The sequence below is a fragment of the Cotesia glomerata genome, unplaced genomic scaffold, assembly GCF_020080835.1.
Source record: "Cotesia glomerata isolate CgM1 unplaced genomic scaffold, MPM_Cglom_v2.3 scaffold_11, whole genome shotgun sequence".
NCBI classification, from domain to species: Eukaryota; Metazoa; Arthropoda; class Insecta; order Hymenoptera; family Braconidae; genus Cotesia; species Cotesia glomerata.
The window spans coordinates 3,694-75,782 of NW_025401443.1; the positions used below are offsets into that span (position 1 = coordinate 3,694).

Genomic DNA, 72,089 nt, shown 5'->3' on the forward strand with positions numbered 1-72,089 from the left:
ATGTTGGAACAATTCCAAATGAAATTTTCGCATTAAATGAGTATGAAAAAGTTCTTATACAGCGAGCAAAAGCATTTCAAGTAGTTCAAATATTAGGAACTGTTGCTAAAAAAAATCTACCTCATACTATGCGAATACAAAAACTCAAAGGTCAAACATTTCATCTTCCCTTGCCAATAGAAGAAACGCTCAAAAAAATTTGTTCTACAACTGATCCTTTGAATAAAAATCATGAGTTGTACATTGTAATGCGTAGTATACCTACAAAATCAAATGTAATATGGGAGAAAATGGTTAGCTTAGAAAATGTATTCAGAGTATTGACATGGTTAAAGAGTAATAATACTCTTTACTCTAAAATTAAATTACCACAATGTCCTCAAAATTTACGTGAATGGTTAGATTCAAAAAATATTTCATTCCAAATTGAAATGAATGAAGATGAAAATTGTGAAAATACAATAAACGTTGAAAAAAATAATGATAATTATAATACTCCTATCAGTATGGAACGAGAAAAAAATAATATAGTTAGTAAAGAAGTGATTCTTGATAATCAAAACGAAGAGTTAAGTAATAAGTCAGAAGATCGAGAAAATAAAGAAGAGAATCATAGTATTACTAAAGAACATAGCTATAGTAAAATATCATCTGTCAGAGACAGAAGTATAAATTCTAGTGATCACACTTACAGTACAATATCATTGTCAACAAAAGACAAAGAGAGTACTGATAAAATTGATATTCAAGAAAGTAAAAGTAAAACATCTCAACATCAAGCTATGATTACTCAAGTATTAAATCCAGAGAGTTCTCAATATGCACAATACACTATATATCCTCTTCATGATAAAAGAAAGAATGATACTTCAACAAATATGTATCAAATGTTAAAAATTAATGAAAAAGCATTAGATAATCGTTTGAAAACATTAGATTTACAATGTTTTCCAGATTTATATCCTTATGGTAAAAACGGCCAATGTGAAGAAAGAAATGTACCTCTTACTGCTTTTGAGTATATTAAAGCAAGGTTAAAATCTGCTGATTCACGTTTTCGCCTGAACCAACAATATTTATTCTTTTTATTAAATGACGCTAACATTCGACAGCTTGGTGCAGGTGTTTATCATACGCTAAATATTACAAATGCTCGTGAAAAATACACAGCGAAAAGTTATTTGAAACATCTCAAAGATGGTCAGTTAGAAGCAAATTTAACAACTCTGTTTGCTCGACTTCGAAATTCGGAACAATTTTGGAGTAAGCCTAGAAATAATTTGGCATGTATGACACGTCATTACGGACCTGCAACATGGTTTTTTACTGTCAGTCCTGCTGAATGGCTTTGGGATGATTTAATTGAGTATATAAAAGAAATTAATGCTCCACACTTTGATAAACTATCTGCAAGTGAAGTAATTGCAGCTGACCCAGTATCAGTTTCAAGATTTATTGACAATAAATTTCAAGCTGTTCTTGAATTCATCAAGTCAGATAGCCAACCTCTCGGTCCACTTAGTCATTACTTTTGGCGCCGAGAATATCAAGGTAGAGGAATTCAACATTTTCATTTAATACTTTGGGTAGAAGGTGCTCCGATAATGGGTATTAACACCAATGAAGAAGTTGTTGAATTTATCATGAAATACGTAACTTGTAAGTTACCTGATAAAAAGATATCACCAACACTTCACAGACACGTAACTACACATCAGCAACACAATCACAATAGTTACTGCTTACGAACAAAAAAACCAAAGTAAGGTAAAGTTAGTAAAGCTTGTCGATTCGGATTTCCACGGCCTGTTTCTGAAAACTTTGTACTTCGTGATACTGCTACTTCAATAGCCGGGCGTAGAAACTTAAAAAGTAAAAGCCGACTGTATGATCTTCCTCGTAATGAGAACGAAGTAAATATTAATGATTACAATCCATCAGTTTTATCTGTCTGGGAAGGAAATATGGATATCCAGTTTATTGGAGAAAAATCTACGATACTGACACAATATGTCACAAAATATGCTACGAAAAGAGAAATAACTAAATCATCGGAAACAATTAACGAAATTAACTCAACCAAAACTTTACCACAGCTTTTGTGGAAGATTGCGTTTCGTAGTTTGACTCACAGAGAAGTCGGAGCTCTAGAAGCTGCTGATACTTTGTTAGGCATTTCTCTTCATGGTACAGATTCAGAAACTATCATTAAATGGTTAGATGTCCGAATGATAAGAAATAGAAAGTTAAAAACCAAAGAAGAAATTGAAGAATTAGTACGTAATGATCCCGAATCAACTGAGATATTTTGTCCTTCATTAATTGATGATTATTATCCTAATCGTCCTAAAGATTTAGAAAATTTATGCTTATATAATTTTGCTAAATGGTACGATACAACTAAGACAGAACCAAAAAATAACATTAATGAGTATTATGAAATACGTCCAGGATTATTTTTGAAAAAACGGTTACGAGGTTATTTAATTAATCATTTTAGATATAATATTGCAAATCGACCAGAGGATTATTTCTACTCATTGTTATTATTATTTCAACCATGGCGTAATACAGATGAGCTTAAAAATGGATTTGAAACTTACACAGAGTCATTTACTCATCAGCAGTATATGCTTCAACAAGCTAATGATTATCATGAATACAATGAAGATTTTGAAAAAGGTTTAGAATACATAAAAAAATTGATTGAAAATAAATGTAATAATGACGATGATAATAATGATGATTCACAGAAAAAGTCATCAAACTGTGATGCTGCCGAAATACATATAATAGCTAAAGAAATCAATGATGCTGCACAAAAGCATGATAATAATAATTGTACTCTAGCTGATATGATTAATAACATGAACGCTGATCAAATGAAAGTTTTTGAAAAAATTAAAAATAACGTATTATCTGATAATACTAAATTGAGATTGTATGTTAGCGGAGAAGGTGGTACAGGAAAAAGTTTTCTAATTAATGTAATAAAACGTTGGATTAGAGAAGAATTGAATCGAGAAACAGTTGTAACAGCCCCTACTGGGATTGCTGCTTTCAATATTAATGGATTGACTATACATCGAGTATTTCAATTGCCTGTCGAACATGGTTTCACACCATCTTATACGCAATTGTCTGACAATGTGCTAAAAGCATTACGTGATCAGTTACAAAATACAACGCTGTTTATCATTGATGAGATATCAATGGTCTCAAATATTACTCTGATATATATACATTTAAGACTAGTAGAAATTTTTGATGTCGATGATTGGTTCGGAGGTAAACATGTTGTTGTTTTCGGAGATTTACTCCAACTCCCTCCTGTACATGAAAATCCAAGTTATGTTACATTATCATCTCAAGATGCTGAAAAGTATGTTGGGTCATTGTGTAGTATTAACTTATGGACCGACTTATTCTGTTATGAAGAACTAAGAATTAATATGAGACAGAAAACTGATAATATTTATGGTCAGCTGCTTTCTTGAGTACGGGTTGCTTCTATGACTAATGACGACATCAAATTATTGGAGCAGAGAAAAATTACTATTGATCCATCTCTTTCGTATAATGAGAAATTACATGAAATATGTAATTACATTGATAAATTGCCGTCGGATTCAGTCTGTTTGGTACCTACGTGTAAGCAATGTGATTTAATAAATTCAGTTATGACGAGTAAAATTTCTTCTGAAGAAATTATACTGACGGCTCGTGACCACTTAGATTGCAATAAATCATTAATAAAAAAAGTATCTGACACTTTAAATAAAATAGAAGACAATGCTAGTCAATCAGCTGGACTTGCTAAAACTATAACAATAAAAATTGGTGCGAAAGTTATGTTACGTCGAAATATTGATGTTACTCTTGGTCTAGTCAATGGTGCTATTGGAACAGTTAAATCAGTCTCTAAGTCGATTGATGGGAGTGAAATACAAGCTATTAATATAGACTTTGGTGCAGATACCGAGTACGCTATTGAGAAGATTAAAGTCAAATTTCAATTATTTGAAAGAGCTTTCGTTGTAAGAGAACAATTCCCATTATGCTTGAGTTATGCAGTGACTATTCATAAGAGTCAAGGTTTAAGTCTCAAAAATGCTATCATTGAAGCCGGAAACACCATTTTTAATGTTGGTCAAATTTATGTTGCCCTATCTCGTGTAACAGAGTTACGTGGATTACATTTAATTAATTTTGATCCACATTTCGTTAAAGCAAGCTCTTCAGCAATTAAAGAATATAATCGTTTAAGGAAAATTTATAGGTCTGATTTACCTAGCATACCAATTCCTGATACACGGTGGCAAAAAGTATGGGACATGATTTGGGCAGTCGACGAACATTCTATTCAAATTGAACCCAAAAATGCGAAAAAAGCTTCCCTTAGTTTATCAGAATTTCGAGGTATCGAAAACTGTGATAACGTTTCCGATGGTTTTAATTCAATTATTCAATGTATGTTTAATAACACAATAATTAGAAAATTATTAATCAATCGTGGCCTAAAGAATCAATCTGTCAACAATGAACTTAGTAATTTATTTAGCAAATATAATAATCGCGAATTAGTTTTAAAGTCCAGTGACATTAAAGAGTCATTAATAGAGCAGCCTTGTTCTATTACAAATAACGATCCTGTATCAGTATTTCTTAAAATTTGTGATGATAATTGTGATATTAGAAATTTAGTGCAATTTAAATTAGAAATTAATGATCGTTGCAAAACGTGCAATTATTCCAATTCTTACAGTATATTTGAAAATGTATTACATGTTTCAATAAATGATGAGAAAAAAACATTTGAACTACATGAATTAATCGATTCATCATTTGGATATTGGTTTAATAATTTGAAATTTTGTGAAAATTGTAAGGAAGTGAAAGATACGCTAACAAAAATTTCATTAAATTCCTTGCAACAGATATTAGTTGTGAAATTACATTTGTCCGTCAAAGGAAAAAATAAATTGACAAATAGGAAAAAAGGATTTATAAAATCGGTACCCAAAGCAAAAATATCATTATTAAATACAAACTATTCTGTTGTAAGTGCTATCTTTGACTTTTCAAAAGATGGAAATTCTACAAATCATCATGTTGCAATGATTAAACATAATTCATCTTGGATCCAAATAGATGATGAGACTGTACAATCAGTAAGATGGCCTGCGAATTCTAAAAGTGCTTACGTATTTTTCTTACAAAAGAAGTAGATTTTTTGAAAAATCTAAAAAAAATAAGAAAAAAATCAATTTTGACAGTGGTTTATTTGGAATAACTTTTAAACGGCTTGATCGATCAATTCCAAAAACTGATCCGCCCTTAAGCTTGAAAAACCACGTCGATCACCGCTAATCCGGTCAAAATCAGTTGATTCGTTCGAGAGATAGCGTGAACGAAAGGAAACCGAAAAAAGTGTTTTTTTCACATAACTTCGACATTTCTTATCAGATCGTTTTTGATGAAATAGAATAATTTTTAAAACTTAAAAAACTGCGTCAATCACCGCCTAGTACGTAAAAATCGGTTGATTCGTTCGTGAGTTATCGTTGACGAAAGAAATCGAAAAAAAGTGTTTTTTTCGAATTACACCGAAATTTTTGGTCTAATCAATTTGTGTTTGAAAATTTATCATAGAATTTGAAAAATTGCGTCGAATGCCGCCAACTGCATGAAAATTGGCTCATTAATTCAAAAGTTATTGCGGTTTGAAAATTCAAAAAATTGCGTTTTGTTAAACTTTTATCACACGTTTGAGCTTGGAGAGTTTATAATGACACGAAAATTATATTTTTGAGCTTGAAGAACTCAAAAACGTAATAAGTGCAATTTTGAATGCTGAAGTGTAGAATTAGCGGGAAGTTGCAGGGATGGCCTTTAGGGTCAACCGTTTTCCTAATTTTTTTAAATTAAATTTCATTTATTAATTAGAGTAAATACACAACAGGCTAAACATTGTTTGAGTTTTACTTTCTTTGGACAAGCCAGCTGTTCAAGATCTAGGCAATTCTCATTGGACCGTGTACACATTCTATGATATCGTTGTCGTTGCCTATAGGTGGCACTGTTACCCAATTGAGCGGGTTTCAAATAATGATAAATTTTAAGTGATAGATATCCGAACAAAAACAGTTTTACTGTAAAAAATTGTGTCAATTCCACGTTCATAAAACTCATCTCAATAACATTTGTTTGCACTATACAAAAAAAATAAGACTTGTTCCAATAATTTTCATTCTCTACAAAAAAAAGTGAAATCCGAACAAAAACAGTTTCACTGTAAAAAATTGCGCCAAGTCCACGTTCATAAAACGCATCTCAATAACATTTGCACTTTACAAAAAAAATAAGACTCGTTTCAATAATTTTCATTCTCTACAAAAAGATGTGATTTGCACTTTACAAAAAAAATAAGACTCGTTTCAATAATTTTCATTCTCTACAAAAAGATGTGAAATACAAAAAAATACCAAGAAACCGTCATAATGTTGAAAAAATTGAAAAAAAATTTGTTAAAAATTTAAAAATTAAAAAAAAATTTTTTTTATCGTACTTGGCGCGCGTCATTGAGTACCCCAAATTTTTTTAGGATAATAAATGAACATCCTTTTAATGTTTAAAAATTTATGAGTAAGTTAACCTATGAAATGCATGAATGTAATTAACGATGAACTATTATTTCATAATAAGTTTTACAAAAGTTTGGTAAAATCGACATGTCATACGCATGTTATTTGATTTGAAATTTTTTGATTTCCCGCATGTCATTTATGATTTGAACAAATCACCCTCTCGTGTGCGGTTCTGCAAACTATTGACAAGTAGATACGCATGCGTACGTTAAATCTAAAAACAGATTTTTTTCACGAAAACTGATAATTAATTCAGTAAGCAGTGTTTTCAATTATTTTAGTATTCTTGACTAATGTAAATCTATTAATATCATAATGTATGGAATTATATATTACATAATTAGAGCTGATCAGACCGAATATATTAGCCCATATATATGTAACTATACATAATTACATAAATTCAAGCAAAATTGTTCTTTTCGGGTTGAAATTCTTTCGAAAAAATTTGGGGTACTCAATGACGCGCGCCAAGTACGATAAAAAATTTTTTTTTTAATTTTTAAATTTTTAACAAATTTTTTTTCAATTTTTTCAACATTATGACGGTTTCTTGGTATTTTTTTGTATTTCACATCTTTTTGTAGAGAATGAAAATTATTGAAACGAGTCTTATTTTTTTTGTAAAGTGCAAATCACATCTTTTTGTAGAGAATGAAAATTATTGAAACGAGTCTTATTTTTTTTGTAAAGTGCAAATGTTATTGAGATGCGTTTTATGAACGTGGACTTGGCGCAATTTTTTACAGTGAAACTGTTTTTGTTCGGATCTAAATTACTGCCGTATCTTCAATTTCTACAACAATAATTATCCAATTTAAAATTCCAATTCATCAAGGATTAAATCCATTCATTATGTCCGAGAAATTACTAAATAAATTTTAATCTTTATTTTAACAAAATTAAATAAATTCCTATAATCGAGTAAACCCAAATCTTTTATATTATTTAATTTAATCCAAATTATTTTATTCCGACCTATTTTATTTAATCCAGTAATCAGCAGTAAATTTTACTAAATTTATTTTCCAACGCAAAAGTGAAATTTGGCAAAAGATTATTCTATCGTATTTTATTATGTGTTTCTTAAAACTTAATATTTCATTTTACTTGAGTTTATTTTATTTCAAACGAACGGAGACAATTTTGTTTCGACCTTAAATTTCCTCTACTCAGCGTTCTCGCGCGGGACAAGATGGCTGACTCTCTCGCTCGGTCTTGCGTCTCTGTCGCAAGTTTTTAGTGTAATTTTTTTTTCTGACGAATTTTTACAATTTTTATTTTCTACTCTAACTTGACAGTTCTATTGATTCTAATGATAATTCCTGATTCTAGTTTTAATTTCCATTATGACAAATATTAAATAATGCGCCAAATAATTTATTACAAATAATTTTAGATCGGAATAAATTCTAGTCTTAAATAATTTTAATTTAGCGGTTTACTCAGTTTCATTGCTATTAGCTTAAGCCAAATTATTATTCAAAGATTTTCAATTAATAAATTTTACACATGGCGTAAAGATCTGGAATTAATAACCCGAACTAAATGCCTAGTATTATTAACCCCGACAGGCCTACGTGTAAAATTAGTAATGACCAAGACAAATTATTTCCCTAACAAATTAATCAATAACCCGAAACCTGTCCTGGTATTATTAATTAATTGTTTTATAATTTTCTCCAATTTTAATATTAAATTTAATTAATTAATTTATTGACTAGCGATTGTGACCGAACGCGAAATGGCGGTGACCTTCAGCCGACGTGTTGCCTGGCTGACGCCGCAGACCCGAGAATTAAAATCAGACATGATATTTGTACCTGGAGTTTTTTTTTTCGTTTTTATATTCTAAATACTCGTGCACTCCCTCGAAGAGCTGCAACTCCTTCTGTCCAGGCTGGTGTAACTTTCTCCTCGGATAAATCCTCGGCAAATATCTCCTCGGATCGATCTGCTTGGCGGCAAAACTCTGGTCACCGTCACTCGTGCTCTGGGTATTTTCTCGAGCCTGTGCTCTGCGTTCTTACAAAAATTTGCGATGCGTCCAGTGAGACTGTTCGGTCACAATGAATCTTACCAAATTTAGTTCTACACTTATTGCTCCCTCTGCTCTCACCACTACCACTACGCCGGCTTCTCCACCTTGGGGCCTTTCTTACTAGCTCTAAACGAGCTTTAGATCACAGCGCACTGTGAGCAGTCGATAAATAACTGGGTACCGAAATAGGGGAATTTACCGAGTAACGATCACTCCGTTACACACTAGAATTTGTATGTAGCTTTTTAAGTTAGTTGTACTTGTACTTTTATCTAAGCAATATATGTATTAAACTGACATCCTCTTTATTTAAAACTACCTTTATCTGTTCCAAAGACAATCCTTAAAAAATTACAAAATACAATAAATTCGCGTTCGATTAAGTTCTTGCGCGACGTCACTTATAAATAAATTAAAATATTTATAAAATAAAACACCGACTTTCAGCTTAATGGTCTCTACCACTTTTCTGCTGGTAATAAGCACTACCTCAGTCTTGTGTTGCGCCAGTTGCAGGTTCACTGCGTCCATCCACCGGTTAACGCGCTCAAAAGTGAGATCGAACATATGGTTTATCTCGTCAAGGTGTTTGGCAACGATCACTACGGCTACGTCATCTGCATATGCTACGAGTTTGACGTGTCTTGGCAGAGTTAGTCTTAATAGACCGTCATACATAATATTCCACAGGAGCGGGCCTATAACTGAACCTTGTGGTACACCTCCAGTAATATCATACTCCCTCGGACCGTTCATCGTGTCATACTTCAGGACCCTGTTTTCAAAGTAGCTTGCTACGATCTTAAGAAGGTATTCTGGTACATTCTTCTCTTGGAGGGCCTGCATGATGTATTCCCAATTGGCGGAGTTGAAAGCGTTTCTGATGTCTAGAGTCGCTACCAGGCAATACTTCTTCGTTCCACCCTTCCATCTGGTTCCTGCAATTGCTTCCTTGGCCGTATCAACAACCAGTTTGATTGCGTCCAGGGTTGATCGTCCTTTCCGAAATCCATACTGATTGTCTGCCAGGAGTGGGTCAACTACTGCTTCAATTCTCTGGTGAATTATGCGTTCAAATATCTTACCCGCTGTATCTAGCATGCAAAGTGGGCGGTAAGATGACGGTTTATCCGGTAGCTTTTTCCCTTTAGGAAGCAGCACTAACCGTTGCTGTTTCCACTTTCGAGGAAAAATCCCTTATTTGAGACAGGTGATGTAAGCTTCCAGGAATAATGCCGGTGCTGCCTTTATAGCTGTTTTTGAGGCAATATTAGGGATTCGCCTGGATGCGCCGGCATGATGGGCCGCGTTCTCTGCACTTTAGTCCGCGGTTAGTATGCATTTTGCTGGGTTTTTGCATTCAGCAATCTTGTGTCCCTCTTGTCCGCACCTAATACATAGCTTAGACCGATCCACATTGCTCTTGCACTGGGATCCATGGTGTCCAAAGTGCCAGTACTTGAAACATTGGATTGGTCTCCTCGTAGCTCTGATTCGGCAGTTGGCCCAGCCGATCCGGACTTTACCGCTTTCTGCCAATATCTTCCGCGCTGCAGCTGCTGCTAGTGTCACAACAGCTGTCTGAGTACCTCTGTAGGCCTTACGAATCTCAATTGTCCCTAGTGGTATCTCGCAGGTTTCTCCGATTACCGTTCACAAGGCGGCCTGAATATCCTCCTTGGTTGTGGTATCGTCAAGATCTCGAATTTCGACGTCTTCCTTTGGTCCGTTTGCGCGGTTTTTTCCACTTAGGCTCTGGCCTGGGCTCCTTCGGTGGTTGCTTCTGGAGCTTTTCTTTTGCTTGCTCTCTCTTGGACTTCCTTGACTGGACTTTTTGCCACTCATTCACCTCCTTTTTTCCGCCGTTCTGTGTTACTGCGTTTTTCGGAGGACTTGGTTTAAGGTCTTTCTTCTTCTTAGTACGGCTGGTCATTGAGTCTGGGGAATTTCGCTCCTTCCTTTTCCCAGGCCTGATATCAGTTTCAGTTTCCTCTCCGTCTTCGACAACTGACTCGACGTCACCCTTGCCACCTGTGTCCATCTCTTCGACAAACGTGTAAGCTTTTGCAGGTGAAATCGCTGTCGCACTCGTCTTCATCATGACATTACCGTGTTGCCGTTGGATGTCCTGCCACTCTTTGTCCAGTTTCTTGAACCTTCTCAGGGCACTGCAGATGTTCGTCGACTTCGACTTGATCTCTTTGTGGACATTTTGCTTGGTTTGGAGAAAGTCCTGCAGTCCACTCACTAGCTTCTCCAGATGTACCATCGCATCTGTCCTCTTCATCTTTGCACTAAGTAGCAGTGCGTCTTGCTAGGCATGAGGCCCGTTTTCACTCTTGTTTGTTTCCTGTGAATAACTCATACTTTTTGATTTACCAGCGCATCGTACGGAGTGGAGCAGGTTGCCATAACTAGGAACGGCTATACCCTCGGAGATAGTACTCCTACCCCAGTTCCCTAAGGCCTAGCCGACATCTAGCCAGTCCCGGAATACACGGACGGACTAGACTCGCTCGGAGCGGTGAAGATTCCGATCTCTAACACTCACTGCGTACTTCCTGATCAAGGCCCGAAGTGGCTGGCTCCTGATCCACTGCTGCAACTCACACCTCGGCAGAGCAAGCTCACATCAGCCGTAGCCTGCATCGTCGAAAACTACGATACAGGTTCGGGTAACTCCCAGTGGGTCACAGGAGAGAACGATCGTCACAATAATTTTATAAGTTTTTGATTAATAATTCAAACAATTTCAATTAAATTTATGAGTTTTGGAGAAATTCGTACGAACTTGTGTTTTTATAAACGGAGAAATGTTTTAAACTTTATTTCTAGTTTTTTTTTAGTCCTCAGCATGTTTAGGTACATTAGAACAAAAAATTATTGCATTTTTTCTACTTTAGAGTCAGTGACTCATCAAATTTCAAGTAAATAATGTTTATGGGACAAATTTAATATGAAGAGTATTGATTTAGAAGAAAAAAATACTTTCAATTGATTTTAAAAATGTCTTTTAACTTCTCAGTAAGAAAATCAGGAAGTTATTAGTTTTATCCCGTTTTGCAAAAATCGATTTTCATTAGATCTCGTTGTTTTAAGGTTACAGGAAGCTTCCCTGACTACCCCTGCGATGTTGTCACTATGTCTGTATGTGTGTGAGAGAGTGTGTGTGTGTGTGCATAAATATATAAACTTTTGAACCAATGCTAATTTTGAGCCTTACTCGACTAAATAAGAGATAAAATAAGAAAATTCAGTGTGAATTCCGACACAAGAGCCAATGCAATAGATAGATTTCTACGAAATGTACCTAAAAACTTTTTGGAAACAAATTAAAAGAATATTTTTCTTCTAAATCGATACTCTTTATATTAAATTTGTCCCAAAAACATTATTTACTTGAAATTTGATGAATCCCTGTCTCTAAAGTAGAAAAAATGCGATTATTTTTTTTTCTAATTCACCTAAACATGCTTAGGGAAAAAAAAAAACTAGAAATAAAGTTTAAAACATTTCTCCGTTTATAGAATCTCAAGTTCGTACGAGTTTCTCCAAAACTCATTAATTAAATTGAAATTGTTTGAATTATTAATCAAAAACTTTTAAAGACCATTTTTGTAGAGCAGTAAATTTCCTATAAAATGGTAAGGTGCGCATATCATAATAATTTTTTGTTAACGTGTTAAAGAATTCATAAAAAAAAAAGAAATCTGTCCAAAAATAATCAAACTTCAACCTCCAATAACTTTTGAACGGTGAAGTTGACAAAAAAATTGTAAGAAACCTTTTTTGTAGAAAATTTAATTTCCTACAAATATATGAAGAGAGATTTTTTTTTAATTAGTTAATACCGAGATATAAATGTTCTCTCTAATTATAAGAAAAAAAATAAAAAACTGTCAAGAGTACACGATTTTCAAGTCCATTCCATAATTATTATTTAATTTATTATTTTTATATTTGTATTTGCTGCTTAAAGCGACAACCAAGTTATTATTATTTTTGATGAGTTGGCGTCGGTCTACGCGTCGCTTGACGGCGCATACGACACACTTTCCCGCTCGCTCGCTGTGGCTCGATCACATGTTTGTCTCTTGGCGGTTTTATGTGCTACTATGTCGTTGCGACTAAGATACTTTTATTCTGTTTATTTATTATAATACATACAAACTATTATTAAAGATTATAAGAAGTTATTGATATTTATTAGAAGTTAATAAAGATTATTCAGTTTACTTAATTATTGTGTTGAACTTTTATTCACTTCCTAACAAAAATTGAGGGACGGAAGACTTTCTTATTATAATTAAGAACTCATACTTAAAAAGAATTTTTTTCAGGTGTCTACCAACCTATTTTTCAGATTATAAAGTTAAAAAAAAAATAGTCGATTTTTTTGGCCCACCCTAGTATGTATGTATGTAACCCTCTTATAATTTTTGAACGGCATGACCGATTTTATCGTAGTTGGTGCCATTCAAAAGGGCTTAACCAAACTTAGATTTTGAATACTTTTTGGATCGATTCGGACCGGTAGATTTCAAGAAATCTCGAAAAAACTAAAAAAAAAAAAAATTTTTTCAAATTTGGTTTTTTTGGAATAACTTTTAATCGGCTATATTGATCGATTCTAAAAACTAATCAGCTCTTAGCATCAAAAGACCACGTCGATTGCCACCACTCCGGTAAAAATTGGTTAATTCGTTTGTGAGTTATCGTTGTCGAAAGAAAAGCAAAAAAAGTGTTTTTTCGGAATCACTCCGAAATTCCTTGTTCGATCAATTTGTAGTCGAAATGACACAAAAATCATATTTTTGAGCTCAAAGAGCGCAAAAACGTAATGTGTAATTTTGAGCGCTTAAGTACAAAATGAGCGGGAATTTGCAGAGATGGCCTTTGGGGTCAACCGTCGTCCTAATTTTTTTTAAAAGTGGTTTTTTTGGAATAACTTTTAAACGGCTTCATTGATCAACTCCAAAAACATTAATTCGCCCTTAAGCTTGAAAAACCACGTCGATCGTTCCTAATCCGGCCAAAATCGGTTGATTCGTTCGAGAGATATCGTGAGCGAAAGAAGACCCAAAAAAGTTTTTTTTTTCACATAACTTCGAAATTTTTAACTTCCCGCTAAGAAAATCGAAGATTTTCAAAAATCGGGAAGTCATTGTTTTCACCCCGTTTTGCAAAAATCGACTTTTCATCAGATCTTGACGTTTGAAGGTCACAGGAAGCTTCCCTGACTATCCCCGTGAGGTTGTCACTATGTCTGTATGTATGTGTATGTGTGTGTGAGTGTGTGACTCGCTTATAACTTTTGAACGACTGAACCAATCGGAACGTACTCAACGGCTTTTTAACGAGTTCCCTCAAACTCAGATTTTCTAAGAATTTGAAGCGATTCGGACCGATAGATTTTGAGAAATTTTGAAAAATCTCAAAAAAATAAGAAAAAAATCATTTTTGAAAGTGGTTTTTTTGGAATATCTTTGAAACGGCTCTATCGATCAACTTCAAAAACTAAAACGCCCTTGAGCTTTAAAAACCACGCCGATCGTTGCTAATCCAGTCAAAATCGGTTGATTCGTTCGAGAGATATCATGAACGAAAGAAAACCAAAAAAGTGTTTTTTTGGAATTACTCCAAATTTCCTAGTTTTATCAATTCAAACTTGAAGATTCTTCATGAAACTAAAAAAATTGCGTCAAATACTGCCAACCGCGTGAAAATTGGTTGATTCATTTAAAAGTTAGTGCGGTTTGAAAATTTAAAAAATATTGTTCTATGATACTTCTATCAGACTTTTGAGCTCGAAGAGCTCAAATTAACACATAAATTGTATTTTTGAGCTCGAAGAGCTCAAAAACGTCATTAGTGCAGATTTATGCACCTAGGTATGGAATTAGCGGGAAGTTGCACGGATGGCCTTCAGGGTCTACCGTTTTTCTAATTTTTTTTTGGATCGTTTTTGATGAAACAAAATAATTTTTAGAGCTTAAAAAACCGCGTCTATCGCCGCCAAGAACGTAAATATCGGTTGATTAGTTAGAGAGATATCCTCGACGAAATATTTGGAAACAAGTGTTTTCTTAACATAACTCCGACATTTTTTGGAATGACTATTAATCGGCTTTACCGGTGAATTTTAAAAATTAATTAGCTATTAATATAAAAAATTACGACGATTGCCGTCAAGCCGATCAAAATCGGTCAATTCGTTCAAGAGATATCGTGAACAAAAGAAAACTCAAAAAAGTGTTTTTTCGGAATTACTTTGAATTTCCTTGTTTTATCAATTTAAACTTGAAGGTTCTTAATGACGCTGAAAAAACTGCGTCGAATGCTGCAAACCGCGTGAAAATCGGTTGATTCATTCAAAAGTTATTGCAGTTTGAAAATTCAAAAAATATTGTTCTATGAAACTTCTAACAGACTTTTGAGCTCGAAGAGCTCAAAAGCATAGAAAAGCTATCTCTTTGAGCTTGGAGAGCTTGAAATTATACATAATTTGTATTTTTGAGATCGAAGAGCTCAAAAATATCATTAGTCCAATTTTAAGCACCTAGGCATAAAATTAGCAGGAAGTTGCAGGGATGGCCTTCTGGGTCAACCGTTTTGCTAGTTTTTTTCTGTCTCTATTCAAGGTTGTTGACTTAACAGTAAACTCTAAGAGCAAAAATCGTCCTGAAAGGAAGTTTAATAATTAAAGGACGTTTAAAATTCAATAAAATAAAATCTACTTCTATTTCAGATGCCGAATAGTCATATTTTTGATATTTTTATTTTATTGCAGCCTTCAGATTATGGGAGCTACAAATGTGTGGCGAAAAATCCAAGAGGAGAAACTGATGGCACTATTCGTCTATACAGTAAGTTACGAATAGTTTTAATACTAATTCTTACATCCCAGATTTCAGGGTTGAAAATAATTTAATTTGGCCAGGTGGGTGGAGTAAGGTGATCGATAGATCCCTGGAACACCCTTCACAAATAAGCTTTCTCGTAATTTTCATATAAATTATTAGTTAAAAGACCTTACCTTCAAGGGTTCCATAATTCTCCCCATATTATACTTTTCGTCTCCATAAGGAAAGCTTCAATGGTTGGGTAACTGTCGAACCCAGTTTGCTTGAGATATTCCTCAGACTAATATTCGTAACCCTCGTTAGAGGGTCGTGGAATGGAATGGTTGCACGAGCATTAATGACTGCGTAAGGATGACACGCAAAATCGTGAAGCGTTCCACATTTTTACAAATATATAATAATGCTGTGAAGCGGGAAAGAATAGGAGTTACGGTAATTATTACGTGAAGCGTTCACATTCACGTAACAGGATATTGGTAGGAAAAGATTGATTGATTGATTGATAACTTTATTCATGCCAAGGCACAGGCCAAATGGCAATTTAAATACAAAATACTTACATCTTAAAAATTAATAATATTAAATGTAAGTACATAATTCTTAACCTAAATTTTAGAATAATATTGCAAAAATAATATTTCAAATTTACTTTTTTTCAAAAACTTTTAAACATTTTAAACTTTTTTAAGATTGAGAAAGGAATGTGGAGAGGATCATCTTAATGGGAGTTTATAGAGTATGCGAGAAAAAATTATTAGATAGCTCGGACTGGGATTCGAACCCGAAACCTTCCGAAGACATGTCGGCTACTCTACCATTTGAGCTATCCGGTCTATACTAAATTTCCTTTTGCTTGTTCTATATACATTAAGCCACACCGTCCATCTTACAGCAAGCATTTTTACAAATATAAATAATGCTGTGAAGCGGGAAAGAATAGGAGTTACGGTATTTATTACGTGGAATGGAATGGTTGCACCAGATGTTCTGCTTTGGATGGCAGGACAGCTCTGAGAAGCGCCCAATCACGTTCGACGTTGGTTCAATAGGCTGGTCGTCCGTGATCCTGGACCCTCTGGGCGATTGGACTTCCTGGCGACAACGACGGTGAAGCGGTGTTACGGCCCCGTGTAACTCGTGCATAATTTTTTCTTCCTTTTCTCCCTCTTTTTACACACAAATTCTATCTTTTAAAATGTGTCGAAAACTAATGCAAATTGATGTCTTTCCTACTAGCTTTCTCCCTACTCTCGCTTGCCCCTACTCTCACTCTCGGAATCTGTGCTTAACGCTACGTTCGAAGTTTCCCACTCTCCTCCCCCGATGAAAAAATATAAATCCTAGCATATATTCTGGAAATATATGCAAGCATATATGCAATTATATATGCTGGATATACTCAAATTTGCCCAAAGATATATCCGAAGATATATGCAAAACTAATATATCCTTACATACGAAAGGATTGAGAAAGGAATGTGGAGAGGATCATCTTAATGTGAGTTTATAGAATATGCGAGAAAAAATTATTAGATAGCTCAGACTGGGATTCGAACCCAGAACCTTCCGAAGACATGTCGGCTACTCTACCATTTGAGCTATCCGGTCTATACTAAATTTCCTTTCGCTTATTCTATATACATTAAGCTACACCATCCATCTTACGGCACGCATTTTTACAAATATAAATAATGCTGTCAAGCGGGAAAGAATAGGAGTTATGGATCTTATCTGCACCTTACACGTAGGTTTGTATCTGTTCTTTTCGTAAGTCTATATGGACATAAAAACCCATGTGGATTTCCGAATGCGAAACAGAAATTATTTTTAATAATTTTTAATGACAATTCCTCAATCGGAAAAAATTATGTATTCTACATGTAATAGCCACTCTGAAAATATCAGAAATTTTGGGTAATTCCATTACACCATATAAACTGGAAATAAATAATTTATCTGCCAACACCAATAACACAACATTTTGGTCTGCGTTATTTTATGAGCAGTTACGAACATAATCAAATAATGTATCCACTGGAATACCTAAGGAATTGCAGCGACAAAAACACATCAAAAAACAACATTTTTATTGGATTTTTCAGCTCCATACCAAAAGTTATTTGAAATATTTTTATTTGTCAGTAACTATTGGAAAAAACTTTAAAATTTGATAGAATCAAGCAGAATATCCATAATGAAATTCTACAGTAGAAGTTAGTTTCTATCGGAGAATCCAGTTTTAAAATGGAAATAATTTTGATGTATTTATTTATAAATTACGTTTAAGAGTGCTTCAAAATTATGTAATATTGATGATTATCCATATTTAATTTTTATCCCGTCTCATGAAATTCATGAGGATATCCATAGGTGTAGCAGTGGGCTTTTATAGGAATATTCAACTTTATAATCGAAATAATTCAATGTATTTATGTCTGTAAATAATTATTAAAATTACCTCAAACCTCTATGAGATATAATGGACTATACAAATTGGATTTTTATGTCAGGTCTAATGTTATGTAAATGGATATACCCAGGCTTAGCTATTATATGTGCCTCTATACAAATATCCAGTCTTACATCAAGATTCCTTTTATATACTTTTATTTGCAAATTACAATCAAGAGTGCTTAACAAATATGTGATACTAAGTGGACTATCCAGATTGGATTTTTATTTCAAGACTAACGTTCTCTATTTGAATAAATTACTCTGGCGCGCTGGCTGTCAATCGTTTTGAGAAATTTTTCTTCAGTTTCTGAAAAATAAGTCAATGACAAAAATTGATTAAAAACTATTTCTTGCTTAGACTTTTTTTTAAGAAACAAACAACGATTTCAATAAACATTTGATAATTTACATTTAGATACTGTAGTATCTAGCAATGAAATTAAGTTAGCCGACATCTAAAATTTTTATATTTTTTTTATTGAAAAAATTATTACAAAAAATAAGAAAAAAAATTTTCATTTATAAAAAACTTGAATAACTTTAAGTGCAATTTTTAAAAAATATTTTTCGGTTCCAATTTAATAAGTGAAAAAAAAAATTAAAAAATAAAAACATTGACTAACTTTAGTATTGTTATCTAGTCAGTAAATTGCAAGTTAACGCTCGAGAAGAAAAGAGAAAAAATCATATGTGTAAAAAATATATTTACCCGCGAAAACAAAGGCACTGCAGCCACGTGGTAGTGGGGAAGGGGGTTACTCTATTCACGATCTGGCTTAGCCTGGAGTCCAGAGTCCAGGCCCTGGACTGTTAGTCAGTTGTTCGCTAAGAGTTGTGCGTATAAGAGCTTTTGTAAGAAGTCAGTGATTGTGTGTCAAATTTTGTTTCAAAAAATAAATTCCGTGGTAACAGCAGAAGGAGACGTAAAAAAATTTTATTTGTCAGAACGACGTATAGAAAACTGTAAGTACAATTATAATTATGTAGTATCGGAAAATACTGGATAGGATATTGATGTTGTTAATATCTAAAAAAGGGAATCACAGGTCGGATAATTTAAGTGAGTATTTATTCTAAAAATTGACAGAGTTAAAATACAGAGGTCTGTCGTACATCGAAGTTAAGTAGGAACTGCCAGCTTGAGTCCCATACAATTAGATCTTTACTTACTACCTGGCTTCTCATCCCCGCATCAGTCATACTTCGTTCTTACACTCTCGGTACTTATAATGTACATTTTTGCCACGAGACAAAATCTATACTTACGTTCTCATGCATACAAATATTTTCTAAAATATCTTGACTACACATCTGTTATTTGGAAATTTTTCTTAATCCCTTTATTTACAACCTTTTCGAAAAATTACTTACTGCTAAGTACAAAGGTGCATTAAAACAATAAAATCGAAATACTTAAATCTAAAAATGACCATTCCACATTCGGCAATCCTGCATCGACAATTGCCCTCAATTGTCATCGTCTGTTTCCACATTTGTTTTGTAGCTTTCCTCTGAACCCATTCCCCATGGCTTCATATGATCGGCTGCTGTGGATGTATGTTGAGGCCCTTCGTGCTCGCCTACCTTCTCAACTACGTAGCGATCACCCCTTAGTAATTTGGTAATGCGATAGGGACCCAAAAACTTTACTTTTAGCTTTAAGCCTGGCCCAAACTGCGTCCTCTGAATAGCTACTAAATCTCCTTCCTCGTAAATATTCGCTGGTTTACGATGTTTATTAAACCCTCGGCGATTTTCCTCTTGGGTTTTTTGTATTTTCTTTCTTTCCTTTTCTCGTAGTTCTTTTCGGTCTTCTTCAAACTGCTTGGTCCACTCTTTCTCTAGCAGTTCTTTTAAATTCCAGTCGTCCTTGAGCCGCATGTTAACTCCAAATAACAACTGGCAGGGTGCTTGTCCAGTACTGCGGCTTGGAGTTGCGTTCAGATACTTTTGCACATTTTTCACGTACTTATACCAGTTTTCCGGCGTTGGAGCGGCCATCTTAGTGAGAAGCGGAATAAGAGTTCGATTAATTCTTTCGACTTGTCCGTTTCCTCTGGGAATGCCCGTTACTATTAACGAATGTTCAATCTTTTCATTTTCACAGTATTCCTGAAAATCTCTTGATGTGAAAGCCGTGCCTCGATCAGAGATGATCCTTTGAGGATTCCCAAAAATACTAGACTGACTATGCAGTTGATGAAGCACTTCAGCGGTGTCCGTCGATTTATTTGGATACAGCCACACAAATTTGCTACAAGCATCCACAACCACAAATATGTGTTTGTATTTCTTAGGTGTATTAGTCATTGGCCCAACATGGTCAATGTGGTAAGTGTCGAGTGGAGTATCACCTTTATAAATAGGATGCAATAATCCCTCTTGTTTACCTTGTTTTCTTTTAGCTAACATACAGTCGATACAATTTGTGACTACCTGCTCAACCTTCGGACGCATCTCTTTAAATCAGAAGTCCTTTTTCACAATGGCTTCGGTTTTGGTAACACCAAAGTGTTCACAATGGCTTCGCTCGTGTGCTCTCTTGATTACCTGAGCTTCCATACTCTTCGGTACAACTACTAATGGCTCACTATTTACACTTTTGTACAATAATTGGTTTTTTAATAAATATCCGTCGGCTTTATTGCGCGATGCGGCATCTATAATTTGCTTAAGACATTCATCTTTGTCTTGTGCACTTCTCAATCGCGCAATCAACCCATCGTCATTTTCACAAACATATAATACTTCCGGTAAGGAATGTCTACTAAGTGCGTCAACATGTGGCATATTTTTACCTGGTCTATGCTCTATTGAATAATTAAAATCAGCAAGCAAAATTACCCATCTCGCAACTCGCAAACATACTTTCTCTTGACTTACAGTAGCAGTCAAAGCTTGACAATCGGTTACAATCTTAAACGCTATATTAATCAGATACACTCTAAATTTCTCTAGCGCTTTAACAATAGCCAGTACTTCTAATTCATAACTACTATATCTAGATTCAGCATCCGTCGTTTTGCCACTCGCATAATATATAGGATGAAATTTTACGTCATTACAATCTTTTTGCATTAATATCATATCATACCAATTAGTGAATATCCAGGTATAAATTTACGAAAATACTCTGTCAGACCCAAGAAACTTTGAACTGATTTTACTGTTGTAGGTCGGGGAAAATTTCGTACAGCTAATGTTTTTGCCTCTGACGGGCGAACAGTACCCTGGCATATTATATACACTAAATCATCGACAGTCGTCTTAAAAAATTGACATTTCTCCCACTTTATGATTAACCCATATTTAGCCGCGTCTTTAATCACTAATTTTACTCTTCTCAAATGTTCTTCAGAGGTTTTAGCTTTAATAATAATGTCATCCATATACACTACTACAATTCCTTCACGTATTAAATCTTTAAAAATGTAATTAATATAACTTTGGAATACCGTCGGACCAATGCATAAACCAAACGGTAATCTAACAAACTCATACTGACCGTCGGGTGTTACGAAGGCTGTATATTTGATACTACCTTCATCCATCCAGACATGGAAAAATCCGTTTTTCAAATCTATTAATGTAAACCAAACGTCCTCGGCTAAAGCATCTATTGAGTCTTCAATAAGTGGTAATGAAGAAAGAGGTCTTAACATGATAGCACTTATCTTCCGATAATCTACACAAATTCTAAGCGTACCGTCCTTCTTTTTAATCAAAACAATCGGACTTGCATATTCCGAAGTAGAAGGACGAATAATACCCTCTTCCAACCATGAATTCATCAAGTCATTTACTTCTTTTCGCTCTGAAGGAGCTAATCAGCGCGGTCGTGATACTACTGGCTTATCTGATGTCAAAATTATTTTCGCGCGTATACCCACGTCACGCGTAGCTTCCGGCTTATAATTTAAAACGATCTTTTTAATTTCTTCCCGATAATGCTCCTCCTTAATGTGTGATAATTCAAGTTCTTTTGTCTCGTCTATAGTGTTTATTTTATAAATGTGCGGCTTTGTCTCTTTATCTGTACTTTCATCAGCGTCTAATTTAAAAAAAGTAACTGTGCCCCGTCTAACTCTAAGTTCTACCTGGTCTAAAAAGTCAGTGCCCAGTATAACCGAACGTCTAAGTATTGAGTCGAGTACAACATGAAAATCTATATTAAACTCACAATTTTCTGCCATCATGCTGGTAGTAAACAGACCTAAGGTCTCAGTCACCTCAGCTCCCAAACCTTCAGAACATACCTGTTTGTTACACAAAGGTGGTGATCCTAGATTTTTGTACTCTTTCATACTCATTAACGTTAAATCGCTACCAGTGTCTACTAATGCTAAAATCTTACTGTCTTTAATCTTAATTTCCTTCTGGTATTTTTCCTTAGCAGGACGCGACACTAAATACACTTCCTTCAACTTCGGTGGACACTCGGAGGCTATATGCCCAAAGTCTCAGCACTTAAAACACTTTTTCCCTTTTTCTTTTTCGGGACACATCACACTCACGTGGTCTTCTGCTACGCAGTTGTAACACTTTGTGCTCATCTTCTTTCCTGAAGTTGAAGCTGCACCTCCTGGACTTTCTTTTCTTCCTTGGTTGTAGCTCTGTGGTCGTCCCGTCTTCTCCAGCTTCTTCTCCAGTGGTCGTGCTTTTGATTTGGACATCTCCTGCTTCATTTTCTCGTACTGTCCAAATTTCTCTTTAAGCTGTTTAAAATCTTTAGCTCCATATAGCACAGCTTTATTTACGACAACATCAGGAATACCCTCTATTATGTATTGTATCACATCTTGTATCTTTAGCTTCGCTGTTGATGCAATCTGCAACATTTTTTATGCATATCCCTGCAGAGTTTCCTCACTCTTCTTCTTTCTCTTGCTCAGCTCTCGATGAATTTTCAAACAATCAACAGCTTCCTCGAACTCTTCTTTCAAGGATTTCTTCTACTTCTTCCAAGTTTTCGCGCACTTTTCGTAGCTCACGAACATTTTGGCTGATCGGTCTAACAACCTTTTGGCGTATGCAATCATCTGGATCTCGTCCCACTTGCAAAGCTCCGCCATTTCTTCAAAATCATCCAACCACTGCTGGACATTTGTGTGGTCATCCCCACTGAATTTCTCTAACGTACCTTCAACGTCTTTAAAGGTAAGTAATACTCGTGATTCTTCACGTCTTCGAATCACTGGAGTACGATTGGCACGCTCATCATTTGCGCCATCGTCGTCGTCTCCGTCGTTGTATCTTCGGCCATCATTCACAGGATTTCGGATACATACATCATGGTTTCCTCTTCCTGGGAGTCCCTCAACATTGACAGCTCGAGCGTCTTCAAAGTCGTCTTTTTCTTCGTCGTCTACAAGGTCTGCAATATTTTCTTCATCATCGTCGGCTAAATGATCCCGTTCCACCAATACTGCAGCTCTTAGCCTCGCCAACAACTCTGGTTTTCGATCTGTCACCCGGAGGTTCCGGCGCCTTAGCTCCTCTCTGAGCTGTGGGACTCTCAGTCATGGAAGTTGGTCGTCTTCCAAATACGCCGCAGCAACACCTCTTGCAACCTGGTCAATTACACCTTCCATGGCTTACTAACTCGCGCACTTATATGAACTTTTACACAACACCGACACGTCTTTTACACACTTTTTAATTACACAATTTCCGTGGTCCCGGACGAGCCCCCAAATGTAGTATCGGAAAATACTGGATAGGATATTGATGTTGTTAATATCTAAAAAAGGGAATCACAGGTCGGATAATTTAAGTGAGTATTTATTCTAAAAATTGACAGAGTTAAAATACAGAGGTCTGTCGTACATCGAAGTTAAGTAGGAACTGCCTGCTTGAGTCCCATACAATTAGATCTTTACTTACTACCTGGGTTCTCACCCCCGCATTAGTCATACTTCGTTCTTACACTCTCGGTACTTATAATGTACATTTTTGCCACGAGACAAAATCTATACTTACGTTCTCACGCATACAAATATTTTCTAAAATATCTTGACTACACATCTGTTATTTGGGAATTTTTCTTAATCCCTTTATTTACAACCTTTTCGAAAAATTACTTACTGCTAAGTACAAAGGTGCAATAAAACAATAAAATTGAAATACTTAAATCTGAAAATGACCATTCCACAATTATAATATATAATTCTACTTTCTTTGTTAACAAGATTAAAATTAATTTCATAAATCCATTGTGTTTACGCAAATGTCTTTGTAAAAGAAAATTACTAATTTCTTTTATTGAAAAACTGAAATCTACTTTTACCTTGGTGTTTTTCAAATCAAAATTTCTTAATTTTTTAGCAAAATATTTCCAACAATCGATATAAAACCTTAGTAGATTATGGGATTCTAAAGTATTTTGCATGGAGTGCCAATTACAACATTAGAATCCGATAGGTTACAATAAAAACTTTCATTGTGTTACTGCACTGAAAAAAAAAAATTCTTGACTGGAGAGTAAATTTTCTTGGCTCAAAAAAATATTGAGGAAAGTTGAAAATTTCTTGAATGAAGTCAAAGTTTCTTAGGCCAAGAAAATTTTCTTGAGTCAAGAAAATTTTTTCTTGCTCCAAAATAATTTTCGTTTTCCTTAAAATTTTCTTGGCGCAAGAAATTCATTTTTTGTGTGTGGCGTGTGGATATTAATTAATTGTTAACAAAGCTTAAAAAATATTATTGTACTGGGACTGGCTGTAAAAAGTTGATAGAATTTTTTTTGATATATTGGCTTATATTGAAAAATTCATTTAAGGTAAAGAATGCAGTTTCTGACCTTTCTAGAGTGATAGTTGAAGTTATACGACAATAATAAATATAATTTTCAATTCAAGAGACAATTAATAATTTTATCAACTAGTTCATAGTTTTTAAAATGAAGTCGAATACGCAAAATAATTATTTTAGTTGAATAAATAATTGAAATTGACGTTTTAATAAATGACATCTAAGGCATCGGTTTCTGACCCTCAGAATTTCTTATATGGCAGTTTCTGACCCTGGCAGTGATCTAGTTTCTGACCCCTACATTAAATTATGGCTACGTTATGATATACATATTAAGTTTACATAAATTAAAATCATTAATTAGATTAAAATATTCAATATTTATTATTGAAAATAAAGTTTTTTACATTTCAACTATTAAATAATTTTATTCATGCAATAAAACACTTAAAAATACAAAACATTAAAATTAATTTTGAAAATTACTTCTTATTTTTTTCTTTACGAACTTTTTTTTTCTTTTTTTATAATTTTTTCTGCTTTTTTTGTGGCTTTAATTTGTAATCTTTTAGCTTTTTTAAGTTCTTTTTCCTCTTCTAATTTTTATTTTTTGCTTCTTTGCTGTCATGGTATTTTAACCACGCATCAGAAGTATAAACTGGTGGTACTTTCTCCTTTGCTTTTCGTTTTTTCAAAGCTTCATCTTTTAAAGGCCAAAAGATAGCTTGCTTAAATAGAGAAGGCACATTTGAAGGTATAATTTTTGTACAGGGTCGTGATGATTCATTCAAGACTTCAGAATTGTTTAATTCACTTTGAACTGGCAAGATTAATTGTTCTTCAACTTGATTTTCAGATGAGATATGAAGTTGCAAGTTTACTTGTTCTTCTACATGATTTTCAGACAATATTTGGACTTGCAAGCTTGCTTGATCTTCATTCCGATTGTTATAAGCAATGTCCATTTCATCGTCATTGATAGGAATTAAATAACCATCATCGTTTACTGCAAAAACTAAAGTATTTTCTGATTATTGTGAGTCTAAAATGAAATCATGATTATTTTCTTCTGTCTCTTCACCCTCTAATTCATTTTCTTCACTCTAAATAAAAAATTAGGAAAACGGTTGACCCTGAAGGCCATCCCTGCAACTTCCCGCTACTTTCGTAATTAAGCGCTCAACATCGCACATTACGTTTTTAAACTCAAAGAGCTCGAAAAACATAATTTTTGTGTAATTTTGAGCTTTCCGAGCTCAAATGTCTGATAGAAGTTTAATAAAACACTATTTTTTGAATTTTCAAACCGCAATAACTTTTGAATGAATGAACCGATTTTCAGGCGGTTGGCGACATTCGACGCAGTTTTTCAAATTCTATGATACATTTTTAAACACAAATTGATTAAGAGCTGATTAGTTTTTGGAATTGATCGGTCGAGCCGTTTAAAAGTTATTCGGAAAAAACCACATTTGGAAAAAAATTTTTTCGCAGTTTTTCTAAGATTTCTCAAAATCTATCGGCCCAAATCAGTCCAACTTGTATTTAAAATCTAAGTTTAGTCGAAGCCTTTCGAATGGCACCAACCGCGATCAAACCGGTCAAGCCGTTCAAAAGTTATGAGAGGTTTACACACACACACACACACACACACACACATCCGTACATACATGCAGACACTTTCGCGGGAATCGTCAGGGAAGCTTCCTAAGACCTCAAAACGTCGAGATTTGACGAAAACTCGATTTTTGAAAAACGGGGTAAAAACAATAACATCCCGATTTTTGGAAATTTTCAATTTTTCTAGCAGGAAGTTAAAAGAAGTGTGTAAAGTTCAAGACATTATTAAAAATGATAACAAAATTTTGAGGCCTGTCCTCAGAAGTTTTAGCAATCTATGCTATAGTAATATGTATAAATTTCGAAGAATGTCTTGAAAATAAGTGGAAATTTTCAGCACAGACCTGAAAATATATATATGGTCTCAAAGTGCACATAAGTCCTCAAACAATACATTCGCTCGAAATTGTATCAAAATTTTGAACTCATGTCCTTGAATTATAAGGAATGCTTTAAACATTGGAGACAGTCTTCGAAATTTTAACTTTGAAATTTATATATAAAAAAAAAAAAAAACTCTCATCCCCGATTGCCAATTGTATTTTTAACGTAATTAAAGAAAAAAAATAGGGTGTCTCAAACTATACGTTACACATATATATATATATATATATATATATATATATATATATATATATATATATATATATATATATATATATATATACATATATATACATATAGACACAGTGACAACATCGCGAGGGTAGTCAGGGAAGCTTCCTATGACCTTAAAACGTCGAGATCTGATGAAAACTCGATTTTTCAAAACAGGGTGAAAACAATAACTTCCTAATTTTTGAAAATCTTCGATTTTGTTAGTGGGAAGTTAAAAATGTCGCAGTGATTTTAAAAACACTTGTTTTCAAATCTTTTATTGACGATATCTTTTGAACTAATTAACCGATTTCTACGTTTTTGGCGGCAATCGACGCGGTTTTTTAAGCTCTATAAATTATGCTATGTCATCAAAAGTGATCCGAGAAGAAATGACGAAGTTATGTGAAAAAAACACTTTTTCGGTTTTTTTCGGTTTTCTTTCGTTCACGCTATCTCTCGAACGAATCAACCGATTTTGATCGGGTTGACGCCGATCGGCGTGGTTTTTCAAGCTTAAGGGCGGATTAGTTTTTGAAGTTGATCGATAGAGCCGTTTAAAAGATATTCCAAAAAAACTACTTTCAAAAATGATTTTTTTCTTATTTTTTTTAAGATTTTTCAAGATTTCTTAAAATCTATCGGTCCGAATCGGTTCAAATTCTCAGGAAATTTAAGTTCAGCGTAGCCCTTTCGAATGGCACCAACCGCGATGAAATCGGTTCAACCGTTCAAAAGTTATAAGCGAGTCACATAGTCACACACACACACACACACACACACACACACACACACACACACACATACATACATACAGACATAGTGACAACATCGCGGGGGTAGTCAGGGAAGCTTCCTGTGACCTTCAAACGTCGAGATCTGATGAAAACTCGATTTTTGCCAAACGGGGTAAAAACAATAACTTCCCGATTTTTGAAAATCTGAGATTTTTAGCGGGAAGTTAAAAAGATTAAAAATTATGTTATAAATATTGAATTAATTACACAAGTCCTTTATAAAATATACGACAATAAATAATAAATAATGTTAATGATAAAAGTTATTTAACAATGAAGTTCATTAGCTGAAAATAAAAGTTGATTAGTTGTAAAAATAACTGTACATATTTTTTTCTATAAATTTGCCAAAAATATTATTATAAATTTATTTAAATTACTTAAGCAATATCCTCAGATATTTCATTACTATTAAATTGAATCCCGCTAGTCGTAAAAAGATGAGATGATGCGATTTTTTTTTATTTTTTGCCAAAATAAAAATAAACTGGCATGGTCTTGATTGCCATTCCAATGAGCAAGTTGTTGTTGAATTCTGAATTCTTCTAACAAAGTATCCTCGATGTTATTTTCTATAAATCTCAAATGATCAGTAACTTGGAAAGAATTGTTAATTATTGATTCAGTTTCAGCAGTGTTGTCGATTTCAGATTGTAAAATGCTGAAAATGCGGGAAAGCGGAGGATCAGGTTTTGGTCTGGATATCTCAATTAAAACGCGGAAATATTATTAAAAAGAATCCTATAAATTTATTTACACAAATTACACTTAATATTTATTTGATATGTTAGCGGATTGCTTAAATAAAAGTGGATGAATAATAGTCGGAGAGCTAGTAACACCCGTTTCATGACGTATTTGATGCACAGTGAAATTTTCATATTTCATTTATATCCGATTGAGAGATAGATTTACCTGTGTTTGCCTGACCCAGCCTGGGACACCAGGTACTGCGCATAATTAACAGGTATAAAAAAATTAAACCCAAAAAAAGTGTTTGATTCAGAAGCCAACAAACAAAAATTGACCGTTTAGAATATTTTAAAAATAAAATAAATCGAGGCAGACTTTTTCGAAAGGTTTGATATTGGATAAATTCACCCCAAAGTTGATTTTCTTTAATTTTAATTTGGAGTGTTTGATTCACGCTGCCATTTTTTTTAACGTTCTAATTAAATATAAAAAAAATTATATGCAAAAAGTCAGACACTTTTTCCGGGGTTTAATCACTGATAATGCGACAAAAATGTTTCAAAATTATAGAAAGAGATAGGTTGCGAGCAACCGTCGGTGTGAGTGAGAGCGCCGATCGCTTTACGGCGGCGGTCCCTCTCTACGCTCTCATTGGCAGTTGGTCACGTGTTCATGTACAGCTGTACCGGCAGTACTTCTCCGTATGTATACATCGCATCATATTTTGAGTTAACCTCTGTGTTATTGTGAGCCAATGTTATAAAGTTTATTAAAAATTGTTTGTGTGTGAATTAAAAAAATTATTAGTTACAAAACATTTATATAGGTTGGTTGTATCTAATTTATAGTTCGTCTGTGAGTTAAATTCAGTTTGAAAAAATGAAACCTGTATTGTGTGTAATTTGTCAGCAACATAATGCTGAAAAGGTTAATCTATTTACCGAGACGACATTAAATAAATGTAAAACCGTATCAGAAATCCGTCAAAAGTGTAAATTAAAATACTCTGATGTGATTTTACCATTAAAAGTATCTGCTGATAATATTATTATTTTATTATTATATTATTATAAGGTTAGCAATAGCCTAATCGGCTCGGTACCTGCATTTCGAAAGAGTGGGACCAGGGTTCGATTCCGGCGCGCACCAATATTTTTCAATGATTATAAACTAAGAATATGTGCGTTTCATTGCCAGCCTCTGTACCGGTCGGGTTTTCTGTGGTTTTCCCATATAGTTATGGCGGTAAAATGTCATTATAGAAGTACCTCCATACTATTTAAGACCGTAATGTAAATGCAGGTACTGATTATAACGCGTAAGTCGGCCACAGTCGCAGCACATGTGTGTCGGGCATGAAAAAATCCCGACATGCAGGGGGGTGGGGACGAAAAAGTGGTTGAGAGTTATAATGACGGGGTTGAGAGATTATATTGCGGAGAAAAAAGTGGAGAGACAATAATTCCCCACCCTCCCTTGTAAAACACTCTACAGTGATACAAGTAAAACCATCCTTAATTATAACCTCAATTATATTATATTATTATATTATTATTATAATATTATTTAAATATTATACTTAGAAATAAATACTTTAACCTTTATGTTCTCTTTTTGATATTATACTCCATTTCGACCTTAAAAAATAAAATATATATAAAGATAAATAAAGATAAATATATTTATTAATCCTGCTCCAAAATATAATTTTAAATGTACAGCTGTACATGAACACGTGACCAACAGCCAATGAGAGCGTAGAGAGGGACCACCGCCGTAAAGCGATCGGCGCTCTCACTCACACCGACGGTTGCTCGCAACCTATCTCTTTCTATAATTTTGAAACATTTTTGTCGCATTATCAGTGATTAAACCCCGGAAAAAGTGTCTGGCTTTTTGCATATAATTTTTTTTTATATTTAATTAGAACGTTAAAAAAAATGGCAGCGTGAATCAAACACTCCAAATTAAAATTAAAGAAAATCAACTTTGGGGTGAATTTATCCAATATCAAACCCTTCGAAAAAGTCTGCCTCGATTTATTTTATTTTTAAAATATTCTAAACTTTCAATTTTTGTTTGTTGGCCTCTGAATGAAACACTTTTTTTGGGTTTAATTTTTTTATACCTGTTAATTATGCGCAGTACCTGGTGTCCCAGGCTGGGTCAGGCAAACACAGGTAAATCTACCTCTCAATCGGATATAAATGAAATATGAAAATTTCACTGTGCATCAAACACGTCATGAAACGGGTGTTACTAGCTCTTGGACTATAAAGCACTGCGTGAATAATAAAGCGAAGCCGGTTTACACGTGGTTTAGCACACTGCCGGCACTGGAAAAGTGGAGAGTTAATTGCACAAATAACACAATTTATCTGTAACAAACTAAAGCGGATTAATAACAATTAATTTAAGCAAATTAAATTATTAAATAAGCGAAATGCGGTTTATTAACAAAAAGCGAAAGTAAAGAAATACTAATGGCGACTTGATGCAGCGAAAGCGTGGAAGCGAAAGATATTAATAATAATGCGTCTTCTTCCTCGTCGACTTGGGGAAGAAGGCTTATTGCGCAGGTCTGCTGAGCAATCAGCCAATCAAGCCATGGCGTGATGTCAAGCTAAGCTTTCATAGGTGGTTAGTTTTTGCGGGAACTAGCGGTAGACAGGTGCGGCTCGTGAAATTAGGAGTCCCCCAGGGGTGACTTTATCGTGGCTGGGCCTGTTCACTGAACACAGATGAATCAAAATATTTTTTGTAATTTATTGCATCAGGGCAAAAAGGATGTAAGCCAGTTGATTTGAAACCGTTTTTGAAAATTTCGCTGATGTTCAACGTCTTCAAAGATTTATCCAAAATCGAAGCAAAGTTTTCGCGTTTTAATGATTCGCCATTATGCTCCATTTTCCATTCTTGAACCTCATGACTCCAGGCAGCTTTTAAAGGTCGAAACATGGCGACATCCATTGGTTGGAGAATGTGAGTCGCATTAGGATAAAAAGCAACTAACTGGATTTTCATTTCCCGGCAGAATTTTGTGAGTGGATACGACAGATGAGAAGCGTGGCCGTCCAGATATAAAATGACTGGAAATGTGATTTCATTTTTTAATAACCACGGATAGAATACATTGGATATATACTCATAAAAGGTTTCTGCCGTCATCCACCCACTATCAGAGCAACCAATCCCCCAACCTTTTGGCATGCTGGTGGCAATATTACGCGGAATTCTTTTATATGGAAATAGTACCATTGGTGGAAGTATTTGTCCAGCTGCATTTCCACAAATTAATGTTGTTAAACATTCTTTTTTATCGTTTCCTACGATATTGTAGACAGTCTTATTACCTTTGGTAGCAAGAACTGAATTTCCTTTTGGGTTAAGCTTGAAAGCTGACTCATCGAGGTTGAAAATTCGGGAACTATCAATTATTTGAAGATTCAGGGGAAGATTATCTTTTACTTCTTGAAACCAGGCTCTGATTTTTTCCTTTGACACTCCAACTTGACTGTATGTAAGGTTCTGAGCAATTCTCTCACTGATTTGTGGATGACGACGACGAAAAGCGTTATACCACTGTCGACCAGGCATGTTATTTGGAAAAATTGTTTTTTTTCCCCATAGTGTTCAATAACATGCGAACACTATTCAACAGTTGTGTCTTTATTATAGGAAATCCATGCTTCTTTATGTAAATAATCCATTCAACGAGATGTTTTTCGGTATCATCACCCAACACACCCTCAGGTCCTGGCTTGTCTATACTTGGTGATAGTTGTCTGCGGCTTTTATATAATAGCGTGTTCTTTGGTATATTGAACTTCTTGGCAGCTGTTCCCACAGGAATACCTCTCTTGACTTCATCCAACGCATGTCCCAACTGTTGCTCACCGTAGCTCGTTTTTCTTTTTTTTGAACTCCTAAATAATAAAAAAAAAAAAGTTAATATTGTTAAAAAAATATTATTCAACTAAAACCGTTATAATAATTTAAATACTAACGAAATTGACATTACTTTAACAATAATTTTTACTTCTAACAGTATTACTCCAATAATTTTTACAATAACAGTACTACTCGAAAAAAGTACTTTCAAGGCCCTTAAATAAAATTTTTTATTGATAAAAACTAATAATTAATGTTAATTTATCACTAAACATCATGAAAAATCGTAACTAACGAAAAATAATGATAAATATTATTATTTTTAGATTTTATACACATGTCATTAAACAGACAACCTTACTTGTTGTAGGTTAAAATTTGAGAGTCAACAACTGCATCATATCTTTAAAATTGATCCTAGTTATTGACCCTCATATTTTAATAATAAAAATTATTTAAATGTGTATTATAAATATTTTAACATTAATTTTAATTAAATATTAACCTGTATATATATTTTTAATTAAATTTTTATACTTACATGATAAATACTGCACAGATCGAATTGTCGTAGCTACTAACCTAAACAGCTTAGATAATAACAAAAAAATGGCTCCACTGTCACTGTAACTTTAAAAAATTTTTTTTCTTTAGTTAACATTTTTTATACTTTTTCAATTGCTATTGATTAGACACAGGATTACTTACTTTAAATTAAGAGAAATTTTTTTTTCTTATTTAAAAAATAGTTTTTTTATTAGCTTATAAAAAAGTTGAAAAGGTCAGAAACTGCAGCAGGGTCAATACCAGGGTCCTTTACCTTATTCAACTTTAATTAATTTTTATAAAATTGGTTTTTATTTTCATTTGTGTCTTTAATAATTAAAAAACAAATGTTTTTTTCTCCTCAAGAATTAAAAAATTCCTATTTTTTACACTTTTGAATTGTACACAATTTTTTTGTTAGAATATGTCTGATTATTGATATAAAAACCCTTTGTAGTTCATGAACGTGATTGAAAGATATTCTGTATGTAGCACTACTCATAACAGTAGAATCCATTAGCTTCCAATGAAAAATTTTATGTGTTACCGGCGTCTGAATATAAAAAAAGCTTAAATAAAATTATTGTACTGAGGCTGGCTGTAAAAAATTGATAGAATTTTTTTTGATATGTTGTCTTATATTAAAAAATTCATTTATTCAACTTTAATTAATTTTTATGAAATTGGTTTTTTTTTTCGTTCGTATCTTTAATAATTTAATAATAAATGTTTTTTACTCCTCAAGAATTGAAAAATTCCTATTTTCTACACTCTTAAATTTACACAATTTTTATGTTAGAATATGTCTGATTATTAATATAAAAACCCTTTGTAGTTTATGAACGTGATTGAAAGATATTCTGTATGGAGCGTCAATTACAACATTAGAATCCATTAGGTTCCAATAAAAATTTTTTTTTTTTTACTTACTCATGATAATTAATAATTAAAACTTCCTAAATTAAATTTTACTCAGACTGTCTATAATTAATAGATCAAAATTTTTCGAATCACCAATTATTTATTTATGAAATTTATGGAAAATTCTTTATTTAAGCTTATCGTTCAAAATTTTTTATCTTTTTTGTTAGAAATAAACATCCATGAGATTTGTAAAGAGCTTAAATTTGAAGTCAAACAACTTATTAACTTTTATTAGTTTAATTTTTTTCTGTACTTTTTTTTTGGGATCACAATTAATATTTCTTTATGTATACCGAAATTGTTTTATCTTGAAACATTTTAGTTTGTTGCTCCTTAAAACTTGTATCATTGCAAAAGTAAATTTTTTTTTCTTTGCGATAACGTTAATATCTTGCTTCAATAATTAGCCTTTTTCCTGAGAAGATTAAAAAAAATCCGCTAGGGGCAGCACCGGTGGGGGGTACAGATGTTTTTAATTCTCTATTAACAACAACGTTAAACGTATGTAATTATTATGGAATTGACGGAAGATGATGTACCTGGGGCGAAATTGAAATTTGCAAAAGTGCAAGATCATCTTGTCAGGGACTTAAAACGATGGCTTGCATGTCGTGGCTTAACTGTGTCAGGTAATAAAAATGTCCTAGTTAAAAGGTTAGTTGGTTCATAAATTTTTTTGTATATGTCATTGTGTTGTTTGAATTTTTATTATTTTAAATAAATTTTGTTGTTGTTTTTTTTTTTTGTAAATTTAAGAATCGAAGAATGCATTGCTAATGGTAATAATAAAAAAATTTTCATTGGAATTAATAGTGGTAAATGTCTAGTGGATAAACAGCAACGCATGAAATTACTCAATCCAACTCTACCAAGTTCAACATCCTGCACTTTTCCTACTACAAACTAGTGTATTGAGGTGAAAGTAAATTAACTTGTCACCAGAATATTTAACTCTTTGCTCTACAATGCTTTTTTTGGCGGAATCATAGATGTAAAATACAATGAGAGTTGCGATTTTTTATTAATTATAACTGAACAAGACCATGTAAAACAGTTAGATTATATAGTAGAATAAAATTCGTAAATTTGTTATGGAATTCTAAGATTTTTTGTACGGAATGCCACTTATAACATTAGAATCCATTAGGTTTAAATAAAAAATGTTTGTTTTGTTACTGGCGAATGATAATTAACAAAATTTAAAAAATATAATTAAATTTAGACTTCCTAAAACCTGTAGATATAAATTTTTTTATAGCAAGAATATCTATTTATTAGTTCGTTATTAACAATAATTAACTTTAATTATTTATTTTATTTGCGTTATTGTCCCAATAAATTTGAATTCGTAAATTTTATTTTGAGAAAATAAGAACAGCTTACTTTTTGGCGCTGCTAATTTTATTGTTTTTTTTTTTTTGCATAAAATATTTTCAATAATTGTTTGTATGGAACCTTAAAAGATTATGAAATCGTAAGGTATTCTGTATGGAGTACCAACTACTATATTATAATCTATAAGCTTTTATTAAAAAATTTACATTTTGTTTTTGGTGTATGATAATTAACAAAGTTTTAAAAATATTACTATATTGAGGCTTTCCTATAAAAAATTCAAAGATACTTCCTAGAAGAATTATTACACATTTATGATTTATGATTAATCAATAATAATCTATTATCAACATCACGTTTTATTTTCGTAAATGACCTAGTAGTTTTAAATCCGTTACTCTACCATTCAAATATACCCTGGCTGCATTTTTGGGCTAAAGAATGTGAGCCTAATTTTCTATAGTATTTTTTCAATAAACTGCTATTAGAAAACTGAACTAGTTCTGGGATTGAAAAGTATTTTATTTGATGTATCGATTATAATATCAGAGTCCATTAGGTTTCATTATAAAATTATTATTCCATAGCTAGCGTAATTAACAATGCTTTAATAAAATTATAATATTTAAGAAATTAATATGTATGCATGATTTCATGTAGGCGAAAACAATCAATTTTTATAGTCCGGTTCTATTTACGTATATGTCTAAAATAATAATAATTTGTAATTTTTTACTATGAAAATGAAAAATTTTGACTTTTTTGCGTGATTAAAATTCATACTTTCTTTCTGCTCAAATGTTCCTAACAATTTAAGTGAAAACCCTTACTGATTACAGGATTAAAAGGTATTCTATTCTTTTAAAACTTCTGTAAATGAATATTGATATAGCACGACTCACAATGCGTAACATCAGAGATTGTGCTCTACGTTTCAAAATTTTTTTGCCTTTGTCTCGCAACTATTTTAATAATTATACTTTCGGGATTTTTCCAAATTAAAATAATTAAAACATTTTATAAATAATTTAATGGAGATGACTTCTGTCACCTTAAAATATTTAAAGTTAAAATAATTAAAAACATAATCAAACAACTCTTTATGAGAATTTTCTTTTTATCTGTTTTCCTATGCTTGTTTTTTACAAAGATATTAGCATTATGAGTCGTGCATTTTTTGATTTATTAAACTTTTCGTATAAATTTTTTTTCAATTGACATAAATTAGATTAATTTTTATATTATAGTTTTTATTGAACATTCGGCTTAGCCCAAATAGTAATCAAATTTTTTTAATGTAATTCTCATTGCTGGTTAAGTTATCTTTTTGAAAAATTTCTATTGATGAGAAAAAAAAAATAACTATAATGGTTGAATACTTCCACAAAATATTAAGGAATAATTTCAGAAATCTTTTATTTTTATCGTTTAAAAATTTGTATTCCTTGCCAGAAATAAACTTGCACGAACTTTTAAAAGAAAAATCAGCTGTTGTATGTTTAATTCTTCTCTAAATTTTTTTTTGGGATTGCAATAACATTTTTTTCTTCTATTGATTTTTGAGCGGAGAAAATTTATCTTCTGCCAAAATGTAAATTATCAGATGTCTATTGGTTATTTTTTGTTTCTTCAAAGAAAATTCTAAAGAAGAAATAGTTTTTAATCAGTTTTTGTCCCTGTCTTGTTTTTCAGAAACTGAAGAAAAACTTCAACAGACTATAGATAATCAGCGTACCAAATTTCCTCCAGTTTCGAAACTAGTTTCTGGCACTAAAGAAAGTGATGTGGATATGATAAAAAATAACCGTGAAAAAAAAAACGGAAAGTGGCGATAATTCTATCCAATCTGTCCTTCTAAATAGCCCGAAATTGAATTAAGATATGATTAACTATACGCTGGTATATAAGCAACACACGCAGTACGGGTATCGATAATCATACCATATATAGAATAAACTAGAAGAGAATAAGTGTTAGTAGTTCTAAGATACATGTGGTATTAGTATTAGTCAGAGATACGTGCTATTCTCAGAAATCGGCTGTATCAGGGTGCATATAGAACTCCTCGGAGACCCCCCACAAAACCGCTCATAAATCACAATACAAACGTTCGTCGAATGGCTGGAAATATCAAGGAGCACACGACACAGACGTCCGTCGAATGGCTGAAAGATTAAGATTTCACGACGTGTTTATTACATTCCAGCGAATCTAATTATCCTTAAGACACCCAATTTTTTGAGAAATTCTTTAGCACACATAGACCAGTTTGTCTAAAAAAAAATAAAGTAAAATTAACTGTAAAAAGCCATTGATAAATTATTTAACGATGACCATTCAACCGCTGATACGTACGTAGATGACTGATTTTACCTTTATTATTCAATTCTGGGTAATCTAATTCACCTAGAGCTCCAGAATTTAGGACCCAAAATATCTTAGATTACTCTGATTTAACGCCATGCAAGCAATTGGGTATTTGCATAAAAATGATTTTGTCCTAAAAATATAATTAACGCATTCTTTAATAAGTAAAAGACTAGGGAAAAAAATTCAAAATTAATTTAAACAAGTAATTTTTAAATAAATAAATTAATAAAAGTGGTCCTAAATGATAAAAAAGTCACGTGATTCGAAACGTGTTGTGATTGGCTTGACATCATTGTGCATATATTAGCGCGCCTATTTAAATCCATATTAAGTGGTAAATAGTATTTTATAGTGTTTAAAAAGTTCAAATTAAGTTTTTATAACTTTATTACTTCAAGTTTCATTATATTTTATAATTAATGTAAGAATTCACTGAAAGTATTAAAAAAAAATTGATAATGGATTTCGCGGAAAATTTTTCTTATAAAACTGACGTAAATAGTGGTATATGGAGGTTATGAACATGTGTAGTGTTTATATATGCTGAGTGGTACCAGTTTGACAGTATCGTGAGTGATAAATAATCAATAAATAAACAAAAATGCCCCGAAGAAAAGTAGATCCTGGTTATAGTGAGGCACGATCTGATAATTTACCCCAAGTTGATGCATTTATGGTTGCGTCTTTTCTCGCCACTAACTCCGATTTTATATCAGCTGAAATGCAAGGAGCAAAAGCTAACCAGTATGTATAATTAAAGAGAAATAAAAATATTATAAGATATTTAATAAATTTTTAAGCTAGTCAATTTATCTTATTATTTTTGGTTAATTTATTTTGAATTATAGATCTGGGAGACAGTCATATGGAGATGCTGCCATAGAATTTGTCCAATTGAAACTTGATGGATCAGAATATACTCTTAAATGTCTCATTTGCCCTGAGCACAGAGTACATAATAAATCATATAGAGTGACTTTAGTCCTAAATATTGTGGACGAAGAAATTTTATCAATTCAGTGTCATGATTGTGCGGCGTCATCAGGTAAATGAAATAGTCTATAGATATTCCGGTGATAATTCATTACCGTTATTATTCATATTTGATCATTTTTTGTTTATTAATTACATAAACATTGTATATTAATTACATAAACTTGCGTAATATATAGGTTATGAGCTAATAAAATTAAATATGTTTAAAAAAAAATATACCTATAAATTTATTGTTTTTATATCTTTGTTAGGTGGATGTAAACACTCGATTGCTTTTCTCATGTGGTTACATAGACGATATGAAGAACCGTCACCAACAGATGTTGAGTGCTATTGGTGAAAGTCTGTTCTTTCTCAAGTTGGTTTATCTATCAAATACATTATGGTGAAAGATTTTGCTTCTAATAAAGACGTCGCCGCTGTGACTAAGCCTTTTAATACGTTAGAAGAATTTGTGAAGAGAACAAAAGGAAAATCTGTACAGAGTCAAATCTTGAAGTATTTCAACCCTGTAAATACCGAGCAAAGTCTTTCGATACACAATTTACTCGTTGACTTTATTAACTTGGGAGGAACATCATCTGAGGAATTTTTATATTTTACTACAAATCAAATGCCTCGAGAACTGTCTGAACTTATCGAAAAAAAGACTCAAGATCAAGCTGACTGTGACCTTTGGTTTACATTGAGATATGGACGAATTACTGCATCAAAAGCTCATGAAGCATCCCGTTGTAATACAACCGATGGAATGTTGGTGGAATTGCTGGTCGGTAGTCAAAAATTACGAAACACAAAAGCTATGAAACGAGGTAAACAATTAGAAGCTATGGTTTTACGAAGAGTTGAGCAGAAGTTGAAGAGAAAGTTTAAAAAATGTGGATTATTCTTTTCCGAACAATATCCATATCTTGGAGCTTCACCTGATGCCATCGATGAGGAATTTGTTGTTGAAATTAAATGTCCAACATCTGACAAGAGTTTTCGTACATATATTGATACAAATAATTATGATAAAGTATCAATCAAATATATAACTCAAATTCAAATGCAAATGCTTTTTACAGGAAGAAAAAAGGCATTGTTTATTGTTGTGGACCCAAAATTTGAAGAAAAAAATAATTTTAAGTCTATTATTATTGATTATGACTCAGAATTAATAGATAAATTATTAAAAGACTTGAATCGATTTTGGAAAAAATATATTTTCAAGCGTTTATTTAACTCTTTAAAATAATTAAAGCTAAAAAATAATAAAAATAGAACGATTTTACTTGCATAAAAATATTTATTTAATAAGTTTTAATGTTCATATTATTATTGTAAAAAAATATAAAATGTTACAGTTTCACTTGATGCCTAATGACTTATGTCTTTTTTATCAATGCTCCTTGTAAATTCGTTAAAGCAGCAACGATTGTCATAATATTATCCATTTGAAAAATTAGCTTTATGTTAACACATGAATGAGGTTCACAAATTTCAAATTCTCGTATTCTTCTTATCTATCTTTCAATATGAATACGGAGACTTGCAATTCGCTTTGTCGCAATGACCTCTTCATGACTTGGTTTCTGTGCAGAGCTTACTGTAGGTGGTCTAATTAACGTGCAGCTTTTTGCAATAACCAAGTTTTCAATATGCTTAAAGCCTCGATCAGCTAGTACAGCAGCACCGAGTTTCAAACGATCCAAATATCCAGATTGTGACACTATTTCAAGATCAGATGTTCTACCACCGAATCCCGGTGAAATGAAATTGACGATTACATCAGGGGTACAAGAAAGTAAATATTTAATCGTATTACATTTTTTGTACTCAGACCAAGTCAGTGATTGTTTGACAGGATCTCTATTTTGTTGGCTTCTCTATTTCGATTTCTAAGCAATCAATGATTGATTCTACTGCAGCATAGCGACTTCGGAAGCTTATTGGCAACTGACGTTTAATTCTCGAAGATGAAGGCCAAATAATGAAGTCTTTTAAATATTCTTCCATAATAGGCACAGTCTTCGTAAAAATACGACTTATATTTGAAGTAGACATTCCAAAATCATCCGCTAAAATGGCAAAACTTTCATTTAATCTTATCTTCTTCAATGTAATAAATATATCTACGTCACTCAAATTTGGAATCTGTGAAATATCAATAATATCCAAGCAGTCATTTGGAATCCCGATATACTTACGAGGAAATTGTCGAATTCTTTCAAACGTTTGTCGTAAATTCAATTTTTGAAATTCTTCTTGATGGAATTTATTTTTCCATTCATTTTCCGTACTTCCAATTGTGGATAAAATATTATCTGAAGTAGTTGGGAATTAACTTATTGTCGTGTTAGAAGTGTCCATAAGTTGATTATTACTATTACTCTTATTATTATTATTATTATTATTATTATTACTGATTGGTGAAGAACATGAAATATGAAAATTTTTATTTTCTGATGACAGTTCAATTGGAGACGAAGCACGATCTCTGGTCTGAGGTTTACATTGAACTTGAGTACTTCTATATAAACTACGTATTTTAACTTGAACATCAGCATTCACTTTTTGACTACGAGTAGTAGGATAATCCTGACAAACATTGGACACATAGTTTTATGAATCTTGATATGTGGTGGATATAACTATGTCTATGCATTGTAGATCCATTCTTTCAATTGTATTACTTACATTTTGGTTTATTGTAACCTTATTAATATTAAAATCGTCTTTTTCAAAGTCTTGCTGATATAGTTCCATCGGGAAAGTCTCATTTATGTTAAAAGAATTTGACTGCTCAAAAAATTTATGTGGCACAACATTATTTTTCATTCGCTTGTTACCACCAACCGTTGTCCACTCTAACCAATTTTCCATGTCCACTTGTAGCTAAAATTTAATAAAATTTATTAATAACTTATAACTTATAACTTATTTATTAATTACTACGCTTATAAGAAAAAAAATACAATTTAAGGTTATGATTGTATTTTAGATAAATTTCACGTATTTTTTTACTAATACTTACGTCAAAATGATCTTCACAACAATACAGCCTACTTGATGCTGAGTAATAATTTTTATTTTCAAATGCATCTAACCAATTTTATCGTCTCGATGCATTTAATGGAACATTTATAAACATTTTATTTGGCGTAGATTTACCAGTATTTTTACATGTTGGCACTATACACCAACAACAATCATTTTTTGATGCCATCAAATAATTAAATAGTTCTTGATTATTATAATAAATAACACTACAAAACGTATTTTTTAAACAACAATCACAACAGATGATTACACGTGCTCAGAAAAGTATACCGCAAGAGATTAACACCAACAATTTCAAACAAAATATGCACTATGACGTCACATACGCGAGAGGGAGTTACTTATTCGTTTAAATTTCGACTACTTTTTATTTATTAAATAATTTAAATATTTATGGAAAAAAACCAAAAATTTTTTTTCCAAAAATTCAAAATAATTCTACAAAATTATAAAATACTCAAAGTCAAGGAATATAAAAATCTTGCAAATACCCAATTAAACTAATAACTAAAAAAGCGCCATTCGGCCATACCCGAACTGGATAGGTAGATTTCTCGTTTAAATATTAAAAAAAATCACGTTATTAAAAGGCAATAATGTCCTTAAATGTATTTTTAACTTCCCGCTAAGAAAATCGAAGATTTTCAAAAATCGGGAAGTTATTGTTTTCACCCCGTTTTGCAAAAATCGAGTTTTCATCAGATCTCGACGTTTGAAGGTCACAGGAAGCTTCCCTGACTATCCCCGCGAGGTTGTCACAGTGTCTGTATGTATGTGTGTGTGTGTGTGTGTGTGTGTGTGTGTGTGTGTGTGAAAGTATGTGAACCGCTTATAAATTTTGAACGGCTCGACCGACTTCATCGCGGTTGGTGCCATTCGAAAGGGCTTGACCAAAATTAGATTTTGAGAACTATTTGAACCGATTCAGATCAATAGATTTTGAGAAATCGTAAAAAAACTGAAAAAAAAATTTTTTTTAAATGTGGTTTTTTTGAAATAACTTTTAAACGGCTTAAAGGTTCAATTCCAAAAACTAATAAGTTCTTAACCTTAAAAAACCACGTCGATCGCCACCAGTCCGGTCAAAATCGGTTGATTCGTTCGAGAGATATCGTGAACGAAAGAAAACCGAAAAAAGTGTTTTTTCGGAATAACTCCAAAATTCCTAGCGCGATCAATTCAAAATTTAAAATTCTTAGTGAGGCTTGAAAAACTGCGTCGAATGCTTCTAACCCCGTAAAAATCGGTTTATTCATTCAAAAGTTATTGCGGTTTAAAAATTCAAAAAATAGTGTCTTATCAAATCTCTATCAGACTTTTGAGCTCGAAGAGCTTTAAAGCATAGGAAAGCAATCTCTTTGAGCTCGGAGAGCTCAAAATAACCCATAAATTGTATTTTTGAGCTCGAAGAGCTCAAAAACGTCATTGGTACAATTTTAAGCGCCTCAGTATGGAATTAGCGGGAAGTTGCAGGGATGGCCTTCAGGGTCAACCGTTTTCCTAATTTTTTCTTAAATTTTTGCAAATAACGATATGAGACCGACTACAACAAATAGATATTCAAACACATCTACCTAAAAAATAGGATCTGTAACAGATGAAAGTCATTTGATGATAAAAGCTAAAAATTTATTTATTCTATATTTTTTTTAATTTTCCCAACTACGAAATAAATTGAAAAATGTATCAAAAGGTGACAAATAATAGCTCAAATCGAACATAATTATGTAAATTTTAACATAAATTTGATAGATTTAAGCTATCTTTTACCGCCTCAAAATAATTTGAAGGAAAAGGGCCGAAATACGTTCATTGAAAATTTTTGAAAATATTTAAAATCACGAAATTAATTAAAAAAATCATTAAAACTAGACAAATGATAGTTTATATTGAAGGCAATTAAATGAAGTTTAAGATAAATTTGATAGATTTTATCCGTCTTTTAAATCCGGAAAATTATTTTCATAAAATCTACAAAATTCAAAATATTTTTAAAATGAAAAAAATTTTTAAATACCCAGAACTCGTAAACTAACCAGCCGATTTTGCTCATCTTCGAACTTCATCTTGGAATTTATGCACAGAATAAGCTCACACAATTTCATGACGATCGGTTGAGAACTGTGGGCGCAAGCCTGCTGACATGGCGCATTATATCATATATATATATATATATATATATATATATATATATATATTAGGGTGTGCTAAAAAAATCGTATATTTTTTTTTCACTTTCCGCTTAAAATATCGTAGAAGATGTCGAAACAAAAGGCCTGTCCAAAGGAGAGTTCTTAATTTTAATTTTAAGAGGTCCTTCATCGATTCTGAAGTTTTTCCCATTTAAATATCACGGGAAATTTTTTTTTTTTTTCATTTTTACTGCCGCAACGTCTGAAGATTTTATTTTTTCATAAAATTAACTATTAGACCTCATTTGGTATTGAATTTTGAACAAAAAATTTCATTGGGTCATATTGCTACCATCGAAGCCTGACTTTTTATAAAGCTTTACAGTATTAATTTTCCCCAAATTTCGTGTTTTTCGTAATTTTTAGCTAAACTATCCAAGATAGAACAAAAAGTCCAATGACAATTTTGTAGTCCATTTAACGCACTACAAAAAACATAAGATAAATTTTTTGTATCATCAATGTTTTCAAAGTTACAGACCAACAAAATCCTATTTTTCTAATTTTTAGCTTTGTTCAAGTGAACATCGATAAAAATACAAAAAATTTGGTTCTTATTTTTTAGTAAATCAAATTTGCTACAAAATTGTATAAGAAAGATTCGTTGTCTCCGCAATAGCTCAGAGTAACAAGCCGGATAAGTCATATTTTCATAATTTTTCAACTATACTTTCTAAATTATTGACGATAAATGACAAATTTCAATTAAAAATTTAAATTATATTTAATTCTCTAAAAAATTAGCCTAGATTAATTTTTTACATTATATCTTGCTTAATAAGTCAACAAATATTATTGTTATCTATTTCGTTTTTGGTCTATTGAGGTTATTTAACCAATCCTCAAGACAACCCTGTTTAAGTAAACATATTGAAAATGATTTGACACTTTCCACTCCCACAAGATATATTATTAAAAATAAGAAAATTGAATCATTAACGAGTATTCGATATAATCAAACATTAAATTCTTTCTAGTACTTTGTAATCCTTTTCTGTTTCAAACGATCTTCTATTTTTTGAACTGAAAAACATGCTAAATTCTATATTGAGTTATAAAAGCGTTTTAATGTTCCAATAATAAAATTTTTGAAGGCTATTAATCATAATCTACAGCAGAAAGGTTTAGGGATAGCCTGCAGGATCGATTGAATTTTCGGATAAATGGTTAAGGATTAAATACACAGTATAAAAAACAAATTCGAGGAGCAACTATTTTCAAAAGAATGCATAAGAATAAGAAAAGGTATTTTTGTAAAATTGAGCCCTTATTGAAGTAATTTACTACAAGTAAATAATTTTTATTTATAAAACTATATTTAGATTCACACTAATAAATCGGATAATGCCGGCATAAATTACAAGTTTTCTATATAAAAACCAGATCTTTTATATTTCCAGATATTTAAACGTATTTGGTTTGTAACTTAGTAATGTAGTAACTCTTAGTAACGTTAGTAAATTTTTTCCTATGCTCTTCAACAACTTGCAATAAATATTGCGTTTGTTCTTCACTCCTGGTCAAACAGTTGTACTCCTGAATTAATGCTACGCCTCGTTCAGCGAGATCATTAATCACTTGTAAGTCAGACAGCACTGATTTACAGTGTAAATAATTTTGATCAGATGCCCAGAGATTTGGATCCTTATCCATGAATTGATGCGGTAATTCAAACTGTTGAAATAAAAGCAATGATTGTTAGCAATATCGCAGAGATTTTTCGATAATAACAAGCTTATATCTTTGGCAATAAACTTTTTCGAGTTTACGGCATTACTGTTTCGCACTTTCATTGCAGCTACGGTTTGCCTTTTAATTTGTAAGGGTACACTGTCATCAAATAACGCTAAACCGACTAACTCTTCGGATAGGTACCATAAATATCTTAATAATATCGAGCTTGCTGCGTCAGCAATTTTTTTATGAACAGAACGGTATTGATATAAATTTTTAACCATATTCAAATCTTGATTAGGTGACTTTATCGCAGAAGGTGCTTGAAATCATGAAATGACATAAAATTCGACGAGTAATAAGCAGACATATCTTAGTCCATTTACCTCAGTGGAATTCATTTGAAACTGTTTTCGAAACATGAACAGTTTCAAAGCGTACAGAGCTTTTGACATCCATCTGGCATGGTGGTTGGGTCCTGGAGCTTTAAAGCTTATTCTATTTTTTGGAGAACCGCCTAAAAATATCAAAACCAATTCTAAAAACTCTTTATAATCGTCTCGGTCATGCTTTTCCTGAAATATAAAATTTGAAATTGAATTTTGAGGATCTGAATCAAGATTTGTGACTAATCAATGAATTAACCGCAATTATCATTTAGAATTCGAAGAAAACACTATGATCCGGTTTTAAATGATTACTATGCGAATAACGCTACTAAGTCAGAAAATTAAGAGAGTAAAATAATTTCCAATTTTTTATAGTGAGTTCTGAAAGGATGTAACTTTATTAAAAGCTGCTATTTCGAGATGAAATAAAGCATTTTAACTCTTAAATTCTCTACTAATAAAAATGAGACACAGAATTTTTTCACAGGTTTTCCTTTCAGCCCGATCAGAACTAATATTAATCAAAATAATTTTAAAAATTTGTTGATTTTCAAATCTATTTCTGAAAGAGGTTTATTTGACCAAATAACTTAGACGAAAATTTTGACAATGAAAAGAAAAATTTGATAAGATAATAATAGTGCTCGATAAACAATTACGATTGTTATTGAATATTTTGTAGTTGGTATATGATCGTCGGTGTTTTTGTCTTTGAGTTCATTATTGCGAAACTATAAAGTACTCTCCAAAATAACCAAAACGATGACCTTCTTAAAACTAATGTACAAATGTCAATAATTAGAAAAAATGATCATAATTTAAATACCTGTAGTCGATCAATAATGAAACTTATTATTTCATTTTTTTTTTCGTGAATTCTTTTATTTATAATTGAATCCTGAATAACTGTTTCAAATTTTGTTTTGTCTATGTTTTTCCAATTATTTTGGAATCGTAAAAAAACTGCTACACTAAGAGAACTGACTCCTGGCCAAACAACTTCGACAACGCTTCTTAAAATCAATTCATACACATGATGTCGACATGCCAAATATAATAATGGCTTTTTTAACATTTTTTCTTATTGGCCGCATGTTCCTTTATCAACTCCTTAAATAAAAATGATTAAAAATATTAATATTACCAATCATCAGCCGGAAGTATAAACTATAATATCAAAAAATATATTCTTGAACCAGTATTAAAAGTAAGTTGCATGCAATGAACATAAATGACAAGATCTGAAAAATTTTCTGCACACAAGGTTAGTTTCTTTAAAGTTGTAACTTGATGCCAATAGAAAACGAGGCATTGAAAATATCATGATTCTGGTTTGAAAACTTTTAAATAGGCAAATCAAATGATATATTTAAGAACAATCGTGTCGTCTTGAAGCAGCAATATTACAACTTTAAAAAAGCTTTTTTTATATGCGTCATTTTACCAAAAAAAATCTATTTAACTCATATTGGAACTTTCACAAAATCAGACGTAATTTTATTAATATTGGTACTTATTTGCATAAGAATAATGAAGGAATAGCAATATTTAAAAAATGAATGAAATTTTAAAAATCATCACTGAATTATAAGGGCTCCAATTTTTAAAGGATTTCTCTCTCTCTCTCTAATAAAAAAAAAATAACTTCAAAAAGTTTTAAATTAATAGGTAAAGATTGTCTTGTCAAAATGACATCGTTTGGTGGAATGATCCACATATTTTTTCGGGAACAGGTGAATGTTGTTTACTAATTCATTTACCTGTATTTGTCGCACATGTGTCAAAGCACATAGCTTTAATCTGATCTGAAATATTCCACTAATTTATGGTTTCCTTGATGGCAATTGCTTGTTTTAAACCAGTCTCACGGTAAAGTTTTGGTACTCCCAATAACTGCTGAGTATTGACACCCGATAAGATTATTGGAAGTCTTTCGACTTTATCCCGGCCAGTAATATCAGACAGCAACTTTCCATCCCAGTGGATGACAACGCATTGAGCAACTCGTAGATCAGTTTTTAAATCTTCAGCAATCTTTTTTCTTATCTCTCGATCCGATTTCGATGGATCGTACGGTGGCTTACAGAAATATCATTTAAATTGATTCCTAAAACTGATGCAAATGCGCAAAAAAGATGCGTGGCTTGTCTACTACTCACATTCGCTCTATCCATCGCCGAAACCACTTCTGGTGTCATAAGTTTTAATTTTTTTAGTTTTGGTTCAACAGGTAGCTCATCGATAAAATCAGAAGTAGTAGAATGATTTGATTGAATTGATATAGTAGAAGTGGTAGAATGTTGTGAAAGAGGTAACAAAGAGACTATAAATAGAAATTATAGAAAAATAATCATTAAAAAAAAAAGAAGAAAAAAATTGAATGTTATTAGCTCATAAAAAAGATCTTTTGAATTGCGAGAACTTCGTAAACATTAAGCTCACACTCATTTGAAAATGTTAATAACTTTCTGGTCTACTGTTGTAACGGGTTTTTATGCCGCTCAGTTGGCCCCTTAAATTAAATTAATTGAAATAATAAAACTAAACAAATGAATTTAAATTAATAAATAAAAGGGCGCCACCAGGCTTTTTAATCACGGTTCCTGGAACCGGAACCAGAGCTAGACTTATCTTACAGGGAGAGAGAGTGGAGGAAGGTGATCTGAAATAAATAAATCTTTAATTAACAATATATGGCCAAATTTATTGATAACAAAATTAATTAACAATTTATGCACTCGCACCTACACTAAATCACTTAAAGCTAACTTAATGCTATACACCACTAGTTCTCGGCTCGGCAAAACATCAACAAGCAGAGAACGTAGTAGCTTAACTATCTAACGCCTTAACAACACCGCTAGTCCTCTACCCGGCAAATCATCAACAAGTAGAGAACGTAATAACTTAACTAATTACTAACTTAACGACCCAACACACTAACCAAGACTGTATTAATTACCCCACTCGGCAAATCATCAACAAGTAGGGGTCGTTATTAATTTTTCCAACTTAATACTAACCAAACTGGTATTAATTACTCTACTCGGCAAATCATCAACAAGTAGAGATCGTTACACATTCATACCCCTTAAAAGTACCTAGCCAACGATACACCTCGCACAGAGACTGTCGTATGCGAGGGAACGCTGTAAACACTCGCACTCACATAACCCACGCGTCTCACACACACACACTCATTTTACTTTATTTAATTTTATGAAAATTATTAACGAAATTTATTTCCAGAGAATGATTACATTAACTCTCTGCTTAAAACGATTCAGTCATTAGCTAACAATTAAAGTATTAATTATTTTCAAGACTAAAATAAATTCCAAAATCTGAACTAAAAACCGACGCTTAAATTTATTCCAAATCAATCACGAGTTAATACTCAACGCTAAATAAATTTTAGGAACATTCAACATCTAATTTTATTCCAATTTAACTCGTAATTTTATTTCTTAAATAATAAATTGAAACGAAATTGTATGTTTCCCTTGGTCGCCCCTTTTTACTCTTAAGGGCGCCACTGGATTTTTGGACTCAGTATCCAGAAACTGGACCAGAACATGGAGTATTAGGTCAGGGTCGTGAGAGATTGCTGAAAGGAAACTAAAATTTAGACACAGAAATTCGTTTAACAAAATTCTTTATTTTCCACTCCCTTTTACAGTTGAAATAATGGCCAAGATAACAACATATAAAATTTCATGGATAACAATCACACTCACACTCACTTTCATACAGTATATTTCACGCTGTCCAGCTAGACCCTCACGTGGTTGCAGTACCCGATGCCTACTGGACTCTCACGGTACTCTATCTACTTCACGTCGTCCCCTGGACCTCTAACGCTACTCTAACTTAGTTCGCGCGGTCTCACGGACTCTCACGCCACTGAGCTGGACCCGGACGTGACTGCACACGTTGTCCACACAGCGCACGCTGTCCCCCAAACTTCACGCTACTCTAAGAGAACTACCCCGAAGCAGGATAGCCCCTTTACTCACACACAAACACACTCCATTCCAATTTCCAATAATAACAATAATAACGCTTGAATTCCAATTTATAACTAATTTCCAAAATATTATTTTCCTAATTAATTAAATTCTTATTCATCATTTTCCGAATTATAAATTACAAATTCCTATTATCTAAATTACTGCCGTATCTTCAATTTCTACAACAATAATTATCCAAATTAAAATTCCAATTCATCGAGGATTAAATCCATTCATTATGTCCGAGAAATTACTAAATAAATTTTAATCTTTATTTTAACAAAATTAAATAAATTCCTATAATCGAGTAAACTTAAATCTTTTATATTATTTAATTTAATCCAAATTATTTTATTCCGACCTATTTTATTTAATCCAGTAATCAGCAGTAAATTTTACTAAATTAAATTTTTAACGCAAAAGTGAAACTTAGACAAATGATTATTCTATGGTATTTTGTTTTATGTCTCTTGACACTTAAAATTCTATTTTACTTAAATATTTTTTTTTAAACGAACGGAGAGATTTTGTTTCGACCTTGAATGTCCTCTACTAAGCGTTTTCGCGCGGGACAAGATGGCTGACGCTTTCACTCGGTCTTGCGTCTCTGTCGCAAGTTTTTAGTGTAATTTTTTTTCAGACGAATTTTTACAATTTTTATTTTCTACTCTAACTTGACAGTTCTATTGATTCTAATGACAAACTGCTGACTCTAGTTTTAATTTCCATTATGACCGATATTAAACAACGCGAAAAATAATTTACTAAAAATAATTTTAGATCGGAATAAATTGTAGTCTTAAATAATTTCAATTTAGCGGTTTACTCAGTTTCATTCCTATTGGCTTAAGCCAAATCATTGTCCAAAGATTTTCATTAATTAAATTTTACACATGGCGTAAGAATCTGGAATTAATAACCCAAACTAAATGCCTAGTATTATTAACCCCGACAGGCCTACGTGTAAAATTAGTAATGACCAAGACAAATTATTTTCCCTAAACAAATTAATCAATAACCCGAAACCTGTCCTGGTATTATTAATTAATTGTTTTATAATTTTCTCTAATTTTAATATTAAATTTAATTAAATAATTTATTGACTAGCGATTGTGACCGAACGCGAAATGGCGGTGACCTTCAACCGACGTGTTGCCTGGCTGACGCCGCAGACCCGAGAATTAAAATCAGACATGATATTTGTACCTGGAGTTTTGTTTTTTCGTTTTTATATTCTAAATACTCGTGCACTCCCTCGAAGAGCTGCGATTCCTTCTGTCCAGGCTGGTGTTACTTTCTCCTCGGATAAATATCTCCTCGGATCGATCTGCTTGGTGGCAAAACTCTGGTCACTGTCACTCGTGCTCTGGGTATTTTCTCAAGCCTGTAACCGCAAATCAGCATTAGAAATTATTACAATTCAGAATTAATTTACGCAAGCTGGCAGGCGGCCTAGCAAGCAATAAATTAATTGAGTTTTTTTCGCTTCATTCCACTTAAAGGTGAGCGAAATAAAATAATTACCTGTGCTCTGCGTTCTTACAAAAATTTGCGATGCGTCCAGTGAGACTGTTCGGTCACAATGAATCTTCGTGGTCTTGTCGTTGTAGTTCTTTCTTCACTCTGTTTTCCCCACTCTCTCTCTCTCTCTCTCGGCGCCGGCGCTTCCCTCTCGAGGACTTATTTATTACTTATAGCTAGAGGCGCGAGTACTTCGGAGCAGAGCGCCCTGTGATCCGTCGATAAACTAACTGGCGCAGGCCAGGAACCACACATGGGTAATACAGGGACTGTAACACTCCGTTACAAAATAACTCTTATTAAAATTCATCAATTAATTTTAACTAACTAAAAATTCCCGGACTTAATGATCCACGTTGTTAATTAAATTCTAAAAAATTTTTCTAAGATGATGAAATTAAAGATTATTAAAATAATTTTCTAGAACTTAAGTTCAATGTATGAATGACCACGTGGAATTTTCCGATTAAAAAATAATTTATAAATAATTTTTCTCACTATAAAATAAATTAACGAAAAATTATCCACGGGTAAATCAATCTTAATTATGCCAAAATTCAGTAAATCAATTCTCAATAAATAATATACTGGACAATAAATAGTATTTTCTTGTAATAAATAATGTTAAATAATAATAATTCAATTGTTCTTAATAATTCGTCGAGTCAAATAATTGCCAAGAATTTGCGCGCTCAAAATGGACGCCAATATTCGTTAGTGCGTAGTAACTTTGACCTTGGGTACACGTTAACTGCGTTGTAAAATTCGACCGACGCTTGCCTGATCCGTGAGAAGACAAAGGAACTTTCTCGAAGAATTTATTATTCGGTTTTTATTTTGTCAAATAAAATAAATGCAACTAAACCGATCCTTCAGATATTCAGAATTATTTATAATTAATCGAGTAAATTAATAAAATAAATTCTCACTACAATTAATACCACAAGGTCTTTGAGTAGTCCTCGGGTATAAACCCCCTTGAGGGACGCTCAACGGCAACCAACGAATCAAAGTCAATTGCAATTAAATAATTTTTGAATTATTACAAATCAATAAATGATGAATAATTAATCAGAGGAGAAGTAAACCAAGTATAAACCCCGCAGTCCACTCCTAGCCCATAGAGTAATTATTGATACCTTGTTGAATATGCGACAATCTAACTCACTACTCGAGATTGGAGTCCTAGATGTTATTGGCTTCTGTCGTCTCGTAACTACTCCGGGGATCAGTCCCTCTTGATTTCTGTGGCACACTGTCTGGCGGTTATTTTAATTTTACCCTGTTACACTGTAAATGATGATAGATTATTACTTTTATCTTAAATAGCCGAAAACTCACATATTTGGTTTCTAGTGAAATCGCTCGTATATTTTCAGTAATGTACAGTATTACATAAAGCATTAGTAAAGTGTGAGCGAATTGCCTATCAAGTAAGTGAAGAATATATAAATTATGACGTTAGTATAGACTATTCACAGTAAATTTACTCAGTAAAAAATTTTTTGCCATTGCGTAAAGTATAAAAATTTTTGTGTAGAATATTACACTCTAGTGTGTAGAATTTCACATTTTCATGTGTTTATTTAACACACTAGAATGTTGAATTAACATTAGTTTGTGTAAAAACAGTCAGTAAAACAAATATTTGTGTTAAATTAGACGAAAATTTTTTTACTGTGTAAAAATCATTCACAGAATAATAAATTAAAAATGAATTGTAAAGTTGTTGCTGAAGAAGAATTCTTTAAAATGGATTATTAAAAATAAAAGCATCATACATCTTCAATATTGGCTGAAATCTTTATCAACTGACTAATCGACTAGAAATTTTAATGTAAGACCTATTGTGCCCGCGTTGGGTTCCCTAATAGGGACCCCACATGGGGATGTCACGCAAAGTCCTATGCGGCCCTCATTGGGCAATCCCTTCTAGGTCCCAAGGGGGAAATCCCTATCAGAACCCAATCTAAATTTGGAAAGAAAAAATATTATGATTTTCGAAAAGATTAAAAATAATTTGGGATCAGATACTCATATTATATTAGACCCCATTAGTAAATTTAATTTGAATTGAAATGGAATCGTTGATCAAAAAAATCCTTGTCGTGAGTTGGGCCCGAACTTGCATCCTCTGGGTCCTCAGTCCTTGACGATACCGCTGGTCCAAGCGGGAGTTCTGATGAGGATAGTTCCTATCTCGTATACATGAACTTTACCGGTTGACTGAGACATTATTCATGTTATGCACAAGCTTTAAGAAATTGTTTTTTATTTTTTTTATTTATCCACTTTACTGACGTGAAAATACAATTTTTGTATAAATTAAATAAAAAATTAAAAAATAAAAAAAAAAAATTTACCGAAAAATGTAAAAAAATTGAAAAAATAAAAAATAAAATTCCTCATAACTGTCCGATTTAATTTGGAATCCCCCTTATACTAACACAAAAAATTTTTTTTTGAAAATTAAAATTTTTTTGAAATGCAAGTTAATTTTTAAAATTTTATTGTATGGATAAAAATTTAATTATGAAAAAAATTAATTTTTTTTACAATATAAATTCTTTTGCAAATGTAAATCCTCAAAAGTTGGATATTTTTCAAAAATTGAATTTTATATACTGACAATAAAAATTATCTTCAATTAAAAGTTTTTTTTATACTTTAGACTGAAATACATTTTGATGTTGCTGAAACAAGATTCATACTCAGAATTTTTACTTCTAAGAACTCACACAGAAAGGAAAATTCCTTTACTGGAGGACAAAATTCTTGGTTTAAGAAAATTTTCGGATGCCTGAAGGAAGACCGAAGTTGTGTTGGCCGAAGTAAAAATTTTTCTTGAAATTTTATTCTTGGTGGAAGTAGTTTTTTCTTAATTCAACTTATCATAAATACTTGATACAATAAATTTTTATATTTGATCAAGATTTTTAGATACTTTAGGGAAGCAGCGCCACCTACTTCAGCTGAGAAAAAAATTTTCTCACCTTGAGAAAATTTTTCTCTTAAATATTTGATACCGATTTTTTATTATTTTAGCGTGCAATTATACATTTTGAATAAAAAAAAAAAAATTATTCAATATTATTTGATCTTCCCATTTAACATGTTGGTCAATAAAAATATTAATAAAAATTTACTTCTATCGAGATATTTAATTTTTTGGAGCAAGAGAGAAATTTTCTCAAGATAAGAAAATTTACTTCTATCAAGAACTAAATTTTTTCTAGCAAGAGGCTGAATTTTCTCAAAACAACAAGATTTTCTTAACTTAAATAAATTTTCTTGGATCAAGATACTTATTTCTTTAATAAGCAAGAAAATAAATTTTATTTGAATAAGTAAAATTTCTTGTGCCAAAAAAAAATTTTTTTTTCGCTCAAGAAAATAATTAGGAAGAAAAATATTTTCTTGGCTCAAGTGAACCTTTTTTTTCTGTGGAGTACTTGAATTTAATCTGGAATTGATCCCAAATTAATCTAGAATAACTCCGCTAAAAAAACTCCGGATTCACTCTAAACGCAAATTGTTTAATTACTTTACACCAAAACTCCGAGTAATGGGATTAAATTTTAATTTGGATTAAGATTTACTCCGAATTCATTCCGATTTTTTACAATGTATTTTTAATCTCGTAAAATTAAATTTTTCAAAATATAAGGTTATGTAAAATTTCATGAAGCTAAATTTTGTAGTTTTTATTTAACAATGTTAAATGATTTTTTTTCCTAATTCTTTTCTATACTTATCGGCTAATTTTTATTTTTATTTCTAATTAATTTACAATGAATATATGTTAATAATATAAGCTCATAGATCTTTGGGTGATTGATTTTTTATATAAATAAACGATTGTCTAAATTTAAAGATTATTTCTTCATGCATCTGCTCTCAGGTTGGGTTATCCCAATTGGATCCTACTACGAGCCCAGTTAGGAAAACCCATCGATGCCTTATTTACATTACGTTGGGAAAATTCTCTTTGGTCCCACACCGATCCCACTCAGGGAAACTTAACAATTTTATTATTATTTTTCGTTGGGTTATCTCTCTTAGATCCCACACAGATCCCACTGGGGAAAATTTAAAAATTGGATTTTTTTTTTCCGTCGGGTTATCCCTCTTAGGTCCCACACAGGACCCTATTGGGAGAAACTGAATAAAACTGCTCATTTTTGCATTGGGATTTCCCATGCAGGGCCCTATCGGGAAAAACTGAATAAAAATTTTTATTTTTACGTTGGGATTGCCCGATTGGGGGCTAATTAGGCCCTTATAAGGATTTCCCAATTGGACGTGCCTCTTCGGGACCCAATCAGGTTCAGATGTATACGCTGGGTAATCCCAAAGTAATTTCTAGTCGGGTACGTTTGCAAATTTCCCGACTAGCAATCCAAACTTTCCTTTGTGGTGAGCTTAATGTTGTCAAAACATTCTGCGGTGCAATATCGAACAGTTTGTCGAGAGAATTGATAAAAGTTTTTTCGGCCAATTGTTGTGCGGGAGATTTTTTGCGAGCTTTATGTACTTGAGTTTTTTGCCAGTTTTTATGTAATTTTTCAATTTTTCCAATTGAACGATGTGAATTGTTTCCTGGTAATGTGAACTTATTCCACACTTTGATAACCTCACACAGAACAAATCTAGCACTTTCGCGAATGAATAGTTTATCTGTTCGATGTTTATAGAAAAATAAACATAAAACATCACGATTCGTGGGTAATTTCAAATCACTTAAAGTTTTTGACTTGAATCCAACCAAGTTAATGTAATTTTTTAATTATGATAAGGCCATATAAAAATTTTTGATATGTTCATATCTGGCCTGATATGATCTGATATGTCCATATTTAATTTTTGATATGGCCTGATATGAAAATTGGCCATATCAGGCCTGATCAAGCCTCATCAATTTGATATATCTATATCAGACTTAATATAGCTTGATATGCTCATATCAAATTTTACATTATTTTTTAATAGGTCCTGATATGCCCTGATATAAGCTTATAAAATTATATATACTTTGATAAACTTGAAAAAAAAAATCCCTGATCAGGATTGATATGGATTCATATAGTCTGATATACTCATACCCTTACCAGCACATAACTAGTCTTATGTACTCATATAAAGGCATACCCGAGTAAAAAAAACTATATATCATTATATATGATTTATATCTAATTATATATAATTATAAATGTATATAGAATTCATATACAATTATATATGAATCATATACAATTCTATATAATTTTTTTTTACTCCAGTGGGTATTTTGTGATTACCATAAAACATTCTCTTTTTCTATCTAAGAGTCTGTTACTCCAATGATTAACAATCTTTTAATATATAGTATTTTTCGGATGAAATAATAGGAACTTAAAAAAAAATTTTATTTCACAAAAATTATTAGTTTTGTCAAGTTCAAAAATTGTTAGCCAGGCCCTCCAGCATTATATAGTTCCATATACTAAACAAATAATTCCATCAAAATTTAAGCTTTCAATTCTGATTTTACCTCGATTATTTTTTTAATTTCAAAGAAATTATAAGTTCTAAAGCAACGAAGTACCTTAACAATATATCGTAGAATCTTTTTTGCGATTTCATGTATACATAGATAATTTTATAAATGTACAAATAGATACCATTATTATATATAAATATTGGCAATTAATAATTCATAAATTAGATAAAAAATTTTGTTCACTACGAATCAATCATGTATACGATTTGCATTACTTGTAGTTATAATAAACTCTGTTCCCCAAGTAAGTCTCTTAGGTAAACGGGTAGTGAATTAGTCAAAAGAGTCAACTTAACTTCTGAGATGGTTATCAACAAAAAATTCGATCCAGTTTATTCCATGGCCTTACCTGAACGTGACAATGATATATAATTTTAAGGAATAAATTATAATAACTTAAAAATAATGTTTGCCTTTTGTTATTTTTATATTCCCTTATCGTTCACAGCGCTTCATGCTTATTTCACGCATATACCACATTCTTACATACATACAATATACACATTCTAACATACATACATACTTACAATAAGTAAGCTATTTTTTGTCTACACTAGAAATTACTAGGAAATTATTTATATGGCAAAACAACGTTTGCCGGGTCAGCTAGTATATATAGAGGTTATATATATATATATATATATATATATATATATATTTATATATGTATGTATTTATATATCTATATATATATAAGCGAAATACCACTCACTCATCACGAGATCTCCGAAACTATTCGCCCGATTGACTTGAAATTTAGCATAGTTACTCCATTCGTGATGTAGACGCTCACTAAGAACGGATTTTACGCAATTCCTAGCCAAAATGGATTTTTCGTCTACCATCACGTATGCTACCCCCTCCCCTCCCTCTCATTCTTCCCCTCCCCTCCCGTGCCTTCTTCCCCCTTCCCTATATCTCTCTCTCTTTTTTTTTTTTAGAAAATGTCATTTTGATTCGCCAATCTAAGAAACCTATCAAGTGGCACCCATAAATTATAGAACTCACCTCCCCCCGCAACCACCCACGCTAATCAACTGTTGCCATGGATACCGTTGCCATGGTTACCGTTGCCATGATTACCGTTGCCATGGTTACCGTTGCCATGGTTACCGTTGCCATGGTTACCGTTGCCATGGTTACCGTTGCCATGGTTACCGTTGCTATGGTTACCGTTGCCATGGTTACCGTTGTTATAACAACTGTTAAAATAAATAAATTGTAATAACAAATTCGGTTGTAAATTAAATTCAGAGGAATGATTAGAATAAAAGTAGAAAGTTACTAAATATTAATATTCTATATAATTATTATTCAACAGTATTATTCTATACAATGTTAGGCAAATACATCGATTTTTATCGATTGATTGTTGGGACAGTAGGAATTAATAATCATACACTTTTTCAGAAATAATAGCTAAATCATTAATAACTGAAATAGCTCATATGTATTGGAATGATCATGAAGGATGAACTAACTCGATTATAACATAACACAGCTAAATATAACATAAATATTATTAAGTTGATTTTGTTAAATGATTATACTGATTTTAATGATTGAAATTAAAATGGTAAATTGTGTCTGATGTATCTTCTTTAAAATTTCACGACGATATCGTTAAATTATTATAAAAGAAACGGTCGATTTGAGTTAATCTATATATATATATATATATATATATATATATATATATATATATATATATATATATATATATAATAGCTGACCCGGCAAACGTTGTTTTGCCATATAAATAATTTCCTAGTAATTTCTAGTGTAGACAAAAAATAGCTTACTTATTGTAAGTATGTATGTATGTTAGAATGTGTATATTGTATGTATGTAAGAATGTGGTATATGCGTGAAATAAGCATGGGGCGCTGTGAACGATGAGGAAATATAAAAATAACAAAAGGCAAACATTATTTTTAAGTTATTATAATTTATTCCTTAAAATTATATATCATTAATTAAACAATTACGACAGTAACACTATTAAACAATATCAATCTCTTAATGCTATAGCGTGAACAATATTTTTTGTTAGTCCATCTTTAGCTAACACAAACAAACTGGATGGTTTACCCACTCGAGAGCATGCCACGTATAATTGTCCGTGTGAAAAACATGGTGTTCTCAAATCTAATCCACAAACAGACATCGTTTGACCTTGGGATTTGTTGATAGTCATTGCAAATGCCAATCTAATCGGAAACTGAATACGTTTGAATTGAATTGGCACATCTGTAGGTATAATAGGAATCTGTGGTATGAGTATATTTTCACCTCTGAACTTGGCATTTAAAATCCTGGCTTCGATCACGTTTTTCATTAATTTTTGAATGACTAATCACGTACCGTTGCACAGCCGGGGCGGGTTCAAATTACGAAGCAAGGTAATTGGAGATCCAACCTTTAATTGTAAATTATGCGGTGGCATGCCTGGCAAATCCAGTGAGTTCAAAAACTCTGTGGGAAAATTTACTGCTTCGCTGTCGTCGCAAACTGTATCAATAGATTTATATGATACCAAGTTCCCTGGCAACAACATTTGTATCTTCAGATTTAAATTGTCAACGTCTACATTGTTTGCCGCTAAAATCGCTCTTTCTGCAAGCCACTCATGATTTATGTACTGTGTGTGTACATCGGAAAATATTTGTTCAATGAGAGTATCTTGCGAATCAGCGATTGTGCAGAAATCAGTCGGTAATTTTACGTATCGAGTTTCATCTATAGCAACTTTTCCATCACCGATATCTAAAAGTTGTTTTGAAAATGTTTCAGCGGATGGATCTTGAAGCATTTGGACGCACATATTAATTTTTAGCTGTAATTTTTCAACATTACGCCACAATGGAGATGATTTTAAGCAAGCGTTGATCTCATCAGCGTATGTTGAACGTGGAATGACTGGAAGTGTTTGTCTGAAATCACCCGAAAGGACCAACAGAGTTCCGCCAAAGAGTTTGTCACTGATTTTAATATCTTTCAATGTCCTGTTTAACGCCTCAAGTGAATGTTTGTGTGCCATAGTACATTCATCCCAAGTAATAATTTTACACCGTTTCAGCACAGTGGCCATGGACGATTGTTTCTTAATGTTGCATACTGCGTCAGGGTTATTCTGAATATTGAGTGGCAGCTTAAATACTGAATGAGCTGTTCTACCTCTATCCAATAAAGTTGCTGCAATGCCCGATGATGCAACGGCCAATGCGATGCCATTATTTGATCGTATTTCAGCAAGAATTAGAGAAATAACGAATGTTTTGCCAGTTCCACCCGGTGCATCCAAAAAGAAGAACCCACCTTGTCCAGCTGAAACTGCGAGCATAATGCGATCATAAATGGTTCTTTGTTCCTCATTCATTAGTGGGACATTGCGGGCAACAATCGCTGCGATTTCTACAGTACTGTACTGCAGTTCACGATTCATTTCAGTATTCATTAAATCAGATGCAGTTCGATTTGGCGAATTTATACCGAAATTACTAAGTGGTAAGTTGGCAATGACAATGCAAAGATCCTCAATAGCAATCAATGCTTCATTGTACTTTTCGCCGCTGAATGTTATGGTTAGATCGTGGCACCGTATACGATGTTGATGCAATATATCATCAGTCATTGAATCTTTGTGATTTTCCCATAATATCTGTGCTCGGGCTGGGAAACATGTAGTCAACATTATAGCGAATAGTAGACGAATTTGTATTGCTTTACAGTTCAATGCAGCTTCAGCAAGCATGCATTCTCACTGGTTGTCGTCTTCCAGCAAGCCGAGTGCAAGGCATGCATCTTTATACGATGGATATTGTTGCCCATTCACTTTACGTATATCTTGAAATGATAATGGGCCAGTAACATTAACCAACAACAGTCGAAGATAAAAGCACTCCGTGTGTCTTGGATTGACTGTAAATAATCGCCCCAAGGCGTTTGATTTAAATAAATTGAGACATGCAGCAACTGGTGAGCCTTGCTTGCGGGGCATCCATGTTTTTGTTTGAGTCCATGTGAAATAGCGTGGTACTTGTGAATAGTGTAATGTTCGTGCAAAGGCACCAAAATCATCCGCACGATTACACAATTCAAAAAATGCAGTGAGTGTAGTTTTAGGTGGATTTATTGCACGATCAATCGCTGTCTCGTTCGTGAAAAATACACGCTGACCGTTTTCAAGATGGATGGCTAACTGAACAACTGCTGGATCCCGTTCATGAATTGGAAAACCAAAGATACGCCAAGCAGCTTCATTGGAGCTGATGTACCGACCAATTTGGTAGAGCGTTATTTCATCGTTTTTATTCACTGGAGGAGCATTCACATTAGTATTTTCCACTCTAAACACAGCCATATCACTGCCTTTATGGACACACTTGCAAATGTATTTGATGCTCTTCACAGAACTGCAGAACTCAACATTAATATGAGCATTATATGTCTTGCTCAGCAGAGGCGAATATGGCACCACCCAACGATTGTCAATATCAATGTCTGTGTTGATGATATTTTTAATAAATGATTGTCCGCCATTTTCAGGATTTCTTCGACGATATATTGGGTATCCGTCGACATTTGTGACCGTATCATTGGTAAAATCTTTAGGGAAATTTTTAGTACATTTTCCATCAGCCATGCAAGGCGATGAACTATTAAGAGTACCACATGGACCATGAATCATGTTTGTTGTAACAATATCAAACAGCAGTTGGTCAGTGGATGGATCTGGAATTTCCGCAGAAATGATACTATCGATTTCTTCAGAACGGATTTTGTCGATGAACCAAACCAAAATGTGTGCATGAGGTAATCCTCGCTTTTGCCACTCAACCGAATACATCCAGCAACGTGTGAGACCAAATACATGTGATTTAGTAATGAAACTTATTAAAGACTTCAACTTTTGTCTGAACACACGTGCTGTAATGTCATGGCGATGTATTGCATTTTGGCCAGGCAGTAGCAAAGATGTAATCTCTGGCCATTTTGGATTACAAGTGAACGTGATAAATAAACATGGTCGTCCATATTCGCGCACGAAAGTCAGAGCATCCTGTTCATATTCTTGCATATGACGTAGACTGCCTACGTACGATGATGGTAAAATGACATGGTTACCAATTCGGCGACGTCGGCGTTGTTGTTGATAGCGTCTCGCAAATGAATGTACTCTTCCGCACGCAGCTTTTGTTGATTATATCGTAAGTATCGTAGTCGTTCGCTCTCAATCTTCGCGTACATGTCGACCATGAATTGTTGACAAAGCTCACGACATCGTAAAATGACGTTGTCCAGGCCACGTCTAATCATTAATCGGTACGCATAATAATCCTTTGAGCTAACGTTCTTGTTTGTTTCAGCTCCTGTAATATTTGGTCATAAAAATTAATTTAAATTTATTACGTTCAATAATTAAATTGTTTCTTTAAATGATTAATGATCAAATTAATAATCAATGAAGTAACTGATACGGCATCTCGTTGTTTTATGTTTATGAAATATCCGTCTTGTCCCTTCCAGAATATTAGCGGATATTGGAGAGCGTCATATGAACGATGTGTGTCAGCAATGAACTGAAGATTATTATTTCTTCTACGAATCACAATTTCTCGTGCAGCTGTACAATCGCCAACCATGATTCCAGCAACATCATCAACAACGGGTGCATTAAATCTACGAATATGCTCTCCAGCTGGTGTTTTATCAGGATTAATGACGATAGCGTAATTATCGCTTTGTAATTGGTGCATATGTGATTTGAATATTTTCAACAACTCGTTGTGCTCGTTCAAAAGAGCATCTAGCTCGCTGACGATGCGCCTGGCATAAAGTGAATCAAGGTTATTATAATCACAACGTGCATTCATGCGATTGGCAAGTGCGCTTCCGGAATCCTCGCCGCCCATAAAGTAGATTTGTAAGAATTTATGTGGTTCGTTTGGCATTGGCAGCAGTGAGCCCATTTTATGATAAACTTGGCCTCTGATTTTGAATGTAGAATTGAATTGTTGACCATTTGCATTAGTATTTCGAACAATTTCTGTTGCTCCAAACGATGTCATTTGAAAGTATGAATTGAATCTTCGAATTGACTTCAGGAATACGTTAGAATCTGGATCCGTGCCGATAAGTAAGCCGTTCAATGGTTCAGGTGGTGTTTCAATTACAGGTAGTTGCACTTTTCCTGACGCGCAACACATCCCAGCTGGCTCATTTTTGAATTTCAGAGCATGACAATGCGGACATTCCTTGTCCGTAGCACCAATTACCACTCTTGAATGAGCATAATATTCAATATCGGGCTCATACTGGAATGCTAGACGCAGGAATGAATCAGATATAAATGCTCGATGTACCTGTTGTCGTTGTTGGTCATTTGTTCTTCGTCTATTGACTGTGAAACGGCGTGATTGTCGTTGTTCTAATCTTCTGACTTCATTGCGTTCAGCTCGTGTATCTTCTGGCTCTTCTTGATGCAATTGCGCCATTCTGACACGTGCATCAGTATTTTGTTGCTGGATTTGTTCTTCTGTTCTTTCGGATCTGCTATTTTGCAAGTTTCGAGCTTTACTTGTACTGCGGCTCAAATCAGCCCCTTTGCGTTTTCTTGGCATTGCTCACTGTACAAAACATACATAAATAGAATTAATGAAATTATTTAATGATGAAAAATTTTTTTTTTTTTTTTTTTTTTTTTTTTAATTTGTTTAAAGTCGCATAAACTATTAAGGTCATGAGCGACTACGGTAGGGGGTAAACTTTTGAGATTGGAATTCGTTTTATTTTTTGGGCTGAGCAGAATATTACACTTAAATATTGAAAATATTCATTGGTGTACGCCGGACTCGAACCCGGTCCAATGCTTTGGTAAGCAAGGGCCGGATCCGATAGGGCTACAAAGATTCATAATGATTGATTTTTTGGAAACTATGAAAATCTTAATTGTTCAATTACATTTTTGTAATAAAATTAAATTAAAATTACATTTTCATAAGATCAACAACATTTTCGATATAAATAAAAAAAAGTATACTTACAACACAAAATCCGTTGTTATTGGAAGCTCGTGTCACGTGTTGAGTACTTTTGTAGTTATAAAATCACTTGATTAACTAATCGTGCAAAATACACTCAAAATTGATAATTTAATTATTATTGATAAAATAGGAATGATTAAAAGTTAATATGAGAGTTACACTGAGATAGCAAAGTAATAATTGTCAACGTTACTACTACACTTGATGCATAAACAATAATGATGGCCGACAACTGTGTAGGGAGTGAGAAAGAAAGGAGACCGGCTTCGTTCTCATCCCTACTCCGTGCTGTTGACTGGGTCAAAAGTGATACCTGTAGACATCTGGCGGGGATAACTATTTAAATGACGATTGATCAGTTTTCGACCGGAGAGGAAAAATGATTAAATTACTAAAATGGCTATTAAAAAATAAGGGTTGATCGTAGAAGGGTGAAAATTGAGGATTGTATGTATTTTTGTATGTTGTATCATAAAAAAATAGAAATTAAAAATTTTGTCTAAAAATAAAAAAATTTAGGGTGGACTACCCCTAACATTTAGGGGGATGAAAAATAGATGTTGGCCGATTCTCATAGATACCGGATAAGCGCAAAAAATTTCATCAAAATCGGTCAAGCCGTTTCGGAGGAGTATGGCAACGAAAACTGTGACACGAGAATTTTATATATTAGATATATTATATATATTATATATTATATATATATATATATATATATATATATATATATATATATATATATATATATATAGGAGATCCCATTTTTGAACTCACTCATCACGAAATCTCAGAAACTATTAGGTCGATTGACTTGAAATTTGGTAGGAATATTCCTTTTGCCGAGTAGAGGTCAGCTAAGAACGGATTTTACGAAATACCACCCACAAGGGGTCTTGCGGCGGAGTTAACAATAGAAAATTCCCATTTTTTTTATTAATTTACGCATCCACTCATGCACCCTCACGCATCCATCCATGCACTCTTACGCATCCATCCATGCACTCACCCACATCTATATATATATATGAGATTTCCACGTATTTAGTCACTCATCACAATATCTTTGGAACCATAAGACCTAGAGACTTGAAATTTAGTAGGAATATTCTTTTTACCGAGTAGAAGTCAGCTAAGAACGGATTTAACGAAATTCTACCCACAAAGGGGGTTGCGGGGGCGTTAACAATAAAAACTTCCCATTTTTAAACTATAGCTCCTATCGACTCCAAATTTAGTAAGAATCTTCTGTAAGAGATCTAGAAATAATCTATGCACGAACTTTACGATATTACACCCCACAGAAGGTTGCGAAGGTGGGTATTAACAATGAAAATTTTCAATTTTCAAGCTATAGCTCCTACAGACTCCAAATTTAGTAGGAATTTTTTATAAGTAATGTAAAAATAATTTATGAACGAATTTTATGATATCCCACCCCTCAGGGGTTTGCAGGGGTGGGTATTTACAATTAAAATTTTTAATTTCAAAGCTATAGCTCCTATAGACTTAAAATTTGAGAGGAGTCTTCGATATGTGATATAGAAATGATCTAAGAACGGATTTTACAACGAATCACCTCTAATAAGGATCGCGGGAGTGGGTGTTGACAATAAAAAATGTTTATTTCCAAAATATAGCTCCTGAAAACTCTGCAGGAGAAATAAAAGATTTCTACCGAATTTAGAGATCATGTCAAAATGGATTTTAATAAAGTTTACTTCCGATAGGAATTGCGGGGGTGGGTGTTAAAATCTAAAATTTTAATTTCCAAACTGTAACTTCGACAGACTTTAAATTTGGTGGGAGTCTTCATGTATCATGTCAAGTTCAGCTAAGAATGAATTTTATTAAATTCCAACCCCAAAGGGACTGCGGAGGCATTAACAATGAAAATCTTTCTTTTCAAAACAATAGTTTCTATGGACTCGAAGTTTTGTTGAAATATTTTATTTTTAATGTAAAAATCATCTCGAATAGGATCTTACGAAATTTCTCTCTCACATAAGAGTGCAGGAGTGATAGTTGTCAAAAAATTCATTTTCTTCAAATATATTTCCTAGAGATATAAAATTTGATAGAATCTTAAGAGAAACAGGTAATTACAGGGATGGCCTCTAAGGTCAACGGATTAAAATATTTTCCTTTTTTAATAATTATATTTTCTTACCACAATCGTCTCTTTGGCAGCGGCGAAAAAGTCATTGTAAGGTTTTTAAAATTTAACTTTACATGTAGCTATATAGTCAACGGACTAAGTATTTTGCATACATTTTATTTTTGCTGATCACATAACCAATGAATTGTTCTTATTACGGGATTGCGGGAATGTAACAGATCATAATGAAAACATTTTCTAAACACTTGAGATGTGGAAAAGAAATTTGGCTATTCATTTTAAGAGATTTCGTAAAATCAAAAATGAAAATCGTAAATCCAAAAATGATTATTCATTTTTGGAGAAAGCCACGGGAATGTTACAGTGATTGCACATTGAAAGTTACAATGGATATTTGCTAGAATAATGACATGGATAAAAGGTACAGGCCAATCAGATAGAATTTTGAATCTGTGCAAGTCAGAACAATACTCCAATGGAATTTCAAGTCTAGATCTCAAAATACAATTCTATAAAGTGCCCAGCGAAGCACGCGGGTAACAGCTAGTATATATATATATATATATATATATATATATATATATATATATATATATATATTGTAACAGGCCGCTTTTAGCGCTACCTGTTAAGGCGTTGTTTCTCTAATTTTACCTTTTTGAATTTAATTTTAAAGGAAATTTTAATTGAGTTTTTTTATTTTATTTTATGCCCATTGGTTGAATTCGCCGCGACCGAGTCGCCCTCGCGTGTAGAAACTCGAACGAAGCTCGATTGTGCGCGAAACCAAAATTTAATGCGATAATACGTAATTTAATTTAGAAAGTAAATAGCTTTAAGTTAGATTTAAGTACTTAATAACTGTGGTGGTACTAACGACGTCGGCCACGAACCCGCGAAGAGAAACAACGAGGATCATCGACGTGGGTAACCTGCAAGATCATCAACGATGGGAGGATAGCTGTCTCGAGAGCGAGCGAAACGATGGACTGATCGGAACTCGAAGTGAGCAATCGACGCATGCGTGAAGGTGTAAAGCTAGCTGTCGAGCGCGCCAATGCTCCAGCCAATACATCATTCAAAACGTTGATATTGGAAAATTGGACTTACGGCGCCATTTCTGGGGTTCACATCTAACGACGGACCCAGGAGAGAGGGGAGAGACAAAGAAAACGAGATGTGCTGTTTTTTCCTTCTTCCACGTTTTCGACTTGCCGTGTGCGGACACGTTTTTTTTCGGTACTTAGTTTTTTTTTGGTTATTTTTTGGGAAAAATCCTTGAATAATTCTTGCGTTTGAAATCTAACGTATATTTTAATTAGCCACGACGTAGTGTGCTGATTTGGGGTTGCCGAAAAATAAAGGCGGTGCGACGATAATTAGCTGTTGCTCATTAGTTACTCGACGAAAGCGTCATAAATTACGACGCGTGTTTTGGTGTGATTGTTAGTCGACGTGTCCGTGTTCCAAAGAATCAGCAAGTATCCTCGCCGAGAAATCCATTATCCCAGAGTCCGACGTGTCAGCCGAGAGCGACTTGGTGGCAGAAACAACCCAGGAATAACTTCAGGTCGTCGCTGTGACCAGGGTGAGTGGCTTTGTCTCAATTGAAGTAGCTCGTGGGATTCGAGTTTGTTAATTAAACTGTTTGATTGGGTTCATTAAATAATTAATTTATTTATTACTAATTGTACTCGACACTAGTCGAGTCATAGTGTAAAAACGTCAAGGCTTGTGTAAAAACGTCGAGTCATAGTGTAAAAACGGCAAGTTGAGTCAGTCAGCAGAGATAATCCCACGAGGTATTTAGGTACCGGCATATTTTTTTGTGTGTGTGTTTACGGTTGTATAATTATTATTGTTCGTTATAAGAATTACGCTGGTTGATTTTGTACTCCTGGGGTAATCGATGAGTTCGATTCCCCATTGATCGAGCTTCGGGTTCGTGCGATGTACCGACGTTGAGTAAGAGGTTTGCCTACGGAGAGGGAACCCGAGAAACGGCTGCCGCGTCCGAGACAGGCAATCGGACGTAAGTTGCCCACTCTCAGTGGAGCGTTTGGGACTTAGAATAGAATTTGAACTGTGTGAGACTCAGTGACAGAGAACTGAGTGATTATTTAATTTTCTTTTACTTAAGTATTTAATTTAATTATTGAGTAAATTCGACGATTGAATTTTATTATTTAAGGTTTAATTAAATTCGGCGAATAGATTATTTAAATCTTGAAATTTAATTTGGCTATTCTTAATTGAATTTTGGTGCATCGATTATCGAGTTTACGTATTTAATTTATCGTTATTAAGTAAAGTAAGCGGAGATTTATTTTTTTTTGTGTTGTTATTAATTTTAATTAATCATCATTAATTAAAGCCGGTGATTCGATTTATTTCTTGGAGTTAGTAAATTGTTATTAACTGAATTTAGCGAAGATTAATTTTTTTTTGTTGTTAATTTACTGAAATTAACTGAATTGATCTAACGATTTATGTTTTATTATCTTGCTTAATTGTATTTACGTGAGTTCAGCGAAGATTATTGTTTTATTTAGTTAATTAATTGCCGTTAATTAATTTGAGCGAAGATTGATTTTTTTGATTCGATGGTTATTAATTTAGCTGAGCGAAGGTTTATTATTTTTTTTGGGTATTTAGCGAGTTATTATTAAGTGGATTATTATGATTAGCTCATTGTTATTATTGCGGCGACTTTGAACTTTTTCCTTGTTCGGGTTGCGAACTGCGAATCGATGACAGCGTCGACGATTATTGTTATTAATTTTCCTTGCGTTTACTTTGTTGATTTGTCAATATTAACCAATCGTTTTCATTTATTGTTAATAAATTTATAATTTAATTTTCTCTATTAATTTTTTTAATTAATTGCGAATTAATCCGAGCAATCCCGAATACTTTCCTCGTTCCTCTATAATTAAGTCGTACCCTTAAGGCCCGCCACCCGACGAAGAGAGTCCCGGACCGGAGTAGCCGGAAATCAACGTGATCGGAGCAAAACTCCTGGCGCCCAACAACAGGTAAAGCAGGTAGGCCAGGTTATTTATTTCGGACTTCGTCCTCGCTAACGCACGGGGACGAAAATACCCGTTATAATATATATATATATATATATATATATATATTGTGATGCCTTTTCCGGCACTGGCGTCGACAGGGCCGGATCAGGTCACCCAAAAAAATTGGCTTACCTGGTTCGAATATTTGGTTGGGCGCCAGGAACTCAATGTTCCACGGGTCGATCTGGCGGTGGATCTTCGTGGGCGGCGGGTCGGTGTTGAAGAGATTCAAAATCGAATCACGGCAATCGACGAACAAAGAAATCGAAATGGGACGATAGGATCGGTTAATCAGAGCAACAACAATTAAATAAAAAATAATTGAGGCGTGCAATTCGAATCCAACAACGGTTTATTCAACAACAAATATATACTGTCGGCAATGTCGCATTAATAACAAAAATTATTTAACGCAAAAATAATTCTAACGCAAGACTAGTGCTAACGCAATGATTCGACATTTCAAAATAAACCAAATTCTAGAAAGAAATTCGAGTAACCAAAAATAAAAATTACAAAGCCCTTTCTTTCAAACAAAATAAATAAAATGTCGGTTCGCCAAAATGCTTCAACAAATTTCGAAACGAATAAATAATTCAACTCGCAAAATTTATTCAAAATTTCAAAACAAATAATTAATTCAATTCGCAGAATTTATTCAAATTGTCAAAACAAATACTTAATTCAATTCGCAAAATTTATTCAAAATTTCAAAACAAATAATTAATTCAATTCGCAAAATTTATTCAAAATTTCAAAACAAATAATTACTTCATCTCGCAAAATTTATTCAAATTGTCAAAACAAATAATTAATTCAATTCGCAAAATTTATTCAAATTGTCAAAACAAATAATTAATTCAATTCGCAACATTTATTCAAAATTTCAAAACAAATAATTAATTCAATTCGCAAAATTTATTCAAAATTTCAAAACAAATAATTAAGTCAATTCGCAAAATTTATTCGAATTGTCAAAACAAATAATTACTTCATCTCGCAAAATTTATTCAAAATTTCAAAACAAATAATTAATTCAATTCGCAAAATTTATTCAAATTGTCAAAACAAATACTTAATTCAATTCGCAAAATTTATTCAAAATTTCAAAACAAATAATTAATTCAATTCGCAAAATTTATTCAAAATTTCAAAACAAATAATTACTTCATCTCGCAAAATTTATTCAAATTGTCAAAACAAATAATTAATTCAATTCGCAAAATTTATTCAAATTGTCAAAACAAATAATTAATTCAATTCGCAACATTTATTCAAAATTTCAAAACAAATAATTAATTCAATTCGCAAAATTTATTCAAAATTTCAAAACAAATAATTAAGTCAATTCGCAAAATTTATTCGAATTGTCAAAACAAATAATTACTTCATCTCGCAAAATTTATTCAAAATTTCAAAACAAATAATTACTTCATCTCGCAAAATTTATTCGAATTGTCAAAACAAATAATTAATTCAATTCGCAAAATTTATTCAAATTGTCCAAACAAATAATTAATTCAATTCGCAAAATTTATCAAAAATTTCAATTGCCAAATTTAATAACAAAATCTCAATCGCCAATCTTTATCAAAAATCGCAACAGCAAAATTTATCTACGAAGTCTTCTCTTTTTTTTTTATTAAAAAAAAATATAATAATTTCAATCGCAAAATTCAACCAATAATTTCAATCGCAAAAACCTAATAAAGATCTCAAAATTATCCAAAATAATTCAAATCGTCAAATGGTTCAACAATGACAAGAAAAAAAACAAATTATGCGAAGTATTCGAATTCGTCAACTTATTTTACAAAGCACTTTACTAAGCCGCTTTGTCGGGTATTTGAAGCTCGAGGTAGGTAAACAGTACTTATAATCCCGACCAAAAATTCCACACACACAAACACGTGACTCAACGGTACCGTGCCGCAGAGTGTCGTCACTAAGCTTCAAAAATACCGCACGGAATTTCTTTAATTCCGTGCAACTCGAATTATAAACAAATTATTTTAACACGACGAAATTCGCGGTGATGACACCCTGGGGCTAATAAAGACAGCGACCAGACTTACCCTGCAGCTACCGTAGACGTCTCGGGCGATGCTGACCAAGTAGACGAAGTTGGCGGCAAAACTGACGGAAGAGCGTCGATATCTCGGCGATGGCGTGTCCGGGGTCGTAGTGTCCAAAACAATTCAGCGAAATATTTCACAATAATGTACACAATCGTACTCACGTCAGCGACAAATTTATAAAAAAACTCAACAGCAAAAATAATCAAAATAGAACGGCACGATGCCACAGTCACGGCGTCCAGATCAGAATTAATTGCTAATATGGCTGCCTCCTCGGCAACCCATGCTCTTTTTTTTTCGGTTCGTTCTAAAAACTCGCATCCAATCAGCTCACAGCTTCTTCTAGCCGGCCGTTGTATTCCGGGATGCGTCCAGTATTCCGTTGCGATCGATGATTGGTCGATACTTCGATTAGTGATCAGCCTCGTGTTCAGATGGCGCCTTGTATACTTGTTGTTGGTCGCTCTCCGTCGTCATTGGTCCGTTCAAATTTTCTCGTCGTTCTATCCTCGCGGCCAGATGTCACGTTGATCGTCGATGGCTCGTAGAAATTCGCGGGTCGTCTGATCGCTATAGTCTAGTCTCACTCACTCATGCATTCAACAATAGTTCACACTCATTCCGGTATTCTTTTTATTTGAATTTTTAATTTAAATTCGGCGCGTTTTCTTTTACTAATTTTACCTCGAGCTTGTCATTCTGATCGGGAGGCTGCTTGGGGCGACACAGGCGCGTCGAATCTCTGCTTTTCCTCAGCTTAGCCAACCTAATAATTTTAAAACTCGGAATTTCAAATTTTAGAAAATTTTCTCATGTCACAATATATATATATATATATATATATATATATATATTATAACGGGGTTTTGCCTGACTCGGGGATTTAC

General features: G+C 32.9%; 4 protein-coding genes across 4 annotated transcripts; 1 reads left to right on the plus strand and 3 right to left on the minus strand.

Annotated features, from left to right (window-relative positions):
* Positions 1-31,168: 31,168 nt before the first annotated feature.
* Positions 31,169-32,056, minus strand: LOC123273563 (MFS-type transporter clz9-like). The gene has a single exon (XM_044741003.1). The coding sequence runs from the start codon at positions 32,054-32,056 to the stop codon at positions 31,169-31,171; it is 888 nt and encodes a 295-aa protein (XP_044596938.1).
* Positions 32,057-38,379: 6,323 nt separating this feature from the next.
* Positions 38,380-39,758, plus strand: LOC123273564. The gene is made up of 2 exons (XM_044741005.1): positions 38,380-38,570; positions 38,773-39,758. The coding sequence occupies exon 2, from the start codon at positions 38,904-38,906 to the stop codon at positions 39,756-39,758; it is 855 nt and encodes a 284-aa protein (XP_044596940.1). The 5' UTR covers positions 38,380-38,570; positions 38,773-38,903.
* Positions 39,759-58,350: 18,592 nt separating this feature from the next.
* On the minus strand, positions 58,351-60,582 carry LOC123273565 (ATP-dependent DNA helicase pif1-like). The gene is made up of 2 exons (XM_044741006.1): positions 59,380-60,582; positions 58,351-58,389 (listed from the first exon to the last, which is right to left on the minus strand). Exons 1-2 carry the CDS (start codon positions 60,580-60,582, stop codon positions 58,351-58,353), a joined length of 1,242 nt encoding a protein of 413 aa, XP_044596941.1.
* A 66-nt stretch (positions 60,583-60,648) lies between these two features.
* Positions 60,649-61,968, minus strand: LOC123273566. The gene has a single exon (XM_044741007.1). The coding sequence runs from the start codon at positions 61,966-61,968 to the stop codon at positions 60,649-60,651; it is 1,320 nt and encodes a 439-aa protein (XP_044596942.1).
* Between the last annotated feature and the right edge of the window lie 10,121 nt (positions 61,969-72,089).

Excerpts from the sequence above, each read along its gene's own strand:
- LOC123273563 (XM_044741003.1), bottom strand. The coding sequence starts at position 32,056 with ATGCCTGGTCGACAGTGGTATAACGCTTTTCGTCGTCGTCATCCACAA.
- LOC123273564 (XM_044741005.1), top strand. The coding sequence starts at position 38,904 with ATGGTGAAAGATTTTGCTTCTAATAAAGACGTCGCCGCTGTGACTAAG.
- LOC123273565 (XM_044741006.1), bottom strand. The coding sequence starts at position 60,582 with ATGTTGACTACATGTTTCCCAGCCCGAGCACAGATATTATGGGAAAAT. Across the intron at positions 58,390-59,379 it reads TTTGCGACGACAGCGAAGCA|CTGTGTTATGTTATAATCGA; the intron begins GTAAATTTTCCC and ends TGTTATATTTAG.
- LOC123273566 (XM_044741007.1), bottom strand. The coding sequence starts at position 61,968 with ATGCAAGAATATGAACAGGATGCTCTGACTTTCGTGCGCGAATATGGA.